Consider the following 60,145-nt stretch of genomic DNA (forward strand, 5'->3'; position numbering starts at 1 on the left):
TGGTGAAGATGGCATAGATTCTGTTGTGTATGAATTGTTCCAATTGTCGAATCACTTTCACTTGTAGAAGACTCTACTGTGGTTGTAGTCATAGAAGATGCAGCTGTTGTAAATGTTGATGGAGCTGTTTTTTAGATTCTATTTCAGGATTAGAAGTATATTGAGTGGTTGTGTCTGCTGGCTTGTTGTTTGTTCTACACTAGATGAGGATATCTCTGTTGTAGATGAAGTGATTTCTGCTGTTGTTTGTCTGATTGTTGTAGACGATGGTGAAGATGGCGTAGATTCTGTTGTGTATGAAGTTGTTCCAATTGTCGAATCACTTTCACTTGTAGAAGACTCTACTGTGGTTGTAGTCATAGAAGATGCAGCTGTTGTAAATGTTGATGGGCTGTTGTTGTAGATTCTATTTCAGGATTAGAAGTATATTGAGTGGTTGGTGTCTGCTGGCTTGTAGATGAAGTGATTTCTGACGTTGTCTGTCCTTCAGTTGTAGAATATGGTGAAGATGGAATAGATCTGTTGGGAATGGAGTTGTTCCAATTGTCAAATCACTTTCACTTGTAGAAGAATCTACTGTGGTTGTAGTCATAGAAGATGCAGCTGTTGTAAATGTTGATGGAGCTGTTGTTGTAGATTCTATTTCAGGATTAGAAGTATATTGAGTGGTTGGTGTCTGCTGGCTTGTTGTTTGTTCTACACTAGATGAGGATTTCTCTGTTGTAGATGAAATGTATTCTGACGTTGTCTGTCCTTCAGTTGTAGAAGATGGAAGAATCTGTTGGGAATGATGTCGTTCCAAGTGTTGAATCATTTTCACTTGTAGATGATTCTATTGTGGTTGTGCTCATAGAAGATACAGCTTTGTAAATGTTGATGGAGCTGAAGATGTAGATTCTGTTTCGTGGTAGAAGTATTTTGAGTAGATTCTGTCTCCTGGCTTGTTGTTTGTGCTGCAGTGGATGGAGATATTGCTGTTGTAGATGAAGTGAATTCTGCTGTTGTTTGTCTGATTGTTGTAGACGATGGTGAAGATGGCATAGATTCTGTTGTGTATGAAGTTGTTCCAATTGTCGAATCACTTTCACTTGTAGAAGAATCTACTGTGGTTGTAGTCCTAGAAGATGCAGCTGTTGTAAATGTTGATGGAGCTGTTGTTGTAGATTCTATTTCAGGATTAGAAGTATATTGAGTGGTTGGTGTCTGCTGGCTTGTTGTTTGTTCTACACTAGATGAGGAATCTCTGTTGTAGATGAAGTGATTTCTGCTGTTGTTTGTCTGATTGTTGTAGACGATGGTGAAGATGCGTAAGTATTCTGTTTGTGTATGAAGTTGTTCCCAAGTTAGTCTGAATCACTTATCACTATGTAGAAGAACTCTACTGTGGTTGTGCTCATAGAAGATGCAGACTGTTGTAATGTTGATGGAGCTGTTGTTGTCGATTCTATTTCTGGATTAGAAGTATATTGAGTGGTTGGTGTCTGCTGGCTTGTTGTTTGTTCTACACTAGATGAGGAAGTCTCTGTTGTAGATGAAATGTATTCTGATGTTGTCTGTCCTTCAGTTGTTAGAAGAAGGAGTAGAATCTGTTAGGAATGATGTCGTTCCAAAGTGTTGAATCACTTTCACTTGTAGATGATTCTATTCTGGTTGTGCTCATAGAAGATACAGCTTTTGTAAATGTTGATGGAGCTGAAGATGTAGATTCTGTTTCGGTGGTAGAAGTATTTTGAGTAGATTCTTTCTCCTGGCTTGTTGTTTGTGCTGCAGTGGATGGAGATATTGCTGTTGTTAGATGAAGTGAATTCTGCTGTTGTTTGTCTGATTGTTGTTGACGATGGTGAAGATGGCATAGATTCTGTTGTGTATGAAGTTGTTCCAATTGTCGAATCACTTTCACTTGTAGAAGAATCTACTGTGGTTGTAGTCATAGAAGTTGCAGTTGTTGTAAATGTTGATGGAGCTGTTGTTGTAGATTCTATTTCAGGATTAGAAGTATATTGAGTGGTTGATGTCTGCTGGCTTGTTGTTTGTTCTACACTAGATGAGGATTTCTCTGTTGTAGATGAAATGTATTCTGACGTTGTCTGTCCTTCAGTTGTAGAAGATGGAGAAGAATCTGTTGGGAATGATGTCGTTCCAAGTGTTGAATCATTTTCACTTGTAGATGATTCTATTGTGGTTGTGCTCATAGAAGATACAGCTTTTGTAAATGTTGATGGAGCTGAAGATGTAGATTCTGTTTCAGTGGTAGAAGTATATTGAGTAGTTGGTGTCTGCTGGCTTGTTGTTTGTTCTACACTAGATGAGGAAGTCTCTGTTGTAGATGAAGTGAATTCTGCTGTTGTTTGTCTGATTGTTGAAGACGATGGTGAAGATGGAGTAGATTCTGTTGTGTATGAAGTTGTTCCAATTGTCGAATCACTTTCACTTGTAGAAGACTCTACCGTGGTTGTAGTCATAGAAGATGCAGCTGTTGTAAATGTTGATGGAGCTGTTGTTGTAGATTCTATTTCAGGATTAGAAGTATATTGAGTGGTTGGTGTCTGCTGGCTTGTTGTTCGTTCTACACTAGATGAGGATATCTCTGTTGTAGATGAAATGTATTCTGACGTTGTCTGTCCTTCAGTTGTAGAAGATGGAGAAGAATCTGTTGGGAATGATGTCGTTCCAAGTGTTGAATCATTTTCACTTGTAGATGATTCTATTGTGGTTGTGCTCATAGAAGATACAGCTTTTGTAAATGTTGATGGAGCTGAAGATGTAGATTCTGTTTCGGTGGTAGAAGTATTTTGAGTAGATTCTGTCTCCTGGCTTGTTGTTTGTGCTGCAGTGGATGGAGATATTGCTGTTGTAGATGAAGTGAATTCTGCTGTTGTTGGTCCGTTTGTTGTAGACGATGGTGAAGATGGCATAGATTCTGTTGTGTATGAAGTTGTTCCAATTGTCGAATCACTTTCACTTGTAGAAGACTCTACTGTGGTTGTAGTCCTAGAAGATGCAGCTGTTGTAAATGTTGATGGAGCTGTTGTTTTAGATTCTATTTCAGGATTAGAAGTATATTGAGTGGTTGGTGTCTGCTGGCTTGTTGTTTGTTCTACACTAGATGAGGATATCTCTGTTGTAGATGAAGTGATTTCTGCTGTTGTTTGTCTGATTGTTGTAGACGATGGTGAAGTTGGCGTAGATTCTGTTGTGTATGAAGTTGTTCCAATTGTCGTATCACTTTCACTTGTAGAAGACTCTACTGTGGTTGTAGTCATAGAAGATGCAGCTGTTGTAAATGTTGATGGGGCTGTTGTTGTAGATTCTATTTCAGGATTAGAAGTATATTGAGTGGTTGGTGTCTGCTGGCTTGTAGATGAAGTGATTTCTGACGTTGTCTGTCCTTCAGTTGTAGAATATGGTGAAGATGGAATAGAATCTGTTGGGAATGGAGTTGTTCCAATGTTCAAATCACTTTCACTTGTAGAAGAATCTACTGTGGTTGTAGTCATAGAAGATGCAGCTGTTGTAAATGTTGATGGAGCTGTTGTTGTAGATTCTATTTCAGGATTAGAAGTATATTGAGTGGTTGGTGTCTGCTGGCTTGTTGTTTGTTCTACACTAGATGAGGAAGTCTCTGTTGTAGATGAAATGTATTCTGAAGTTGTCTGTCCTTCAGTTGTAGGAGAAGGAGTAGAATCTGTTAGGAATGATGTCGTTCCAAGTGTTGAATCACTTTCACTTGTAGATGATTCTATTCTGGTTGTGCTCATAGAAGATACAGCTTTTGTAAATGTTGATGGAGCTGAAGATGTAGATTCCGTTTCGGTGGTAGAAGTATTTTGAGTAGATTCTGTCTCCTGGCTTGCTGTTTGTGCTGCAGTGGATGGAGATATTGCTGTTGTAGATGAAGTGAATTCTGCTGTTGTTTGTCTGATTGTTGTAGACGATGGTGAAGATGGCATAGATTCTGTTGTGTATGAAGTTGTTCCAATTGTCGAATCACTTTCACTTGTAGAAGACTCTACTGTGGTTGTAGTCATAGAAGTTGCAGTTGTTGTAAATGTTGATGGTGCTGTTGTTGTAGATTCTATTTCAGGATTAGAAGTATATTGAGTGGTTGATGTCTGCTGGCTTGTTGTTTGTTCTACACTAGATGAGGATTTCTCTGTTGTAGATGAAATGTATTCTGACGTTGTCTGTCCTTCAGTTGTAGAAGATGGAGAAGAATCTGTTGGGAATGATGTCATTCCAAGTGTTGAATCATTTTCACTTGTAGATGATTCTATTGTGGTTGTGCTCATAGAAGATACAGCTTTTGTAAATGTTGATGGAGCTGAAGATGTAGATTCTGTTTCGGTGGTAGAAGTATTTTGAGTAGATTCTGTCTCCTGGCTTGTTGTTTGTGCTGCAGTGGATGGAGATATTGCTGTTGTAGATGAAGTGAATTCTGCTGTTGTTTGTCTGATTGTTGTAGACGATGGTGAAGATGGCATAGATTCTGTTGTGTATGAAGTTGTTCCTATTGTCGAATCACTTTCACTTGTAGAAGACTCTACTGTGGTTGTAGTCCTAGAAGATGCAGCTGTTGTAAATGTTGATGGAGCTGTTGTTGTAGATTCTATTTCAGGATTAGAAGTATATTGAGTGGTTGGTGTCTGCTGGCTTGTTGTTTGTTCTACACTAGATGAGGATATCTCTGTTGTAGATGAAGTGATTTCTGCTGTTGTTTGTCTGATTGTTGTAGACGATGGTGAAGATGGCGTAGATTCTGTTGTGTATGAAGTTGTTCCAATTGTCGAATCACTTTCACTTGTAGAAGACTCTACTGTGGTTGTGCTCATAGAAGATGCAGCTGTTGTAAATGTTGATGGAGCTGTTGTTGTAGATTCTATTTCAGGATTAGAAGTATATTGAGTGGTTGATGTCTGCTGGCTTGTTGTTTGTTCTACACTAGATGAGGAAGTCTCTGTTGTAGATGAAGTGTATTCTGACGTTGTCTGTCCTTCAGTTGTAGAAGAAGGAGTAGAATCTGTTAGGAATGATGTCGTTCCAAGTGTTGAATCACTTTCACTTGTAGATGATTCTATTCTGGTTGTGCTCATAGAAGATACAGCTTTTGTAAATGTTGATGGAGCTGAAGATGTAGATTCTGTTTCGGTGGTAGAAGTATTTTGAGTAGATTCTTTCTCCTGGCTTGTTGTTTGTGCTGCAGTGGATGGAGATATTGCTGTTGTAGATTCTATTTCAGGATTAGAAGTATATTGAGTGGTTGATGTCTGCTGGCTTGTTGTTTGTTCTACACTAGATGAGGATTTCTCTGTTGTAGATGAAATGTATTCTGACGTTGTCTGTCCTTCAGTTGTAGAAGATGGAGAAGAATCTGTTGGGAATGATGTCGTTCCAAGTGTTGAATCATTTTCACTTGTAGATGATTCTATTGTGGTTGTGCTCATAGAAGATACAGCTTTTGTAAATGTTGATGGAGCTGAAGATGTAGATTCTGTTTCAGTGGTAGAAGTATATTGAGTAGTTGGTGTCTGCTGGCTTGTTGTTTGTTCTACACTAGATGAGGAAGTCTCTGTTGTAGATGAAGTGAATTCTGCTGTTGTTTGTCTGATTGTTGAAGACGATGGTGAAGATGGAGTAGATTCTGTTGTGTATGAAGTTGTTCCAATTGTCGAATCACTTTCACTTGTAGAAGAATCTACTGAGGTTGTAGTCATAGAAGATGCAGTTGTTGTAAATGTTGATGGAGCTGTTGTTGTAGATTCTATTTCAGGATTAGAAGTATATTGAGTGATTGTAGTCTGCTGGCTTGTTGTTTGTTCTACACTAGATGAGGAAGTCTCTGTTGTAGATGAAGTGTATTCTGACATTGTCTGTCCTTCAGTTGTAAAAGATGGCGAAGATGGAGTAGAATCTGTTGGGAATGATGTTGTTCCCAGTGTTGAATCACTTTCACTTGTAGATGATTCTGTTGTGGTTGTGCTCATAGAAGATGCAGTTGTTGTAAATGTTGATGGAGCTGTTGTTGTAGATTCTATTTCAGGATTAGAAGTATATTGAGTGGTTGGTGTCTGCTGGCTTGTTGTTTGTTCTACACTAGATGAGGATATCTCTGTTGTAGATGAAGTGTATTCTGATGTTGCCGGTCCTTCAGTTGTAGAAGATGGAGTAGAATCTGTTAGGAATGATGTCGTTCCAAGTGTTGAATCACTTTCACTTGTAGAAGATTCTATTGTGGTTGTGCTTATAGAAGATACAGCTTTTGTAAATGTTGATGGAGCTGAAGATGTAGATTCCGTTTCGGTGGTAGAAGTATTTTGAGTAGATTCTTTCTCCTGGCTTGCTGTTTGTGCTGCAGTGGATGGAGATATTGCTGTTGTAGATGAAGTGAATTCTGCTGTTGTTTGTCTGATTGTTGTAGACGATGGTGAAGATGGCATAGATTCTGTTGTGTATGAAGTTGTTCCTATTGTCGAATCACTTTCACTTGTAGAAGACTCTACTGTGGTTGTAGTCCTAGAAGATGCAGCTGTTGTAAATGTTGATGGAGCTGTTGTTGTAGATTCTATTTCAGGATTAGAAGTATATTGAGTGGTTGGTGTCTGCTGGCTTGTTGTTTGTTCTACACTAGATGAGGATATCTCTGTTGTAGATGAAGTGATTTCTGCTGTTGTTTGTCTGATTGTTGTAGACGATGGTGAAGATGGCGTAGATTCTGTTGTGTATGAAGTTGTTCCAATTGTCGAATCACTTTCACTTGTAGAAGACTCTACTGTGGTTGTGCTCATAGAAGATGCAGCTGTTGTAAATGTTGATGGAGCTGTTGTTGTAGATTCTATTTCAGGATTAGAAGTATATTGAGTGGTTGGTGTCTGCTGGCTTGTTGTTTGTTCTACACTAGATGAGGAAGTCTCTGTTGTAGATGAAATGTATTCTGATGTTGTCTGTCCTTCAGTTGTAGAAGAAGGAGTAGAATCTGTTAGGAATGATGTCGTTCCAAGTGTTGAATCACTTTCACTTGTAGATGATTCTATTCTGGTTGTGCTCATAGAAGATACAGCTTTTGTAAATGTTGATGGAGCTGAAGATGTAGATTCCGTTTCAGTGGTAGAAGTATTTTGAGTAGATTCTGTCTCCTGGCTTGCTGTTTGTGCTGCAGTGGATGGAGATATTGCTGTTGTAGATGAAGTGAATTCTGCTGTTGTTTGTCTGATTGTTGTAGACGATGGTGAAGATGGCATAGATTCTGTTGTGTATGAAGTTGTTCCAATTGTCGAATCACTTTCACTTGTAGAAGACTCTACTGTGGTTGTAGTCATAGAAGTTGCAGTTGTTGTAAATGTTGATGGTGCTGTTGTTGTAGATTCTATTTCAGGATTAGAAGTATATTGAGTGGTTGATGTCTGCTGGCTTGTTGTTTGTTCTACACTAGATGAGGATTTCTCTGTTGTAGATGAAATGTATTCTGACGTTGTCTGTCCTTCAGTTGTAGAAGATGGAGAAGAATCTGTTGGGAATGATGTCATTCCAAGTGTTGAATCATTTTCACTTGTAGATGATTCTATTGTGGTTGTGCTCATAGAAGATACAGCTTTTGTAAATGTTGATGGAGCTGAAGATGTAGATTCTGTTTCGGTGGTAGAAGTATTTTGAGTAGATTCTGTCTCCTGGCTTGTTGTTTGTGCTGCAGTGGATGTAGATATTGCTGTTGTAGATGAAGTGAATTCTGCTGTTGTTTGTCTGATTGTTGTAGACGATGGTGAAGATGGCGTAGATTCTGTTGTGTATGAAGTTGTTCCTATTGTCGAATCACTTTCACTTGTAGAAGACTCTACTGTGGTTGTAGTCCTAGAAGATGCAGCTGTTGTAAATGTTGATGGAGCTGTTGTTGTAGATTCTATTTCAGGATTAGAAGTATATTGAGTGGTTGGTGTCTGCTGGCTTGTTGTTTGTTCTACACTAGATGAGGAAGTCTCTGTTGTAGATGAAATGTATTCTGATGTTGTCTGTCCTTCAGTTGTAGAAGAAGGAGTAGAATCTGTTAGGAATGATGTCGTTCCAAGTGTTGAATCACTTTCACTTGTAGATGATTCTATTCTGGTTGTGCTCATAGAAGATACAGCTTTTGTAAATGTTGATGGAGCTGAAGATGTAGATTCTGTTTCGGTGGTAGAAGTATTTTGAGTAGATTCTTTCTCCTGGCTTGTTGTTTGTGCTGCAGTGGATGGAGATATTGCTGTTGTAGATGAAGTGAATTCTGCTGTTGTTTGTCTGATTGTTGTTGACGATGGTGAAGATGGCATAGATTCTGTTGTGTATGAAGTTGTTCCAATTGTCGAATCACTTTCACTTGTAGAAGAATCTACTGTGGTTGTAGTCATAGAAGTTGCAGTTGTTGTAAATGTTGATGGAGCTGTTGTTGTAGATTCTATTTCAGGATTAGAAGTATATTGAGTGGTTGATGTCTGCTGGCTTGTTGTTTGTTCTACACTAGATGAGGATTTCTCTGTTGTAGATGAAATGTATTCTGACGTTGTCTGTCCTTCAGTTGTAGAAGATGGAGAAGAATCTGTTGGGAATGATGTCGTTCCAAGTGTTGAATCATTTTCACTTGTAGATGATTCTATTGTGGTTGTGCTCATAGAAGATACAGCTTTTGTAAATGTTGATGTAGCTGTTGTAGATTCTATTTCAGGATTAGAAGTATATTGAGTAGTTGGTGTCTGCTGGCTTGTTGTTTGTTCTACACTAGATGAGGAAGTCTCTGTTGTAGATGAAGTGAATTCTGCTGTTGTTTGTCTGATTGTTGAAGACGATGGTGAAGATGGAGTAGATTCTGTTGTGTATGAAGTTGTTCCAATTGTCGAATCACTTTCACTTGTAGAAGAATCTACTGAGGTTGTAGTCATAGAAGATGCAGTTGTTGTAAATGTTGATGGAGCTGTTGTTGTAGATTCTATTTCAGGATTAGAAGTATATTGAGTGATTGTAGTCTGCTGGCTTGTTGTTTGTTCTACACTAGATGAGGATGTCTCTGTTGTAGATGAAGTGTATTCTGACATTGTCTGTCCTTCAGTTGTAAAAGATGGCGAAGATGGAGTAGAATCTGTTGGGAATGATGTTGTTCCCAGTGTTGAATCACTTTCACTTGTAGATGATTCTGTTGTGGTTGTGCTCATAGAAGATGCAGTTGTTGTAAATGTTGATGGAGCTGTTGTTGTAGATTCTATTTCAGGATTAGAAGTATATTGAGTGGTTGATGTCTGCTGGCTTGTTGTTTGTTCTACACTAGATGAGGATATCTCTGTTGTAGATGAAGTGTATTCTGATGTTGCCGGTCCTTCAGTTGTAGAAGATGGAGTAGAATCTGTTAGGAATGATGTCGTTCCAAGTGTTGAATCACTTTCACTTGTAGAAGATTCTATTGTGGTTGTGCTTATAGAAGATACAGCTTTTGTAAATGTTGATGGAGCTGAAGATGTAGATTCCGTTTCGGTGGTAGAAGTATTTTGAGTAGATTCTTTCTCCTGGCTTGCTGTTTGTGCTGCAGTGGATGGAGATATTGCTGTTGTAGATGAAGTGAATTCTGCTGTTGTTTGTCTGATTGTTGTAGACGATGGTGAAGATGGCATAGATTCTGTTGTGTATGAAGTTGTTCCTATTGTCGAATCACTTTCACTTGTAGAAGACTCTACTGTGGTTGTAGTCCTAGAAGATGCAGCTGTTGTAAATGTTGATGGAGCTGTTGTTGTAGATTCTATTTCAGGATTAGAAGTATATTGAGTGGTTGGTGTCTGCTGGCTTGTTGTTTGTTCTACACTAGATGAGGATATCTCTGTTGTAGATGAAGTGATTTCTGCTGTTGTTTGTCTGATTGTTGTAGACGATGGTGAAGATGGCGTAGATTCTGTTGTGTATGAAGTTGTTCCAATTGTCGAATCACTTTCACTTGTAGAAGACTCTACTGTGGTTGTGCTCATAGAAGATGCAGCTGTTGTAAATGTTGATGGAGCTGTTGTTGTAGATTCTATTTCAGGATTAGAAGTATATTGAGTGGTTGGTGTCTGCTGGCTTGTTGTTTGTTCTACACTAGATGAGGAAGTCTCTGTTGTAGATGAAATGTATTCTGATGTTGTCTGTCCTTCAGTTGTAGAAGAAGGAGTAGAATCTGTTAGGAATGATGTCGTTCCAAGTGTTGAATCACTTTCACTTGTAGATGATTCTATTCTGGTTGTGCTCATAGAAGATACAGCTTTTGTAAATGTTGATGGAGCTGAAGATGTAGATTCTGTTTCGGTGGTAGAAGTATTTTGAGTAGATTCTGTCTCCTGGCTTGTTGTTTGTGCTGCAGTGGATGGAGATATTGCTGTTGTAGATGAAGTGAATTCTGCTGTTGTTTGTCTGATTGTTGTTGACGATGGTGAAGATGGCATAGATTCTGTTGTGTATGAAGTTGTTCCAATTGTCGAATCACTTTCACTTGTAGAAGAATCTACTGTGGTTGTAGTCATAGAAGTTGCAGTTGTTGTAAATGTTGATGGAGCTGTTGTTGTAGATTCTATTTCAGGATTAGAAGTATATTGAGTGGTTGATGTCTGCTGGCTTGTTGTTTGTTCTACACTAGATGAGGATTTCTCTGTTGTAGATGAAATGTATTCTGACGTTGTCTGTCCTTCAGTTGTAGAAGATGGAGAAGAATCTGTTGGGAATGATGTCGTTCCAAGTGTTGAATCATTTTCACTTGTAGATGATTCTATTGTGGTTGTGCTCATAGAAGATACAGCTTTTGTAAATGTTGATGGAGCTGAAGATGTAGATTCTGTTTCAGTGGTAGAAGTATATTGAGTAGTTGGTGTCTGCTGGCTTGTTGTTTGTTCTACACTAGATGAGGAAGTCTCTGTTGTAGATGAAGTGAATTCTGCTGTTGTTTGTCTGATTGTTGAAGACGATGGTGAAGATGGAGTAGATTCTGTTGTGTATGAAGTTGTTCCAATTGTCGAATCACTTTCACTTGCAGAAGACTCTACTGTGGTTGTAGTCCTAGAAGATGCAGCTGTTGTAAATGTTGATGGAGCTGTTGTTTTAGATTCTATTTCAGGATTAGAAGTATATTGAGTGGTTGGTGTCTGCTGGCTTGTTGTTTGTTCTACACTAGATGAGGATATCTCTGTTGTAGATGAAGTGTATTCTGATGTTGCCGGTCCTTCAGTTGTAGAAGATGGAGTAGAATCTGTTAGGAATGATGTCGTTCCAAGTGTTGAATCACTTTCACTTGTAGATGATTCTATTGTGGTTGTGCTCATAGAAGATACAGCTTTTGTAAATGTTGATGGAGCTGAAGATGTAGATTCTGTTTCGGTGGTAGAAGTATTTTGAGTAGATTCTGTCTCCTGGCTTGTTGTTTGTGCTGCAGTGGATGGAGATATTGCTGTTGTAGATGAAGTGAATTCTGCTGTTGTTTGTCTGATTGTTGTAGACGATGGTGAAGATGGCATAGATTTTGTTGTGTACGAAGTTGTTCCAATTGTCGAATCACTTTCACTTGTAGAAGACTCTACTGTGGTTGTAGTCATAGAAGTTGCAGTTGTTGTAATTGTTGATGGAGCTGTTGTAGTAGATTCTATTTCAGGATTAGAAGTATATTGAGTGGTTGATGTCTGCTGGCTTGTTGTTTGTTCTAAACTAGATGAGGAAGTCTCTGTTGTAGATGAAATGTATTCTGATGTTGTCTGTCCTTCAGTTGTAGAAGAAGGAGTAGAATCTGTTAGGAATGATGTCGTTCCAAGTGTTGAATCACTTTCACTTGTAGATGATTCTATTCTGGTTGTGCTCATAGAAGATACAGCTTTTGTAAATGTTGATGGAGCTGAAGATGTAGATTCTGTTTCAGTGGTAGAAGTATTTTGAGTAGGTTCTGTCTCCTGGCTTGTTTTTTGATCAACACTAGATGAAGAAGTCTCTGTTGTATATGAAGTGAATTCTGCTGTTGTTTGTCTGATTGTTGTAGACGATGGTGAAGTTGGAGTAGATTCTGTCGTGTATGAAGTTGTTCCAATTGTCGAATCACTTTCACTTGTAGAAGAATCTACTGTGGTTGTAGTCATAGAAGATGCAGCTGTTGTAAATGTTGATAGAGCTGAAGTTCTAGATTCTGTTGCAGTGGCAGAAGTAAATTGAGTTGTTGGTGTCTTCTGGCTTGTTGATTGCGCTGCAGTGGATGGAGATAATGCTGTTGTAGATGAACTGAATTCTGATACACAGACACAGTTAGACAGTGTCTGCTCTATTTACAAATAATTTATATATACAGTACATAAAAACACATAAACCAGTGGGATTACAAGATGGAAATATACCGTATTTTCCGGACTATAAGTCACACTTTTTTTTCATAGTTTGGCTGGTGCTGCGACTTATTGTCAGGTGCGACTTATAGTCCGAAAAATACGGTAGACTAGAAAATATATTTACACTTGCTCTACCCTACGTCCATTACACTGACTCACTGCGGAGTTGCAAGTTTTAACCTTAACACCTCGTAATTTAAATTTTTCTTAATCTAACCATCCAAAGGCGCCGATTGTGCACTTGGATGGTTAGATGCATGATTGGCTAGTATAACAATAACTTAATGTCTTTCCAGCATTAAGATAAGTTGATTATTATATTGTATTTTTTTTAAGTAGGATTGTCTCTATTACAAATATGGCCGGTCAATGATAAAGAATGATAGCTCCTTTTGTACTGTATTGCATATCAGGGATGACAGATTGATAAAAAGACATGCTAATTATGACTAGATGTAACTTTTATACTTTGCGATAAATGTGGCTCTCTGTTTCACTTTGCCTTACCAGTGCGGCTCCCATGGAAAAAAAAAAGTGAAGACCACTGACAGTCTTACAAACATTTATATACTGTATCCGGTATAAGAATGATATGTTACATTTTGTTATTATGTTACATTTTCACGGTTTACAATGGCAGGGCCTACCATGTTGACTTTTTGGCTTGTTGCTTCTGATTGCACTTTAACCCCAAAGGGGGAAATCCAGATCAAATCCCAGAAGGTAAAATCAAAACAAAATAAAGTTAAAAGTTGTTTTGAACAATTTCTTTGTCATCTGAATATTGATTTTAGGTGGGGGGTGGGGGGGTTTGATCAATCTTAAATCATAAATATTTTTTGTGAAAAAAATTTGCTTTTTTTTTTTATTTTATTTTTATGCCTTATCCACCAGCCCTACTTTGATCTGCTGTGTAGTTTTTTGAAGGATGTGCTAATGGGAAAAGTTAAAATAGTTGTTTGTGTAGATTATTATTGTTAAAGTGAGAATCAGTTTGGGAACTTGTTTTAACTGCATCATTTTAAAAGTATATTTTTTGTTTAAATTTGACTTTATTTATTTTCCTTATTGCCATTTTAGTCTTGCATGGACTGTTTACATGTCTTTCATAATTAAGATATTATATATATTTTTGTATTAACATTTGTCTAAATACGCTAAATTTACATCACAGAGCTTTGTCAGTATATGTATATTTGTCACATACCACTCTTTGAGTATTTATAGCATGGGTGCTATGAATAAATCGTCAGTGTTTGTGTACTACTTTACTTGATTAAATAACAATTTGACTGTTGATATGTCAAAGATTTTTTTAGGCAATTTGTAAGTCAGAGACATTTCATTAAAAGTGCAGGAATATGTGAATAATATTTTTTTTCCACAAGTTATATACATGATATTTAATATAAATTAAATGTATGCGTTTAGCTGACGCTTTTAGCCAAAGCGACTTACAGTGCATTTTTTTACATTTTAATTTTTTTTTACCTAACGTGTGTTCTCTGGGAATTGAACCCACAACCTTGCACTGTTGACACAATGCTCTACCACTTGAGCCACAGGAACTTCACAAAGTAATTAATTATGTCCTTTTATATATCATTCTATATTTCAGTCAACTACAGAATACGAAGATGCAATCACATTTTTCTTTTACTGCATTTATGTAACAGTGTCTTTCTTTTTTCTTTATTGTTTTTTTTTTTACCAGCTATTCCCATTCTTTAACAAAATTCCAACATATCTGTTGCTTGTTTGTTTGTTTAAATTAATCAATTTAATTTAAAACTAAATAATTAAAGGCTTTAAAATCTTACCTGAATTTGCTCCAAATCCCATGACAATGAAAAATACCAGCAGGACTGAGGCAATAAAGTAATTATTTTTCCAGAAATACATGTTGAGATTGTTCCCATAAGATGGTTGTTTGTTTAAAATGATTAAAAATATATATATACTTTTAAAAGTTTTTTTCTCTCCAAAACTAAAATATTCAGCCGAATGCACCTGCCATCAGTGTTTCTCCTCTGTTAAATCTGAACATCAACCTGATGATGACGATGTGTGTGTGTTCCCTGCAAACAATAAATGTCATCAGGTATGGGCACTTTTGTGTAAAAAAAAAAAAACTAAGTTCACACCTTGAGTAAACCACACTGATTGGGAGTGTATGTAGTTTTGAAATGCCTAAACAGTTATATGACCTTCACCTGTTACACCCTTCCCAATAAATTCTTAGTACGACCATGCAATAAATCCAAGAGAAGAAAATAAACTTTCTCTTTCATTTATGTAAAACAGATATCAGGTAAAATTGTGTACATAATATAAAATATCAGTTTCAAGTGGCTATTCAAGTTCATGCATTGCAATTTGATTTAAAACTCTCTTTGTGCTTGTACTGTTATCTAACATTTTGTCACTCATGATAAATCTTTTAAGAAAGGGAATAAAACCTAATAATACCTAGTTTATCACTACAGACAAAGCCAAAGATTACCTTAAAGTTCTCAGATCCAACTCTCTCCAAAACGAAACAGGCAGGAGATGAAGCGGACTGGAAGCTGTGTTTTGAGTTGATGCCTTTCTTATTTTCTTAAGTTTTGTTATAGCCCATTAAGTGACGGAGTGGAAAACAATGGTTTTACACTATCATGTTCCATTCTTCATAAACGCATCAGTTTAACAGTTAAACTAAGTCCTGCTATGGAAACAGAAGCTAGTTGGCACCAGTCTTAATAAAAGAAATAAACAAATACTTTGCTATGAGGTTGCTAGGCTATGCATAAATATGGCTTGGGGCACTTCTTCTGTGTAGGTCTATAAGATTGTTTTCCACATGTTTTATCGTCTGCCAAAAAATGAGTCATAAATCAGTTTGCTTAATAAATTAATGGCACACCTTTTGTCAACAAGCTGCATGATTTGAGAGATCAATCATGTCCATCACACAAACAATGAAGGACAAGTTATGTGCTGAAATGTAATACTTAAGGCTAGCAACCTTGGTTTGATTTGTTCACGTAACATTCTATAAATAGTGACTTTGTGTTAATCAATATTATATGGCAACCACATGAAAACAATGACTCTACAGTAGGTGTAGAATATGTTCTTGACCTTAGGTCATGTCTTCCACACCTGTTTCCTCAGAAAGATTTTTAAGTCATAGAGAATGTTCATATGCTTTACATAAAACCAAAGGGCACATCCATGAAAATGTCAACCATAGCAACTTTCAAGCTGCACTACATTAGAGTGATATATATATATATATATATATATATATATATATATATATATATATATATATATATATATATATATATATATTTTAAAGGAAATTAGATAATTCATCCACTACATACAATGTGTGCTCAAAAAGTTTAGTTAATTGTATTATTAGGCATTTTCAAGAAAGACATGTCTGATCTGGTTTGCTGGTTTTAACTGTAGCCACTAGTGTTTAACTGGTAAACTTAATTTAATTTAACTGGTAAACTTAATTTAATTTAGCTGAGCAGCAGACCAGTCTGAGACTATCTGGAGAGTTTCTTCCTTTTTTTCCAGCATGGTATACAGCAATTTTTATTATTCCAGTAATTGCTTTTAAAAAAAAAAAGAAACTGGCCAGAGCAAAACCCAGACCTGAACAACTTTTAGCTGGTTTGAAACAGCGTGACTGATTGATGATTTTGACATCAAACTAATTTTTGTTGCATGGAAATCTCTAAAATGAAAAAAATCACCCTGACTATTAAAAATGCACTATAACCCTTTTTTTAATACTCCATCTTTTGTAGCCGGCTTTTATGAGGCATCATAAAAATGTTCTGTACAGATCTGCAGGGTGTTACACATCATATTAAACACAATCCTGAAAGTGTGTAGCAACTTTTGACATCCACTAAACACACACTACACTTACTTTAGTTTTTTTTTTTTTTTTTTGTCGTGTATGAGACCTTTTCATAATTTCAAGTTTAGTTTGATTAGTTTAAGGCTCCAATGGATTTTATGTTTTAGTGGTCAAAGCCTGCAGGTTTTAAAGCATTCTATATGTAGTGTGTTTTCAATAATCATCATCTTTTCTTTTTTCAATTATTAAGCCAAACTGACATCAATGAAGGGGAAAAAAAGGATGGGTTGTTATAAATCTGATTCATGTTTCCTCATTCCATGTGGACGTGTTACTATGTGCTTAATTTTAATAAAGCAAGCGATTTTTAATAGTGCTTTTAGTTGAACAATGTACAATTTTTAACTCTTTCAAAATTGTAAATAAAACATTATTGGAGTGTTTTACAAGAAAATACTATTTTAATGTTTCTACTTCAAAATGTCATGTTTAATTCAATATGTTGCTTGCAGTTTCTTTGTAATTAGTTGCGAAACTTACCTCTAAACGGCCACATCACTAAATTCAAATAAAAGTTTGTCGAGAATTGCTAAAAAAACATTGATTCATTTTTTTAATCGGACACTGTATAACACAGCTCATCCATAAAACCTTCAGACACGCCATTGATACATTTAATTAAACTATACATAACTTTTACAGTAAAGGAGTTGCACAATTGTGTGTAAACTTTTATAGGTTCTGATCCATTGACCTGTAATGAAACAAGGAAGACTCTTCATTTAAACTCTCAGTGTAGGTTCCTGAGGCCAGATCATTTATTAATTTCTTTTGTTAGCTGATCATTGGTTCTCAGTGACAAATAGATTGAGATAAAGTGTGTTTACAGCAGATTTAATGATTAAAGAATTCACTTTCAATGTCTACATACCCTCATTCATCTTTCAAACTGTGCTCTATTGTATTGGGTAATAAGGAAATTTTAATCAAGTCTGGATGTGTCTGGATGTCTGGAGTTTCAACCTGTGCTGAAGCATATAGCCAAACACTTTTATAACATAAAAAAAAATCTCAGTTTAATAGAGAAGTACAATGCCATATTATCACTTCTGAGATGCACAGAAATCATGAACACTTTATTTTGCATTTACAATGTTTCCTTCTGCTCCGCTTGTTCTTGACTGTCTGTTGTCACTTCTTCTATCGAAGCTGCTTTCTGTCTCCGCTCCGCTTCTGTTATTGTCATTGGATGCAGTGGGAAAAATCCAGCCAATCCTATTCAGAGAACACAAGGATCAAAACGTGAGTTATGTGGTAAACCGGTGACTCGCTTACTGCTGTCATCATCTTATTAAAGGAAATAATGAGTAATAAATCTTTAGATTGATGCTCACCTAGAAGTTTGGCCACTGGTTTTGTCGTATGAGCCCCACATGCAATCCAGTACTTGATTCTTTCGTAATTGAAGGCGACAAGTTTTTCATTGTGTATGTTGGGGAGAGGGTCATATGAGCCCAGCTGCTCAATATATTTACTGTCTCTCGCCCGTTTATTATAAGCAGCCACAATGCGGTAGAAAGGTCTATTAGTGGCACCTCCTAATGCCAGCCTGATGACCACATGCCCACCATGATATTTTTTGAGCAGGAAAGATGCTGAGACAAATGCATGAACATGATGTAAGTTTCACACTGGCAATGTTTTTATGTCAAACATGTGGCTTTAATTCAGTAACAGTCAGACTACTGGTCCTAGAGGCCTTAACTTATGTCTTCCTAATTTAAACAATTAAACTTGAGATGATGAGTTGAATCTTGTATGTTAAATTAAGAATCAAAATTACCAATAGCTACTTAATAAGAGTAAGAGTAATAAGTAAGTGCATCAAAAATACTTACATAAATGGACCATGATTGACAGATTCTCTGTTGACGACAAAATATAGCCTAGTGAGTAGAAAATATTTTTAGAATCGTCATATATAACCAAATCCTACACTTTAAAAAAAAGTCAGTCTTTATAAGAGCATGAAGTTGCGTTCTAGCTATTAAACATATTTCGCGTAAAAATAAAATAAAATAAAATAAAAACCACATACCTTACAAATCCTGTAACTTCATGTAGAAACGGCTGTGATATTGTTTAATATAAGCGTAACGTGCTTGTAATAGGGCTCAAACACAAATAATTATCTACCAAAAGTCAACAACATGACTTTCGCAAGGGCGCTGACATTTCTTTTCTACCTCACCGGAAACGTGTTGGATTTGCTCATGAATATTAAGTACGTTACGTCTGTACGTCATTAATATTCATGTGCTGCACTGCGTCAACAGTAGGTGTAATATAATCTTAGCCACTAGGTGGCGATTTTGTTCTATGAAGATCTATTTTGTGTTATGTTTTTTAAATACAAGAATTCACAAATTGTTTGTTTGTTGTTGTTGTTTCATATATATATTATTTTCACACTTTTCTGGCAAGCAACTGCACTATATCAAACCAGATTAGACCAGCATGGGAATTCATGCTTCTCTAATTTAGTGTTTTATGATGAAAGCTATTACCATTTTACTTTTAAGGTTAATATTAAAAGTTATAATCATTAAACTTGCCCAGGAAAGCGGAAGTAAGTAAATAAATGAACAGACACATCACAGTGCTTTGATTCAGGGCAAACCAAATGCATCTTGTATGGTGAATAAGCAGAGAAAGTTGAGCTGAACACTCTCATTCTTTTCACTTGTTGGCTGAAGATCTTGTGAAGATCTCATGCTCCTGTGGACTGTAAGACAAGCTTTTACAGCCATAATCATCCGTGACTGTCATGTCGAGCTTGCTTGGATGAGCAGATAAAATATCAGAAAAAATAGGATTCCCCACTTAAGGACAAAGTCTGTTTAAAACAAGCAAAATCTTGGTATTATTACTATAAGTTTATACATGACAAGGATATAAGCGACAGAACCAGTGCCAAATCATTAAGATATTATGTAATCTATGATCATCCTAGAAGTTCTTTGCTGGGTCATTCTACAGAAATGTCCATTTTAAAATAAAACAATGTGTTATTTGAACAATTAGACATTCTTGCACCATAAATGTGTCAATATTTGTTTGTAATTAATTATAAAGAATTCCAAGAACCACAAAACTGCTTCTCCCAACAGCTATGTACAGGGAAAGTGCTTTATTTTGCAGTCAAAATCAGGGTCTTCCATTTAAATTATAATCAAATATAACAACTATCAAATTTATGATATAAATGGCATAATAAAATAAAATGCTCAATAAATATTATAAAATATATAATGAAAACAGTGGTCTCCAGGATTTGTGTCACTTGTGTTACCATTTGACAAAAATCTGTCATTTTGTAATAAAAATCATACTGATGACATCTCTTGACTTCCTCCTTCCTGTTTTATAAAGATCTATGAAAAAAGCCCATTTTAAATCCACTGTTTCTTTTCAATTGTCAGAAATTGTCTCATTTAACTCACAATTTCATATGAAGCTTTTAGTTGAGATCACTGGAATGACCTATTTATTGTTAGGGAATTGTAAAAATAAAAAAAAAACTATAATAAAAATGGATTAAACTACTTAATTTAGTAAGTGTGTGCAATGATTGACAACATATGGTATACCTTACAGCAGACATCTCTTTATTTCTTGCATTTTCATTATTTTTCTGTAACTCTGACTACATGTGCTAAAAAAATCAAGAAAAAATATTTAATAAAATATTTTTTATATTGATAAAGAAGGTAACACCAGTGAAAAAAAATGGTTCATGTGGTCTTGAAATAATTGCACAAAAAAGCTAAAGAGAAAAATAATTAAGCTGTCATTTATATGTTTTCATAAAGTCAAAAGGTAATCTAATAATGTGGTCTAAGTCTAAATGTTAGAAAAATAAAAACATTTTAGGACATTTTGCCATACCAAAAGTGAACGTTTCTGTAGAATGACCCTGCTAATGATACCTCAGAAGAGATGGAAACTAATTTAAACATGCATCAGAAATTTGCTTAAATGAATATAAATACTTTTCAGACCTTCAGAATTAGTTTTAATGCTGATATAGAACTGCACGTTTTTTTTCTGTAGGCTACCAGTTAACTGCATCATTAAAAAACAAAAACGAGAATAAATAGAAACAAACTCAGTTTTGTGTTCAGAACTGTTTTAAATTATAGTTTAATATGTTGGTTAAACCAGTGAACACAGTGGGTCCTATTCAGAATGGAGGTTAAGGGAAAATTTGAGTAAGTTGTTAACCCTGAAATGAGGGGAAACTCTGGGTTTTCTGTTTCAGAATGGGAGGTTTGTCAAACCCGAGAAAGTAGGGTATATCAAACCCGTTTCTGAAAGAGAGGTAACTTAGAGATAACTTGGAAGTCATGGCCTAATCAGCGCCGCTGCTCCCACCACGCGCATCACGCACTTTGCATAGGGCACCAAGTGCTGAGGGGGCAACAAAAATAGCCTAATTAAATGTTTTTAAATGCCAGCATTATTTCATTAGCCTATAGAAATATTAGCCACATTTTAGCCATGTATATGTAACAAAAAAGGGGGAACAAGAAAGATATTTAATAATATAATTTTGTAATAATATAATTACATAACTAGACTCTCTTATACTCAGAGTCAGTTAACATGATAACTTACTGTTATCTTTTGCCGAGCTCATTCTTCTCAATTTTTCCATCACATATAAAATTAGAAATTATTTTCAATAAAAATAAATAAAGTGTTCTTAAAGTGGAAGTAAAGTGCCTACGAGTGTTTAATAATAATAAAAGTAGTTAAAAGTAGTTACAATAAATATAATCATTTACAATCTGTTATTACAGCATGCTCTTAATGTGCTACAATACTGAGGTGCAAATAGTAGCCTATGTAGGCTATCTTAAAGTAAAAAGTATAATTAGCATCTAATTATTTTTTTAATTAGCCTATTGCAAAGAACTGCTACTTTTAGGCATACGTGGTAAATAGAATGTATCATGATTTTCAGTGCAGGCCTAAATAGCATCTTCACTTCATCGTAGTTTTTGCAAAGGGTCCATTTTGTTGAAGTAGAGTCAAAAAACCTTGCTGATTGTTTGTAAAAATGGTACATTTACTACACCATAGTGATTTGAACACACCTGAAGCTGTTTAATTATGCCTGTGCAACTAATAATTACGAACTTCCCGCAGGATCTGATGGCAAGGGAAGATCGTATTGTGAAAACATAGGCCTGTAGAGTCTTTGCTTTGATGGCACAAACATGGAATAAGACAGTTTTGGTTACTGTTGTGACACTTCTCATGAATTCAACTGATGATAAATACCTTATTTCATTTTGTTACCTGTCTGTTTTACAGATTTAACTCTTTTAACTGTGTGTGTGTGTGTGTGTGTGTGTGTGTGTGTGTGTGTGTGTGCTTGTTTTTCTATTCTGGTGGGGACTGAATACACACTGACTCATGGGGACTCGTGTCACGGTGGGGACCTAAATTGAGGTCCCCACGGGTAAACAAGCTAATAAATTACACAGAATGAAGTTTCTTGAAAATCTAAAAATGTAGAAAGTTTCCTGTGAGGGTTAGGTTTAGGGGTAGGGTTGGTGAAGGACGATAGAAAATACGGTCTGTACAGTATAAAAACCATTACACCTATGGAGAGTCCCCACAAGGATAGCTGACCAGACAAGTGTGTGTGTGTGTGTGTGTGTGTGTGTGTGTGTCTGTGTGTGTGTGTGTGATTTTGTTATTTCATGTAGGGTGAGACAGAGCTCTGGCCTCACATGTCAGGGATCAAATGATCTGTTTTATCTGTTATTGGGTTGTAGACAGATTCACTGAAACTAATTCAGACTGCATGCAAAATGTATCCTGCCACTTTCATCATGGGTAAACAGAGAGTTTCCTTCATTCTGATGAAAAGAGGGATGTCTTAACTGATTAAGACATGTCGGTATGTTTATCACATGCCATTAAGGTTTGTAAGAGTCTCATGACTGTTTTTTATTTTTATTATTATTATTTGAAAACAAAATATAAGCTTAGACTTTAATGTTTGAAAAATGTTTAAGATGTAAGGCCTACATTTCTATATCAAGGGAGCAAACTGAAAATGACATTATTACAGCATTTTGTACATTACACTGAAAAAAAAGGTACATACAATTTTCACTCAGAAACTGCTAGTAAATTTCCAAAGTAATTATAAAGAAATGCCTCACATTGATTTAAACATGACATTTTTGAAGTATTAAGCATTAAATAAAAAAAGTCTTTGTTTTTATATGCAACTTCGAAAATCCTTTTTCTTTCTTTCTTTCTTTCTTTCTTTCTTTTTATGTAGGCTAAGCAGGGGAGGATCTACCGGGGTGGCATGGTGGCAAGAAAGCCTTGCCACCCCTGCTTCCACCCCAGTTGGCAGCAACGAATTAAAGGTTAAGGGCCAATTTGAAAATTTACAAGCGCGAACCTTTCTTGATTCGTGATCCCGCTCCGAACTCCCGAACTGATTCAAATGATTCGTGATCCCGCTCTGAACTACCGAACTGATTCAAATGATTTGCGATTCCCAAACTGACTCAAATGATTCGCGATCACGCTTTGAACTCCCGAACTGACTCAAATGATTCGCGAATCCGCTCCGAACTCTCGAACTGATTCAAATGATTTGCGATCCCCCTCTGAACTCCCGAACTGACTCAAATGATTCGCGAACCCGCTCCGAACTTCCGAACTGATTCAAATGATTTGCGATCCCCAAACTGACTCAAATGATTCGCGAACCCGCTCCGAACTCCCAAACTGACTCAAATGATTCGCGATCGGGCTCCGAACTCCCATACTGAATAAAATGATTTGCGATCCCCATAACTGACTCAAATGATTCGCGATCCCGCAACGAACTCCCGAACTGATTCAAATGATTCGCGATCCCCAAACTGACTCAAATGATTCTCGATCCCGCTCCGAACTCCCGAACTGACTCAACCTGCCTAGGGCACCAACTCCCAGAGGGGGCACCATCCCAGTTGCTCAAAAAAAAAAAAAACTTCCTCCATTCTCCCATCCGCGCTTGCGACCGCTCGCAACTTATGTTTGCGGCTGAATGTTCATAATTGATGGATGAATCCTTAACCCCTGAGGCTAAGTAAAGATTAAATATGAAGTGATGGCATGTAAACCAAGCAACTGCCATAAGAACATGAATGACCCCACAAAATGACACTTTTGTTTCTTTTTTAATTACACCCACAAAAACTCCACAAATCCACTCAGTTGTGTGTGTGTGTGTGTGTGTGTGTTCCAAGTTCAAGTGTGACAAAAGTCACAAAGCCTCATGTTATTCCAATGGTCACTCGATTTTTAAACAATATAACTTTAAACAATGAGCTTTGTGACATTTTGACCCAAGGGATGGAAGAGAGTTTAAGCAATGTGCATGTGACGTGAATTATATGTTGAAAGAAATTTAATACATGTTTTTGAGATGCCACATTTAGATAATTGTAAGTGGCCTTATACAGAGCTGCATAGATTTGTTCAGGAAGATGAGGGAAACAAATCATTCTCATTTACTTTATCAAACCAGTATCAAACCATTTAGATTTAATGCAATTAAAAGTCAATAATTAAAATATTCTAACAGAAAAAAGAACCTAATAAGACTGTTGGTCTATTGTACTAATGGCAACATCTTTGAAAAAGCTGTAATTTTGTAACATTACAATTAAATTATTTTTAATGTTTATCTTAATTTAATCTTAACTTATTTAATATAAACAGTGTTAGTGGCCTTGTATTTTGTTCTTGGAGGATGATGGAAACATCTTTCTCATTCACTTCAATAAAGCAGTGTCAAACATTTAAGATTTATTGCAGTTATGAGTAAATTATGAAATTAATTAAGCTGTAATTAAGTCTTGATTAAGTCTTAAAGCTATAAGACTACTAAAATGTCAATGAAAATCATTACATTTGTAACATTTACTTAATAATCGCTGTTTCTCGTTATGTAACCATGTATACATTTAACTTCATATGAACTTAAAAAATAGACTTTATCAAACAATTTTCATGCGAAAGATTCCGGAGAAGCCATGATCAGATCAGTGTAAGTGGCCTTATATACATAGATTTGTCCTGGAGGCTGATGGAAACAAATCATTCTCTTTGACTTTAAAGGGCTTTATGGATGTAAAAAGCTTTTTTTGAGTTAGGCAGATTAGATGAGCTCTCCGCTCCTCTTCATAATTGGCCTTTAGCTGAGAGGGGCGTTCAGGCCAGACAGTGGCAGCATAGGATAGTCACACTTCATTAAAGATAAGAGCTTTCACCCCGATGTTTAAGAAGGATTCTTAACTCACTGTGACCTCCCTGCTGGGTCGCGACCTGATCACACTCTGGAGTGTCCAGACCCTGCTTGAGCGAGCAAGTTCAAGAGGTCAGACTCCTGTTTGCAAGACGCAAGAGGATCTGGCGCGAGCCTGTCTGTTTGGTTGAAGTTTCTGAGATCACAAAGAAAGTTTTGTAGAAAACCAAGGTCGTATTCTTCAAAAACATGCATAAATCTAATGACTGGAGTGCTATAAATCTTTCTCATACCATGAGAAAAAGATGAAAAGAGCATCTATGGTTTGAAAAAGATTGAAAAGAAGTATGCTTTTGCTTCTTTATCGTGCCACAGATTTCTTAGATTTTTAAATATCTGACAGTTTTTTTAAAACAGAATAGAGTGGGTTCATTTTAAAGAAAATTGCAATTTTATCCCACCACAAGGATGTCAAAAGGGGTAATCAGGAACCCAGCAGGATCTTAATTTGGGTCAATAGATCTTGATATCAAAATGTAATTAAAATATTCATGAGCATGTTGCAATGAAAACATGCATTTGGGTTGATTTTAGTATGCTTATTTATTTATTTTTCTGAAAAAAAAAAAAAAAAGTAAAAACAAAGCTACCAGACAAAGCTGGATTGTTCTGTTGGGCACTTCTGGTAATAGAAGTTTAATGTTGCGCCAATATGTCAATATCTGCACTTAATATATTTGCACATTTTGAAGATTATTAGTGCAGGGCATTGCCTTTCTGACTTTTTAAGCAATATTGGATTCTGCTGGTCTTATAGCACAAACAAGCTACTTTTCCATTGCTCACGCTAAACATGGTCTAAAGAAGCACCCTGACATTCCATATAGATTTATACATATTAAGCTAGATACATTTGAAATATCTTTGTATTTAAATGACAAAGACAGGTGACACGTCTGCTTTCAGGTGATAAGGCATTTTGGCAATACAGAGGACTATCTTTTCAACTGCTGTTTACCAAGAAGTGTCTAAAATGTCTGCAGCTTGCCTTGATCAGCCCCCACATTCCTGTTCTCCTTAAGGAGTCCCCTCAAACACGAGGGGTTCTTCTCCACTACTCCAATCCATCTCTGCAATCCAGCAGGCCTCCTACTGCGCCTCCTCTAAAGCCTGTCAGAGGGGGTGTCTCCAGCTAGCTGCATGTGCTTGCAGGCATGTAAGTGTATACTTCTGCCTTCAATATAAACTCTGTTTGCTTAGGAATTGCAACATCTACTTTTTTTTAAAACTGCACATGCTCCACAACAATGTGAACGTGAGAAATGATGCATGTTGCAACATGGCAATGGCTTCACTTTCATAGAGAAGTCTGCAATACTTTTGTGAGCAAACTTGTAGTTTGACTCAAATTCATGGTGGATTAAGAAACAGGTTAAAAAAAGAAAAGAAAAAAGGGATAGACTTAGCCTGAATTAGCCATCCTGTTGCTCAAACATTAGAGCATGTTGCCAGCCAGGGTCATGGGTTCGATTCTCATAACCCATGTCCCATTTTTCAAAATGCTTATAAATCATACAGAATGAGTTTTTTTGAGAAAGTAAAAATGCACAAAGTTTCCTGTGAGGGTTAGGGTTAGGTGTAGGGTTGGTAAAGGGTGATAAAATATACAGTTTGTACAGTATAAAAACCATTACGCCTATGGGATGAACACACTTTTCACCAAAAAAAATAAAATAATTATGTGTCTGTGTATATATATATATATATATATATATATATATATATATATATATATATATATATATATATATATAATTTAAATATTATTAGCTTCTATTTTAAACCAATTTAGTTTTTATTTTAAAAAATTCAGTTTTAGTTACCAAATGAAATATAGTTTTTACATTTTATTTTATTGCAGTTAACGTTTATTTCAAGTAATGAAAATGCATTTGTATGGTTTTATATAACTGTAATAACTGTATTAAATTTAAAGTATTAAATTCAAATTATAGCTAGAAAAAGCTCCGTTTGAACCATTGGATGGGGTGGCCATGCACAATTCAGTTTGAGTACATTCTTTAGTTTTTGACATAGTTATCAGCTCAATCTTGCTTCTGTAATACTTGCATTCTTCCTTGAGTCTGTGTGTGTATGTGCATTTTCATGTGCCTCATTCCTCATAGAGAGAGAAACTGTGAAGTTAAACAAGCAGCAACCCTGTCCACACACCCAGCTCCTAACACACTTTCACTCTCTTCGTCTGATAAAATAATTCAGCTTGGGAAGCAATAACACATTGTGATAATTCTCAGCAGATGTGAGCATGCCATAGCAAGTTAACAAGAGTCTGTGGGGAGTGTGGACATGGTGAAGGAGAGAGGAAGAGGCCTACCAGGCTGCGGTTGTGTACCGGGTTCCCCAGTGCTTCTTAAACCTGGCAGCAAATACTGGAGCTCATCCAGTGTCTATATACACATTCACCTCAGATCCAGCACAGGTTCCTCAAATGTATGAAAGACTGAAGATTCCTGGAGTTGAGAAAATGACCGCAAAACACAGAGCCAAAATAGCCTGTTCTAGTTCTGGTTTCTTTTGCCCATTGCTTGTGCTATTAAGAAACGTGCTTCGAGTATCAAGTATCACACATGATTTTTTTAAGTGCTGTTCTTAGAAAATGTTTCCATTGCAAGCAGGATGTAAAACCGATTTGCACCATATTTTGTGACAGTTAAGCTATATCGCCTGCTAGTGGACATGCATTCTTTTTCACACTATGCATTCTATCCAATAAGATTGTCAAAGATCGCACATGTGATCTTGCTTTATTTCAGCATTTGAAAATGTTAACAATTAGGCCTAACGCATAAATAATCCAGAGTTGTTTAAAAGCTTTATTTCGATGAATTAGGTATAGTTCTGGTGGCTATACTTTATTTTATTATCATGAGTTGCATCCTAGAAATATATATTTTTTTATAAAAAAAATTTATAGATTCATTTGGGCCTGTTTTCAATTGTCTTTCCACTTTACGTGATAGTAAGCTTCTGAAACGAGTTCATCCACTCTTTAGACAAAGATTTTTTTTTTTTTTTTGAATGTTTAGATTATTGCAAAAATCTTCATACTCGTTTGAAAACGTATAACTTTTTTCTTTTCTTTTCAATTGTAGGAAATATTCCGGAATGGTATGTTTAAAATAATAACATTACAAATAGAGATTTGTAATGTTAAAGATAAAGCTAAAATATATCCTCTAAATAATCCACTCAAGGATTGCATATCAATTATCCACGCTCAGCTCTACCGGATATTAACTTTAAAGTTTCATGTTTTCCTAGCATTATCCATGACATCACAAAATCTGAGCATTTTCACCGGCATGTCATTGCTTTTACTTTTTCTAACTGTATTCCAAACGAACTAACATCTGCATTCATAGCAGTGTCAAACATTGCAGCTACAACGTTTTTCTATGATCATATTTCGTTATATGATGTCAAACAATTATTTTATTCGCTTTGTAGAGTTAAATAGCAACGCTTTAACAATATCATTCAAGAAGAGATACATGCCAGTAAGTAGCTGTGTCATTTGTGAAAAGTTAACTTTTCTCTATCCAAATCCTGGAGTTCTGTTTTACAGTCATCAGTATGCTGCACCTAATCAGCAGTGCGTCTCTGACCCGCGCGCAGCTCACCAGACCCGGACACTGCGGGTCAGAGCTCCGCTGCTGGGCACCAGGTCCTTCCTTACCGGCGCATCTGCATGTGAAATCGCCATTTCACCCTGCCACACTCCCTAATTGTTGTAAAAATTATTTGTGAAATTGCTTTCCACCAGGAGTGTTCGCCACGGCAATTTCCACACAATCTGAGCGCGCGGCGGTCCCACAGAGCTGAACGCACGCACAGCCATTCAACCTAAAGAATCTGTAGGTGTTTGATCATATGTGCTGTTAAAAGACTCAGATCTCACGGGAATACAGGTGAAGCGACTCACACTCTTAAAATGAAGTTTTAATTAAGGGGTTTCTGACCATAAAGAACATGTTATTCTCACGCTCTTTAGAAAAAGCATTTGTTCTGGTGTTTCAAAGTGCCTAGAAACTAAAATACTGATCTATTCTTTATTCTTGCTATGGGAAGTGTGTTATTTGCTTCTAAAAAGAGCCACCTTTATTGTGTGCGTTATTATTATCATTTAGTAATGCTACTATGACATTTTCTTTAATTAAACCGTCACGTGTTGATGATTAATTTCCACATTGAATATGTCAAATGTTTCAGCCCAAATTTCCTCAGTTTTTGTGCATAATCATGACTCTCTTTGACCTCAATCTCAGGTAGGTGTGCAGTTTTGGATCTTGTTCCTTCTGTTCTTTCTTCACTCAAACATAGCACAATTACCAGATCCTTTACTTATGACACAACACTGTAAATTGAAGGATTTCCGTCATGTTTCTCTGTATTTATGCACACAAAAATGACCTGACTAATTTAATGACGCTAAACAATTTCACACAACGAATCTAAAAAAATAAATAAATGTAAGTTATGGAATACGCACAAAGTCAAGTTGAAATACACGATTACAATCCTTTAAAAAAAAGATAACACCGAATCCCTTCCCACTTCAGTGAATTAATGTTATTTATTTTTTATTATTTTTTTTGCCTTTTATGGCTCATATTAAAATTAGTATTATATTATATTATATTATATTATATTATATTATATTATATTATATTATATTATATTATATTATATTATATTATATTATATTATATTATATTAAAGATAAATGCCAACATTATTTATTCCTATGGTCCAGAGATTGTCCAAATCATTAAACTGACGTTTCAGTTCAAGTGAGAGATGAATGAAAACTCTTTGTAACATTTTCTGTGTTGACTTAGAGAGAATGGGAGGGTGGTGCATGTGTGTGTTTTCGGCAAAGTTCCTCAGGATTGGACGGCAGGTCTTGGGCATTACCCTTTCTCTCCACGACGAATAAAAGAGTGCTGGAGAGCCTATCGTTACGCGCGCTTCCTCCTCCCACTGTGTGCGGCAAAGTTGACCACTTAAACTCCTCTCCGGCAGCTAACAGGAGCTGTAATCAAAACTAGCAGAACCTCTCACTAATATTTTCTCACAGTTGCTTCAGAGCACATTTCAAGCTTTACTAGGCTCATCCTGCTGTTGGTTTTTGGTATCCACTGTAAGAACTTTTTCTTCTGCACACTTGGCATTGTGCTCTGGTGCGTGTCTATGTGTGTTTGGATTTCTTTTTAGATTCTTTTGGACCTGTTACAGTTTCCACGGCACAAGCAACACTGGAGCTTTCTGTGTGATTGATTACTTTAAATTGTAAGTGAGAGTTTCAATTGTTTGGGAGTAGCTGGAATGGCTACTTTCCCAGGAACAGTTCCTCGAATGATGCGGCCAGCACCAGGCCAGAATTACCCACGAACCGGATTCCCATTAGAAGGTACCGAGACTTGTGCTTTTCTTCTCCTTCATCTTCTTAAAAACATCATTTTATCACATATTTGTAAATTAATTTGTAATTGATAAAAAAAATCAAAAACAAAAATAATTTTGGATATGCTGTCAAACGTGAAAGCGAAAAGAAAATAATTTAATAACTAAATTATATGACCGAACAAAAAAACTTTTAAAAATAGAAGAGACTGTTTTATAAAATTTGTGAAATTTTAATAAACGTTCTTTTAAAATCTTGCAGCCTCAGGTGTAAAATGTTCTGAACTTGGTATTTGGGCGCGCATTAAATGGAGAACTCTTTCCTAGATCGAGTGAATTCGTGCTTAAGAGCAGTTTGACGAAAGCCTACCAACCCACGAATCCTGCAATCTGTGGGATTTGCTGAAGTGTCTCGCAGCAGTGAAGGGAAATAAAACACACAGCTGAAAGCTGGCTCAGAGCATCACACTAATATTTGTGTTGCATGACTGGGAATAATCGAGGTTTAAAGAGGCACGTCTTTAGTGCCTCTTGAATGGCAATTAGTGTCCTCAAGTGTTACATCCTCTCACAACACATCAGATAGACTGATAGTATAGAAGGATACAGGAAAGAAAATGTGTGAGGATGAGGTTTTTGGATTAATTCATTATTCGAATCTTCCAGTAGCTAAACACGAATAGTTTCAAAATCTTCCCTTACATATCACGAGATAAATTATACGATCTGATATGATTAATTAGAATGACAGCATGTAGATTTTTTTGTGATAAATCCTGTAGAAAGCCTGGAGGACTCACTTACAGAATTTACCCCTCAAAACTCAATGCCATCAAATTAAACACAAGTGAAGCGCACTTTATAATGTGTATTATTTTACATGCATAAAACTCGTGCGTAATCCCAAGGTGTTCAACCAAATTAATACGTAATATAATCCTATAGTTGACAAGGGTGTTTAATCTCTGTCTGGTATGATATTGTTTCTTTTCTTCCATTTTTTTGGCCTGAATGTTTTTACAGTCTCGACGCCTCTGGGTCAAGGTCGAGTGAACCAGCTCGGTGGAGTTTTCATCAACGGAAGGCCTCTGCCAAATCATATTCGACACAAAATAGTGGAAATGGCCCATCACGGCATTCGACCGTGTGTGATCTCCAGACAGCTGCGGGTCTCACACGGCTGCGTGTCCAAAATCCTCTGTCGGTATCAGGAGACCGGTTCCATTCGTCCGGGGGCGATCGGTGGAAGTAAACCGAGGGTGAGTGAACGATTCCAGCTGCACGCTGTCGGTATTAAAGCAATGTTTAGATTTATAAACATCGTAACGGGGAGTTTATGAATAATTCATTTTTTTACAAAAAATAAAAAAATTATATATATATATATATATATATATATATATATAAATAAAATCTGTTTGGAATTTATAGTAAACAAAATGTCGTTTCTTGTGCTTTTTTCTCTACACGTGTTTTTTTTTTTGTTTTTTTTTTTGTTCTACACAAAAGCAAGTTGCAACACCCGATGTTGAAAAGAGAATCGAGGAATACAAACGCGAGAATCCAGGGATGTTCAGCTGGGAAATCCGGGATAAGTTGCTGAAGGACGGGGTGTGTGACAGAGGCACTGCTCCTTCAGGTGAGGCCTCTTCCGGTAAGCACCATTTCTTTCTTATTGACATAGAGAGGACGTTACGCGCTTCACTGCGTCTGCTTAAACATGGAAAAAAATATTTTGGAGTGTTAGTACTGACCTAAATTTAGATCTCTATCAAATATTACATTCACAATCACTTTAATGTTTATTGATATATTGGGTTAATACAGTGATTGTTGTCTCTCTTTATAGTTAGCTCCATTAGTCGGGTTTTGAGAACTCGTTTTGGCAAGAAAGATGACGATGACGAGTGTGATAAAAAAGATGAAGACGGAGAAAAGAAAACCAAGCACAGCATCGATGGGATTCTCGGGGATAAAGGTCAGACGCCGTTATATTTACGATTGTGTGCGAACAGATGCGAGGAAACGTGCTGCGTAAAAGTTGTGCATTATAACTCAAACTCTGATGGAAGATGGTTTTGAAGTGAACGTGTAACGTGATGGACTGGTGCTGTAATTGCTGCTGTTGTTGAAGTTGATATTTTATGAGCCATGTTATTTGAAAGAGACAGACGCTTCAGTCCTTCATTCTCGCCAGGGGGAATCTTTGCGCCCCCTTGGTAAAAAAAAAAGGGAGGCACAAATAGCTCTCATTATTCATGCTGCTAGTTGTTCTGTACTTACTCAATTATTTATGTGAGCGCTGACGTCAGGTATTTAGCCGGGTAAATTAATTTGTGTGGCACATTCCATTTCCCTTGCGTTTTAACGACCCCCTAAACGACAACTGACAGGTTGACCCATTTGAGAACCCATGTCAGTTTAAACAACTACGAGACACGTGGACCCCGTGGACGTGACTATATTTTGGCAACGTTTATACGAATTATTATTATTATTATTAAGATCGTTCGATAGGCTAAATGATCTGAAAATGATTGAATTGAATTGTATAAAGATAGAAATATATTATCGGTTTATATATTGTGATATATATTTATATATTATTTATTTTTTATATATATATATATGATTTATATATTATTTTAAATATATTAATGAAAAAAATAATTTATTTATTTAATTCTGCTAAATGCATACAATTGTATTTATTTATTTGAAATAAATTATATATATATTTTTTACATCATTTGTATTTAAGGACATGTATTTTTGTTATCCATAATATCCTGTAATTAAACATTATCGTACTATTAAAACTTGAAATATAATATTATAATTCGAAACGGTTATAGTAATGCGAAATCGATATATATATTATTTTAAATTTACGGCAGATGACAATAAGTTTTTGCCTTTTTTAAACGCGGTTATGAACAATCTCGTTTTAAGCTTTTGTAACCTTTAGACTGAAATACAAAAGAGAAAGGGCTCTGGAGTCGGGCAGCAAAAAGGGTAACTGGACCGGTGACCCCCATTCAAAGATCCCAGAAAAGAGGGGAAAACTTTGTACAAAGGGTAGCAAATAAAAAAAGAAAGGCAGATAAATTATTCAGTGCTCCCTGCTGCTGGATAGTTTTGTAATATGAAGGAGCATTTACAATTGTAAGCTCAACATTTCATGGTGCAAAACGGCGCCTTTTGTGCGGGTTTAGGTGTGCGTAACTGCGCAGTTGCTTTCAGACAATTTAAAGATTTACACACACATATATATATTTTTTATATAATTGGTATAATGATAATTTTGAGATGGATGAATCAATCATTGTGCTAAATAAAATTATCCGAATTATCCATAGTATTATTTATGTTTTCTCCAAATTATATGATCTAAATTATGCCAAAGTTATACACTCAGATTACCTCCCTCATAATTAATTTTACGTGCATTATACACGGGTCAAAACTGATATTCGTTATTAAAGAAATGCAAGAAAAACAATCTTTCTGTTGCTGTCCACTTGTGGTTGTTAATTTGTTGGGAATGTTGTGAGTGCGTCATCTCTGGGTTAATTATTCCATAAATCTGTCATTTATGGTTCTCATCTTCACCGAATTCAGTGTTACATTCTTTGAAGGGATTCTTTAAGTTTACCATCCGGATAACATTTAATGATGTTAAGACTTATTAGAGCTGCTGTGTGTTGAATGGGCGTCTGTGTTGCTGAGGAGTGTAATAGCTCGGAGGCACCAGTGAGAAACACACTGATCCTCCAGCAGCTCTCGCGCCGGGGTTTCGCGCACAAACGTAATGTAGAAGAGCTTTTAAGCCCTGATTAAACTGAGCCCCTTTATTTCTTTTCACTTTCATCTCTAAACGGCTCACAGTGACTCGCCCAGGGCGTAAATTCATGAGATTTGGAGTTTAGTTTACATGATATTTATTTATTTATTTATTTATTTGGCGATTACATTTATACACAATACAAAATATATTCATTTCTTATTGCATGTATTTTAAGGTGGTAAATTGATTACTATGCAGTTAATCAAAAAAGGCTGACCTCATATTTTTATTGACTTGTTTTGGCATACATAATGCAAATGTATTTATTTATTTATTGCTTGCGTGCAAGGGGTTAAATTTACCTTTTTGACACAAGTTAATTAATTAAATAAGTCAAACCTCAGGTTTGGTTGACTTGTTTTGACACAAATGGTTTTGGTCTTAAAATATATTAGACTTCATATGTATATATATATTATTTCTAGCCATATACTTAACTTATTTATTTATTTATTTATTTATTTATTTATTTATTTATTTATTTATTATGCAGTCGACTGTTTATTAAATAAAAATGTCAGACCTCAGATTTTTGTTGACTTTGTTTTGGCATACAAAAATTATTTACTTATTTATTTATTTGTGGCATGTGTTTATTTGGTCGACTGATTACACAGTTAGAATCTGGTAGATTGTTATATATTTGTTTGTCGATTTATGACATAATGTTAAACATTTTGAAAACAAACAAACGTCATAAACGTTGTCTGTGTCTGCTACGCCCTGAGCAGATCCCCAAGTGCCTAACCTTAATAGCCTTAACTATGACTTCCGCTTTTGGTTGAGTGGCCATTACAATAATAATAATCTTGTGCACCTGCCGTCCTCGTTACGGAAATAAAACATATGATGAGCGACAGCAGAGTTAGCACAAACCTGCCAAACTTAATTAGTGTTTAATGGGTCTCAGCCCTGCGTCTGACAGCTCACCTGGTGCTCTGTTTGTCTGGAGGAGCATCAGTGAAACGCGACCACACGTGTGGCACTGGACACTTCAGCAAATCTCTGGATTACCTGAGCTTTTCAGACCAATCAAACAGACTTCAGTCGGGGGTTTGAGAGAGTGTTGTTATGGGATAATATTTATAATAAAAAAATAAATAAAAAACAGTAGGCGAGACGGATGTGAGCGATGCGCATTCTCGGTTTTACTGTACAAAGGACCTCAGTGATATTTAAACAAAGCATAAATATATACTTCTATAATGGATCATTTCACCTAAGATATAGCATGTGCGTATAATTGTGTCGCCCTGGACGCGAAGCATGCATTTTCGCTCTTGCTTCACATTTATATGAAAATAAAGATACTTTCGAGCCTTAAGCCGCACTGAAAGAGAAGCATAGGGAGATATTTAAAAGAAATCCATCTGAAATAGAATATGTTACAGGGACACACACACACACGCAAACACAGAGGAAGATTAAGTGAAAGTAAGGGGAAGTTATTTAGCTATTAATATTTTTTTCTCCTCAGGCGTCGAGAGTGACTCCATCTGCACTTTCTTGCAGCTATTTTGGCTGGGCTGAAATTGTGGGAGACCCAAATGTTGGGCAGAGATAACATAACCATCAGAGTGTGCACCATCACTGCATTAAACACGGATTAACCTCTTCTCTCCCGTCACCCTGTCTCAACACAACTCTAGAATGTGACTGGCGAGGGATTTTCTGAGTGTATAGAGTCCAGGGTTTTATACATGAACACAAACACAACACTATAGACTAAATAAATATATTATTATAATTATTTATAATTGTTCTTTTTATGCTCTGTTGTTATACATTTTTGTTGACGGGGATAATAAGTTGAACAGATAAGCTCTTAATAATGTTACACTGCTGCTGCTTATTGTACAATTTTCGCCATTCCAGTGCTCCTTACTTAAAATCCGCATAAAGACCGTTTTAATTCCTGGAACCAATCAAATTTGACCGAACCAGATATCATGATTTGCATTCAAGCATTGATGATGGTGACATTGTTTGTTTTTGTTTTTTCATGCGTGCATTCATTAGTTCATTTATTCATTTATTTGTTTGTGTCATAATAACAACAATAATAATTGATATCCTGTAAAAAAATATATATATATAGCCTATATATCATGTCTTTCTATTTGTGTAAAATAAAATACGTTTTTTTGGTAGGCTAGTTTTTGGGAAGGGAACTGCTGGGAAGGTAACAAGCCCCAATGGCACGGGTATATATTTAATGATAGGTGAGGAAGTGAACACTATTCATGATCCAGCTTATATTAGCTATTGAATTGAACTGGCTATTTTAATGGCTTTTATAGACTAGTTTATAATAATGTCGTTTTTAGACTGCGGATGACCTGTGAACTCGAGACATGGCCTGCTTTTGAAGATCTGAGATTTGATGTGTTTCAGAGAAGTTTAAAAATAACCAAAACTGGTAAGGATGATGTGAATGAGGGCTCGGGCAGTTCAGGGAAATTGAGGAGCTTATGATCTTTGATCCGTGAATGTCTTCTGCTTATCAGAAACACTTGAGACGACTGCAGAACAAAGCGACTTCATATTACTGCTCGACTATGTTCATTAAATGCGCTTTGCCATCTGGGACAGTGTAAATCTCTGCACAGATGTTATGGAGAATATCATTCTCTTATATCTGAGAGAATTCTTGTAATAGTGCGGTTTCAACACTCCCCAGCTGTTAACAGAGCGCGCAGCAGACTTTTACGCACATAACGCTTTTATTATCTGCACCCGCTAATAACCAGAGAGGATTTCATTTTTCAACTTTTAAAGGGCTTTGGAACCCAAATGTAATGCATGAATCACACATAATATATCTGCGTAGATGTGTGCTCGGTTCTTTGTGCGTAATTCCCTCTCCATGCGAGCAATGGATATTTGGTGCGTTCGTATCTGGTTAATGTTTGCAATGGGGGCTTAAATGCACAATTGATTTTGACATGTAAATTGTCATTTCCGTTTTAGCCATTTGATTTGTGAAGGCGGGTCACACTTGACACACACAAGCTGTGATACAGGCCTCATTAAACTGTGTGTGTGTGTGGGATTTTGGGAGGGCGTTAAATTTTTAAATTAAAATTTGTGCTTTTATTTGCTAAAATATTTTATTTTATGGCAGCTGAATTGTAATTAATAACACATGGATAGCCTATTACAGACGGAGTGTGCGCAACATTCTCAAGTGCAGTGTAAAAATAACTATTTATGTGATGGAAACCGTGGTGTTTATGCCAAATGATGTGTCAGAAGACATGCCTCCTGAGATTATAATTTAAGAACCTTATGCCCACATCGATGATTAGATTTAGGATTATTATCCAGACATTTAATTTATATGTATGCCTTCGAGAATATAAAAGGGCGTAATAATTGTTCATTCATTATTTGTAGTAGGTATGTAATATTGCTGTCTGTTCCGTTGTCTACTTTACGTATTTGTCTCCAATCCTTACGCACTCTTTTCCTGCGCGGGCGTGTGGATTCAACTAATGGAGCGTTTCCGTCTCGTTGGTCGGTGTTTTAGAGATCCGTTCAAGTGGCTTTCAAGGAACAATAGAGGATCCCGGGACGCGGTAAATGGCAGTGACCGGTAACCTCTCTCACACTCGGGCAGGTCATCGCGCTTCACTAAACACAGTTTATAGAGCTGAGAAAGTCATCTCAGCAACAAGTGATTCGCAGAATTTATAGAATTCTACATCCGAAACTCAAATCGCCCGGATCGAACATTTACTGGAATTACCCTACTAGTACTGAATAATAATTATTTTTTTGGTTACATTTAAATGCATCTGCAGCAATGTAACATACACAAACATGAAATACAAACTAAAACAAAACAAAAAGAATACAATTCTATAATTGTATTTGTAACTACAGCAAATATTTTATTATGTAACATTTTATCCTTTCATTCGTAATATGTATTATTATTATTATTATTATTATTATTATCACCATCACCATCATCATCATCATCATCATCATCATCATCATTATCATTATTAGGAGTAGTATTTTTAATAAGCTGTGTTTGACTCGGAACTCAAAACTTGACCAGAGACCGAAACGAACGCTTTGAACTTGTCAGATCAAATTAAACGCTTCCTTCACAAACAGCACAAACAGACAAAAACGATTATGTATTTTATTGCATTTTCTCTCCTGTATTATTATTTTTATTCGTTATTTTGTTTATGTGCAGATATTTAAATTTAATATAGCCTATATATGTTGTATTATTTATGTATGTATTATTTAAAATTCGTTGCTTATTATTATTGATTAATAATAATAATTATTAATTTATATTATTCATTGTTTTTTTAATCGGAGGATGATTTGTAGTCGGTAGTTTTTTATAAGTTTAAAAGCATTTAATGGGTGTGCGCCCTGTTAACTTAGCAAGTTTTGTGAATTTTTTTGGAGTTGTTCCAGACCCCACAGGACAGAAGGGGAGACCCAGCTTGGACTGTGGCGATCTGTTCTAATTGGCGATGAAATTCATTATAAAATACTTTGTTTTCCACACATTTTCTGAATGGACTAATGGCTTATAGCCAATACTGAAATGTATTGCCTTTTTGAAATTTGTCCTGCCTGTCTAAGGGGTGTCACAGGAAACACTTAGAAAAATGAACAAATAAATACCGATTTCTTAAGTGTAAAGTGCATGCAGCCAGTCTTTTTTTGTTTTTGTAGGCTAATGCAATTTGATATGATCTCTATCCAAATAAGTTCATTTGCAATGATATCCTTTTTAAAAAAGAAGAAAAGTCTGCTCTTTGTGCATTGTGAACATATATTTACTCTCTGTTTGTATTCTCACACTTTGTGTGCGTTTGAATGTGTGTTTTCTCTTTTGGAATAAGATATGAAGAAATGCTCGGATCATCCTCTCACTTTTGAATGGAAGAGAAATCAATTGTCCCCTTCCCCTTTATGGAAAGCATTTTGTTCTTTTAATTGAATGCTGCCTTTTTTCCTTGTGTTGGGCCTAAGACTCCTCTGAAGTCTAACAGCCTTCCCTTTCCATTGTCAGAGAAACCGCTCCTAAAAAGGAAAAAAAGAAAGAAAAGAGCAGAAGAAAATAGAACTCTGTTATTTTCTGTCTTGAGATTCAGTGCACAGGCTATTCAGGCCAGTTGATGAACTCCTTCAAAAAGTTTATTAAGGGTATGAAAACAATGTGAACTAAAGCCTTTGGGCTCGCGGGCAGACAGTTTATAAACTAGCGGCCATTGTGCCTCGAAGGCAGATGCATGAATACTTTTGAATGGGGGCTTCAAACTGACACGATGGGGCTGGACAGCAGCCTGTTTAGTGAAGAGGGCCCAGTGTGTTGTCTGCATTAATGTACATCTGTAGGGACTGGGGGTGAATCCCCACTCCAACACACTGAGATGGAGAGCCAGCGAGAGCTGCTTCTGCTTGGGTCCCTTTGGGAATTTGTGCTGTGCTACATTTAGGTTTACTCAGGAGAGTAAAATCAGCCAGCTTAAATATTCTAGATGTTTTCTGTGTAGATGCATGGGAATGAACGCTGATGTAACGATGGCACTACAAAGAACGTTATACGTGAGGTGGGATCAGAGACTTCTAGTGGAAATGCATCTATTTTGCATTATTTTCTATTTAATTTTATATGTTGCATACTTTTCCAAACTGATGATAATGTTCTTGGAAAAATTGACAAATAAGTACAGATTCCTCAATCAGAATACATTTCAAAGTGATTTTAATAGATTCAAATCTTTTATAGTTATGGTGCATCAATATCTGTGAATGAATGTGACGTCCAAAAGACTGAGACTACTAGTGAAAATGCATCCATTACGCATTATATTCTAATTCAATCATATTTTATATTATATTGCAGAATTTCTTAGTGTTTGACAAAACCTCAGCAAATGAGTACAAATTCATATTCATATTATATATGATGTGAGGTCCAAAGGTCTGATCACTTGCATCCAATTTGCATTATCTTCTAATTAGTTTAACAATGTTTATATTGCAGAATGTCTTAGTATTCGCTATGACAATACGCACATCATGACAAAACCTGATAAATTATGTTCTTGAGCATGATTCCAAAATACATGTCGTGCTTTAATTAAAGAAAATCAGTCCGTATATACAAAGTCACATGTTACTCATTTGCTTATTTAATTAAAGATTTGTAAATAGTGCAGAAAGTTAAATGTCATGCGCTTATCTAGGTTTCAATGAAACCAGCATTTACAGGTGGCCTCAGATTTTTGTACCTGTCTGAACATTTATGTCACATAGCTTTATTAGTCACATTTATTAATGTTGTCATGTTTCCAAGCCTCCAATATGAAATAATGGATACAAAATAGCCTTCCAAAGTCCTTTTCAACTCTTTGTGTGGTTATGTGGTTGGTGCCCATAAAGTATTTGTAATCGTCCTGAAGAGATCCCGTTTTTCGAGGTGATTTGCATCAAGCTGCAGCAGGCACAAACAATCCTCACTCCTCTGGCAAGTGTCAACATTAGCAACACAATTGGCTCTTGGAGCCTCACTGTAGAGAGACGGCTAACTTTAACTGTGTGAGACGCCATGAAAAGAGGGCCATGAAGAGGTTGTGGAGGGAGATTATACTTTGAGACAGCTATTAGTGGGGATGAGGCTTTTCTAAACAAACAGCCGAGAGAAAGAAACCCAAGAAAAGATCAATAGTGTGTTAGTTTTGTAGGCTAAGCCATGATGGATCTGAAGTACCCATTTTTTCTTTTGTATTATTATTATATATTTTTTTCATTCTTCTTAGAGATATTTTTCTTTATTATAGGTATTGACAATCCAATTTGGGTGCAAATCATAAGAGGCGTTTTGTGAAATTCGGCTGATTATTTGAACATGCTCTGCGTGTTGCATGTCTATTTCCAACGCTATCTCACGACCAATTCGTACGTATTTTACGAGGTTTCTTATTCATACGAATTTGTATGACCTCACCCAGTGACGGTTAGATTTAGGGGCGGGGTTAGGTGTAGGTAATTCATACAAATTCATACGAATGCAAATCGTAAAATACGTACAATTTGGCAACAATCGTATGAATTTGTATGAGTGTGGTCATATGAATTCGTACGAATAAGCCACCTTGTGAAAAATGTACGAATTGCCGTGAGATCGGGTTGGTATTTCTGACACATGTAGGGTGAATAAATTGTTGGAAAGGGTTTTTTTTTCAGATTTTGGGCTCAGAAGCTTTCTCAGTTAACTTAGTTTTGTTAAAATATACAGAAAGAAGTCAATCACTGGCACACAGTATAAAATTAATGATAGCAGATCAGATCATTGACTCATTGAGAAATTATTTCATAATGAATTTTCTGGAAGAATCTGAGAAGCTGGAGACACAAGTAAAGGTCTCCATTATGTTTTTTTTTATATAATCTCATTGCTTTCCAGGTTTAAAAAATATGATATCATCTATCTACATGTATATTCATCTGACTGTAATGTCTTTTTTCTGCAGCGCAGGACTTTTTAAAAAACTTTGACAGTTTCCATAATCGTAGGCAGTATTCGTTCTCGGTCATGTGTCAAGATGGTGTCTGCAGGTCTCCTCTATCTTTTGACGAAGGTTGGAGGAGACATTGGTAAAGGAATGAGTTGACATCCGGGTTGCATTTTGTTGTAAGTGCTTGTGTTGACGAAAAACAAGCTTTCCAAAAGTCATTTATCTATCTTTCTATCTGTGCTCGTCTGGTAGATCTTGACAGTGCCATTGGAAAGGACAAGAGCGCTCTATAGTAGTTCCCATGGGGCTTTGACTCAATGTTTTTCCTAGAGCGAAGGCAATTTTGCTTTAATTGGTTGTTTTAGACTCCTTTCTTGTCACACACTCAGGATGGCTCTCCAAAAACAAATAGAAAGGAAAAGTGTCTCTTGTTTTCTCCAGGGTTTTATGTGAAGCACATCGTCCAAAGTGAGGATTTTGATTGAATTGTCTGGTTTCTGCTTTAAATATCAATTTCAACACAGATAAAACAGATGAATCCATTCACATTTAGTCTTGAGAAAAAAATAAATGTTCTCTTTGTTTTGTAATTGGCTCTTTTTTTATTCAATTTTCCCAACTGCTTATTGCAATAGTCTGTTTATCAGTTGGTGAAAACATGACTTCATGCACATTGCAGACCCGCATCAAGTTTTCAGTGCACTTAAAGTCTTTTTTAATTTGCTGCATTGTTAAAATAAAGACCCAACAGTGAATGTTTAGTCTATTTTACTCATACTATATGAAGAGTAAAATTTGGATTGCAAATACGTGTGTAAAAGTGGTAGATATATGACATTTATAATTCGTCAGTAAAATCCTACAATCACTGAAAATTCCTATCTAAATATTAAACAGCGATTTTGTAACGAAGTGACTAAGATAAAACTAGAACGCCTAAACATCTTTTCACCCATCCTCCATCTGTCATCATCATATCACTTTTACCCTTGTAAACAAAGCAGTATTTTTTAAAGATGGGCTAGTTTGGCTTTGTTTTGATTGGATCTGGTGTCTCCTAAGATCTGTGTGGTCTATTATATTTGTGGTATATTTATTTTTATCCACTGCTTAGGAAAACATTCAGCACATTATGATTCCTTGACTGATAAATCAGAAGGGATTCGCTTGAAATGCATGCCATATTCAGTGACAGACATAACATCGGAGTTTCTGTTTTCTTCACAACCCATGTTTAAAGAAAACACAGGATCATAACAGAGCTAAATGTCTAAATGTTAAATGTCCCGTTCTTCCTGCCTGCCATAAATGTTAAAGTTTTTGACAGTTGGCACAGACACCGCCGGATTATTGTCATCCTCCGTTACACCAAGGCGTGTTAGAAAGTACAGCAAGCATTCTCACTAATTTTATTACAATGGAGAAAATACCACACATAATGTGCAACACTAATTAAGTTTAGAGCCGCGTGCCCAGTCGGAGAGCTGATGAATTAGAGCCATTCACACCATGCTCGACTGCTTTAAAATCACCATTAGCCCATGCTACTTATGCCCATAACATCACTCATTTTATGCCTTTGACCTGCTTTGCAAATGGATTCTTCATTATTTTCGTGTACGTATACGTGTGGCCGCTCGTTTCTAAAGCTGTACAGAAAGACAATAAACACGTTCACAGACTGTTGCAAATCAGAAATGTGTTTCGTCTTTCCACCAAGTTAAAAAATATGCAGTAGTTAACCGGTGAGCGTAGAGAGACAGCGAGCAGTGGAAAGCGAGCAATGCCTGTAACATCAAAGGAAAAAGCAGAGCCTTCCATTTTTAACTAATGGGTTTATTTAAGGCGTCCCCTGTCAGACCCTCCCTAGGGGAATGTACACTCTCATTTGAAATGCCCTTACGGTCCAAAGACACAATATAGAGTGCTGATCTCTAACTTTACCGTCAGCTGCTGTGAGCGCGAGCTAATGTAAACTCAGAAAACAGGAAATTTTAAAGACTTCCTTGAAGTCCATGAAGTGTCTACTGGATCAAAAGCGGTATGACTCTATAGTTAGGGACTGATGTTTTTTTTAAATAGTTTTCAATCTTTTCAATATCTCGTATCAGTAATTAGAAATTGTATTTCAGATAGAAATGTGGGGAAAAAAATCAGATTTTCACTGGACTCTCCTGCTTCTCATATAGTGCTATGAAAAAGACTTGATTCTGCAATTAAAATGTGAGAGATCTCAATATGAACATTCCTCGTTCAGTTGTTCTGAACTCTGTACTTTTCTTATTTCTATTCATTCTCTTTTTTTCTGTTTTTTGTAGAATTTCAGGAGGAATAGGAAACATTTTAAGGTACATAGGCTCTTAAAAATAAAGGTTTTTCTCTAGCATTGATAAATCCATGAATCCATTGAACTTTTCAATGCACAAAAGGTTAATTTTATTGAAAGTGGTTCTTTATATTTCAAAAATATTCTTTATGCTAAGAAAAAAAAGTGTTATTTTACGAATGGTTCAAAATGGTTCTTCTAACCCCACTTTTGGAAACATTTCTTTTTAAGAATGTAAAAGAAGCGTAACTGTACATCTTCTGGGCTTTGAAAGAGCAAGCAATGGGTCATCCATGCAAGTTTTGTACCTTCTAGTACTCCGATAAGCCACGAACACCATCTTTTGATAAGGTAAACCCAGCAGTTGGTTTAGAAATAAAATAAAAAAATCCCAGAATGCTGCCCCGAAAAAGTATGGCGATAACCCCCTTCCAGAACGAACTCACACTGAGTTTTGTCTGTACTATATAACCACTTTATGATGAAAGAATTATATGCCTTGACTCCGGAGCCGTCCTTCAGGCACATATCTCAATTCTTGAGTGCATTCCGTCTCCTACCTAAACTTCTTCCTTTTACAGTCTGGATAAAATAAACAGGCGCTTCTTAGCTCAGAGTTAGTATTTGATTTCCTGCATTGCTTTTTCCTTTCAAGCCTTCTGAAGGGGCTTCTGCACTACTGGCACAGACCCCATGGGTTCCCTTTTTGCTTTGTGGTCCTTCTTAATTTCATTACTTTAGCTGTGACCTTAATTAGCAGGGACCCAACCCCAGGAAACGAAATCCCATTTTGGCAAAAAAGGAAGGTTGTAGAAAACTAAGCCCTGCTCCCTCGGAACAGAGGTAGGTAGGGTGACCCTCAAGAAAACGGCTCAGGGAGGCATCCTCCATTTCTCATTTCTTTTGCTCCCTATGGTGACAGGAATTCAAAAGGATTCTCTTGAAAATATTCCTGCTTGGACGGTGCTTATGTGAGTACGTATAGAGTCATAAATGGCATTCTCTTAATTTTTTTCCCTAAAGGATTAATGAAAAAATCGAAATGCAATTTCAACATCAACCACTAAAGTAAGGTGGTCATTAAGGGAATATTTTAAAGAATTTATTCCCCATTTTTTAAGGGGCTAAAAAAGTGTGAGAGTTATTGTTTAAACGATTAGTAGTAAATTTAGCAAATAATTACAACGAACCAACAAATAGCACATTGAATTAAACATGAAATTTTGTGGAACTTTTATTTAACACAATTTTTTTTTGACTTCTAAAATACTATTTTTTGAATAGAATGAACATTTTAGGATTTTGAAAAAAAAAAATGCCATGTAAAATTAAGGGGAATTTTTTTAAAATTTTAATCAAATGTAATATAACGTGCATTAAAATTGATCATGTGACACCTTGCTGAAATTGCTATGATGATAATATAAATGGCAATGAAACAATAAATGTAAAAGAGTTGTGTTTTTTTTTTCTTTGGTCTCAATCAGATTTTGAACACCACTGTATATTTGTAGCAATGTTTATGTATAAAATACATACCTACCCAGTTTTGCAAACAATTCCAGAGAATCAACAAGTAACGCTTAAATTAGTTAAACATGAAATTTTGTAGAACTTCAAATAAAATTTTCAAATACATTTTGTAGCAATAGTTTTCTTGAAAAAAAAAATCTCCAATATTTTTTATTTTTATGACTCACAGTGTGGAAATAAACAAAGTTTAAGGATATTTACAATTTTTTAAAACCAAAAAAAAAATTGTAGAATAAAATTAAGAAAATATATATAGTCACTAATTAAATGTCAGTTAGTAAAACTCCTCACTGAAATTCTATAAATGCTGATAAAATGTGATGGGGGGAAAAATCAATTTAAAAGAGCTGCAGTTTTTCAATTGGTTTTGATCAGACTTTTGAACACTGCTGTATATTTATATCAATGTTTATGTATAAAATCCCACCATTCAAGTCCTTCACGCTCTCATATTTCGGCACGCCTGTCCCCTGGCGCTGGGGCATAGGGAGTCAATATGTCAGCATTTATCGATACCCCACTGTGCTACGCGGGGTTGTCAGGGACCTATTCAGGCTCTAATGGCCCCCTGAGGTGCAGCGTCTATGCAGGCTGAAAGCGAAAGAGGCCCGGGGCCCAGCCTGTTGTTGGACGTTAAGCGTGTGTTCCTATGGCCGCCCTGTGCCTTCACGCACATGACAAGAGCTATAAAAGAACAACGCCTTTGCTGCTTCTTCTGCCCCTCTCTTAAACTGCTTTTTTCAAAATCTTCTTGAAAGAAAAAAGGTCTAATTGTTTGTTGTGGGAGCCAAAGATTAGACCCTCCCCTCCTTTTGCACTTTTTTTCCCCCTTTCGTCTGTTTTCTTTGGGCTCGTCTTTCTCTCCGGCGTTCTAGTCATTTCTAAAGGATGTGATTTTTATCCCAAATGTTGTGAAAAGGGCAGCAAAAGAAGAAAGATGCTGCGAGGCTGCTTTTGACAATGGCAATGAGACACAAGAGACTGTTCAACTAAAGTGGAATCGTTGACTTCCATTGGTTACCTTGTATTAATATATACTTTTAACTCTTATTTGCAAATTTCTTTTTGCAAAACATAAAAAAACCGTATGCTGAGTTACGAGTTACAGTATGTTAGCATTTGGTTATGTTTGCTTTGGAGTCTTTTTGACTCGATAAGAAAATAGAGCAACATAATGTTTTTGCATGCATGTTTTTGAGTAGTCAAATATTTGAAGCAAGCACGCAATTTAGACGTGCATATATATGCTGGATGAGGCTTACCTACATTATCTAGGTCCGTTATTCTGACTTGCACAGATTTCAGTCAGACTAATGCATCTACATGACATTTTCAGACACTTTTCTGACTGAAAGTGAATGAAAATGCATTTGATGACATCGACTAGAGGCCAAATGATCTTAGTCGCTTTCCAGATTCATTTTGGAGCACTATACTCTTAATATATGTAACTTGCATTAATCTTTTGAACTTTTTAGGAGAACCTTTAGCTGAAACTAATGAGCTACGAATGAGAACTTTCCTCCAAATACTCTTTTCACTGTCAACATGCAATATTGCATCATAGTTGTGTATATATAAGCATATGTAATTGTTAATCCAAGCCTTTTCATAGACTTTTATTTAAATGTTGCTGTTTGAACATTTCGTCAGATTGGCTTAACCCTGTGGGGACAGGACCGGAAAAGTACGTTCAAGTTCCATCTTCAACAATGTCCCCCCGATCCTCCACCTCCCTCTCCCACCGTAGGCACACCACTATCAAAGGATCAATCCCTTAACAGACCTGAGGAAACACACTGAGTTTTATATTCAGGCCGCGAGCCAGAGAGATAGCAAAGAGAGGCAGATGGATGTCAGAGATATCAAATCAGATCGCACGGCGAAAACCCAGCACATTATGGGCTGTTCGGCATTATGATTCTCTTCTCCTCCTCAAAGAGTGACAAAAAAGTATAATTGCTCCAGTGACTCTTACAAAGGGTATGTACAAAATAAACATGTAAACAAACATTAAGCAGGGACGCTGTTATTTTTGTCCTGTGGGAATATGGGGTGCGGTGGGGGTGGGGGGAGGTAGGAAGATGCCAAAGGAAGAAAAAAAAAGGGAAAGATGTGTTGTCAGTTAAACTCAACTGGTGTCATTTGCAGCTTCGAGGCTGGTCCTATTGAATGCCTGTAAAATAGCAAGCGTAAGACTTGATTGTAATTATGCTGGAACTAATATGCTTTTCAGAATAAGCCATTATGAGCTAATGCCGCACTGCAAAAAGCCCTGTCTGTTTTTGTCACTCTGTCTTGGGTAGTTTGCAAGGTACAGCTGATATTGAGGACATTGGTTACGGTATAAAAAAAAAAAATGCTGCATTGAATTTTACCGTAATGTTGAGCTAATACTGATTCAAAGGCAATCTTAGCAGATGAGGCTGGAGATGCCTCTCTACCTCCTTCTCACTGTGTCATGGAGGCTTTTTATTATCCGCCATCCCTGACTAATTCCAGGGATTCTGATGATGTCAAAAGCTGCACTTTAAATTCTGGCTCAATCGTGCTTTTCAATTGTCTTTTTTATTTTTTTTATTATAAGGATCTTTGCTATCTTTTTTAGGCTCTTAGGTTTGGTAATGGTATATCGAACTCTATTTTCAGATGAGCTGCGCAAATCACTTTTGATGCTGTTGGGAGATATAATTAAAACCATAAAGATAGATCAGGCAGACAGACAAAGAGACTGTTTTAACTGGGATTTTTAGCCGTTAGTTATTCACCATTACTTGGATGTGTTCCACTAACAAATGCTGCTGTATAGCATGGTACAATGATGGTATCATACCATGCTATTAAATAACCATGGTACTTTGTTACAGTTTTGTATAAACTCTCTTTTTAGCAGAAATATTTACATTTTTTATTTAGCTATATGACATAGTTTGTAACATACTCAACATGCTTCTTTTATAGCCTTTAGAGAAGAAAAGAGACTTTGCTGTTAGCATTAAAGTTTTTAGACTCTTAAGTTCCTTATTGCCAATGATGGCTCCATTAAGAAACACAAAATGTTTATTTTTAAAAATGTTCTTTTAAGAACTTTTCATTAAAATATTCTCTGAGTAACCCAACATGGCTCTTTATGGCATGCAAGCTCCTGAAAAAGGGAAATATAATCATGAAAAAAAAAAATCCACGAGGTCATTTCAGAACTGTCTTTAACCCTTTAACTGCCCCACCAAGAAAAAAGCATTTTTTGTTTGCATTTCTTATCTCCTTATGTCATTAGTTACCACACTCAATGTATTTTTTTTCCAACACGTCCCATAATTTTTAAAACATTAGCTTAGCTTTTCTACGTTTACCATAAAGTGACAAATCAACAATTTGGTTGAGCACGTTTTTGAAAAATTATTGAAAACATACTAAAGTTTTTTCATGGCACCAAGTAAAATAATTTTGTAAAGTTAGGGCTCTTACAGTGTAATATGTCAAAAAAATATGCTTACCTTGCAAAATTTCACCAAAAACAGTTTACATGGCAGGAGTGATTTCTTTCTCTCTGACATCCATCAAAGAAGATTGTTGTGACAAATGCTGTTGATTTTTTTTGGCTTAACATACCTCTGGTGGTAGAGATGGCTCAATCAGCTTGAATTAAGTTAGGTACTCCTCTCAATAAAATATAGTGACTCAAAATGTGCTCAACCATTTGGTCGAGCGGCAGTTAATTCACTGTTAACCATCTAGGATTTTGTAATATGATCACATTTCTGTTAAAGATAGTTTTTCCTATCAAACACCAAAGAGGGTATTTTGAATACATTTTTTTCCACAATGAAGGTCAGTCGGGTCCAATGTTGTTTGGAAGTCAGCGTTCTTTAAAATACATGTGTTCTGCAGAAGAAAGAAAGTCATACAAGTTTTGAGCATCATAGGATGAGTAAATGATTATAGAATCTTCATTTTAGGGTGAACTATCCCTTAAAGCCAATGTAAGCTAACGTGAACTAACTGTTATATTGAGCTAAATGTGTATGTTAGCTTAATTCTTGCAGATAATAGGTCCAAAATGCATGAGATTTTGCTATAGTGATACATGCATCCAAGAAGCAGAGAACTTACTCGTAACAGTTTATCTTCTTCTACCCCTCTGTTCCACAAGGGTTTGGTTTTTAAATGAAATATGATCTAAAATTCATCAGAGCATTCTGTTCACCCCTAATTTTGTTGCAAATTAAGTACTCGGCACAAAGTCAACATTTCGTTAAAGATCACGTTGGGCCCTGGAGGAAAAAACATTCAGGCTGTAGCACAGAATGAATGGAACATAATTAGGCTTTAATTGGCTGATAAGTGAGCAGAGGAGTTTATCAATATCCCCAGAACCCTCAAATAGAATTACAGCTTGGTTATTGTGAGGTGGATTAGTCAGGATGTACCTTATTGTTTTAAAACAGGGAAGAGTTCTTGTGAATTGACCTCACATCTTCTTGGGCTTAATAGTGTTTAAAGAGCAAATTAACTGCTGCTTTTTTTGGTCCCCCGATTAATGTGGTTAAATGTACTGCATTTTAAACAAGCAATGAGAGCCATATATTTATTCCAGAATAATGGCAATGATTTAGTTTATAATATGCTTAAAAAGTCAGCTAAGTCACTCCATGCTCACCTTAGAAAGCTAGGAGAGACCGTATGCTTGTAGCATATAACATGTCTACCGTAACCTATCTGAACCCATTTGGGGCTTCTGTTCCCTTGATAAAAGCCAGCATCCCAATCAGTGGATCTCTTCGGGATGGAGACGAGGCCTGTATCATGCCACTCTCACTGCTCAATCTCTGCCAGCATCTGTTTCATTACCATAATCCTTTGCTGTTGTCACGGAGCCTGTTGACCTTCAGTCTTGGGCTCACAAGACAGCTGAGCTAGAGCTTGTGAGACGGCAACAACAACCTGAGTTTTGTTTCTAAGTTTTGCCCATTGATTACCTGTGCTTTGTGACATATTTCAACACAACAGACCTGTGGCAGGATTTGATATGGTTACAGTACTTTTGCAATTAAAAACGAAAAAGCTTTGATGCGTCAAGAGACGCAAGTGCGGGATATGCTGACAGAATCTTGCCTCATGAATCATGTGGTGAAACTGTGCAATGAAACAATAATCACAGCGGCGCTTCTTCCCTCTCCCTCAGGACGCCGAGGTGACTTTGGAAATTGATCCGTAGACCACTGCTCCAGTCTCAAGTGTTGTCATGGTGTGTTAGCAACAAATCGCTCTGGCGCATCCTCATGAAAACCAACAAAGGGATATCCAGGATATGTGCATATTAAACTTTGTATATTCAAGATTTTGTTCATGTGCTGGAGTGCCAGGCAGTGTTGTGAAAAAAAAATATCTATGTTTTATTAAAAGGGGGAAGATGGAGGAATTGATTTAATGAATGCGGACTCATGTCCTGCGGTCGCATGTAATCCATTGAGAATCATTGAGCCAGAGCTTGGGGAGACAAAAAGACATTCTGTGAAGACTGCTCGAGTGGTCTGTAATGATAGTCTCCATATAATCCGCTAATTCCTTGTTTAATTAAACTCCAGAGCTGGTCTGGAGACTTCAGCAGTTTGGTTCGTCTTGAAGCGGTTGCATTGCAGAAGGGGGTCTTTCTTCTATTGTTGATGTATTTGCACCAAATACTTGCATATGCACCAACAAGAATGTATTCGTTAATGCGCACTAACATAATTGCATGGCCAGAGTTTGGTTCTTTTTATTGATAATTTGCAGTTTTTTCTGCTGTTGTGCAAGTATTCGGTGCACCAGAATTATATGCACCAATAAGAATGTATGCATGAATACACAAGACAATAGTTTTATTTTGTCTTTTACATGGACTTCAACATACATCGATGAAGATGCATTTGTTGATAGCCAACATACTTGCATACCTAGAGTCTGTTTCTTTTTAATGATAATTTGCAGTTAAATTTCTTCTATTATGCAAGTATTTTGTGCACCAAAATTGACATGCACTAAGAAGAATGCGTGTATGGATACACAAGCATGCACAAACATACTTGCACGCCTGCAGTTTGGTTCTTTTTGTTGTTGGAAGTTGCATTTCACTGGAGAGGTGTGTGGGGGGGTTGTTTTTCCCTTATTGTCAGTTTCAAGTGCACCCAATACTTGCACATGCACCAAGAAAAATAAGTTCGCCAATACCCATGGACATTCTCGCACGCCCATGCACATACGGACATACACACTTGCGCACTCCCACAGGCCTTTTTGTAACCTGGCAGCCTATCAGCCATAGAAAAGGCCTGGCAAATGGGGGTTTGAGGGAGATGATCAAGCTCCGCTCTGGCAGAAGAAAACGGAGATGCAGGAAAACTCTTGTGAAGTGGTCCAGGGTGCAGGAACCTGCTGATCAGCAGTGGGCAAAGAGTGCGTATGATGGCTCAAAGGAGATTTGTCTCCACCGTGGCAGCTGTGGCGTTGCGGGGGAAGGAGATCGGAGCCCTTCTTTCTGTCTTTCCCCCGTGGATGATGCAAGACCAAAGGGCCTGGAGCAAGAATCATGCTACGCTGCTTGTTAGCACTCATGCGTTTTAAGAAAGCAAATGTAAAAGTGTGATTTTTGTGACAGGACCTTTTCTATTCACTGCTGCCTTGAATAGATATACAGAGGTGGCTCACAAATAAAGTATGATGCAATTTTACAATCAATTATCATGGTAATGTATTTTGGTAATATATCTTAACGCACTGCATATCTCTCCTTACAAACGCTTCTCTTGGCTCGGTCATAGTAGTGTTCATCTTTGTGCCGGGGAAATACTCCTCTGGCTAAAATGCAAACTGCCAACTGCGATCTGCACTTGTCTTTGACTGCACGTCTGAAAAAAAGTAATGTAAAATATGTTGTAATATATTTCGAACACTAGCTTGAAACACAAAGAGAGGGATTCAATGGCCCAGAAGTCTCATGCATTCTTATTTCAAACACTTGCTCTTAGGAGCTAGCCCCAGGCCTCTTCAGAGAGAATAAGGCGGACGTGCTAGAGCAAGGTGTCTGGTGTAGATTACTCTAACCCTCACAGTTACGTCCCCAGGCCTCTCTAGGGCTCAGTGGCAGGATTATGTGTCTGAAGACTTCTCACATATGAATAAGACCCAATAAAATGGTATCTAGGGCTCCATTGACACGTCGAGATAACGGAAGCATTAATATCGCCGTGATAGCTGGTCTCGACTTTCCCGATCATTTTTCTCTTGACAAATTTGTGGTATGTTATGGTACTGCTGTTCATATCAAAATTTAAAAAAATAAAATGCCATTTTTGTAAGCCTCAGAGACTTGGTGCTGATGTTCAAAGCCTCTCAAAGACTTATTTCCAAACTGTGTATGCAGGTAACCGTACGGACGATGGTTCGGATGTGGAGTCAGAGCCCGACCTGCCCCTGAAAAGGAAACAGAGACGCAGCCGCACCACCTTCACGGCGGAGCAGCTGGAGGAGCTCGAGAAGGCCTTCGAGAGGACACACTACCCCGACATCTACACTAGAGAGGAGCTCGCACAAAGGACCAAACTGACCGAGGCTCGTGTACAGGTGGGATAAGCTCTCTTGCACAGATAACAGTACTTCCCCTGTACGGTTTTGCAACTGAATGTATTGCTTTCAACTATCTGATTGGCTTTTAGAACTCCTTTTGGAGTGGTTTCTTCTCTTGTCATCCAGATGCCTCGGTTTATTGCTGGTGTTTGTTATATTTATTTATTCAGCGGAGACTAATTGTTTGACCTCTCCTCCCCTCCGGGAATACATCACTCTCAGTCATATGACAGTTGGAGCCCTGCCCTACTACTTTCACCCCGAGTCTTTGGAACGCTTTGTGAACCCTGAAGTTTTATGTAACATCACAAAACAAATACAGTAGAATTATAGCAGCAGCTGCACTCTGAGCTAGTGTGAGACAAAAAGAGGGATAGGGGAAAAGAGAGGGGAAGAAAGAAGAACAGACAAAATGCATTCCTGATGGATTTCTCATCTCTTCCCTTGGCCAGCGATCCCTTCCCAGCACTTGAAAGCTGGGTGCTACTTGTAAATCCCTCTACATATCAGAAAGGATGCCTCTGGTTCTCTCTGGGGACTCTGTTCCCTGACAACAACATTCATCAATCAAGTGCTTGTAAAAGACTCTGCAAGGTGGGTGTAGGGGGGTCTAGGTTTCTCCAAACTCTCATGCTCATGTCACCCTCTTTAGATTCTGGGTACCTATGCTTAGGTTCCTCACCAGAACATACACATCAGCAGGGTAACTGATTTAACATGTCTTTGTCTGTCTCTGAGAATTCAAGAAAGAAGACATATGTGTCTAAATGGTTGCTTCCTCACTCTTGGGAGAATTTTGAGAGATTTATGCTATGCTTGCTTTCTCACAATATTTCAAACATGATGAATTTAGGAGACCGATTTGCATTGATTGCAGGTTTATGCATGCTAAGCTCCGGTGTTTGTAAATTGTAAAAGCATTCATTATTGCTTAAACAGCATTACATAAGATAGAGGTGACTTGGGGATTTTGAAAGGGAGAAAGGGGAAGCAGTTAAGTTAAAGAACTAGAACTCGACCATCCATATTAACTGTGATAATAATAAGCATAAGACCGAGGCTGTGAAAAAAACACTTCTAATTGTTCAATGAAAAGCAACATGGTTGTCAAACACAAGCATCTTCTGTTCTAGCATGTTATGGCAGCCAATGAGCCATATTTGTAGGTCTATTGTGCATTTCTTGGCTGTAAGAATCCCCTGGGGGTGCTTGACGTATTTATGGTAACTGATGTAAATGACAAGAGATAGGACCAGAAGAAAAACCTTGAACAAGGCTGAATAACCAAAAGGACATATCTCCCCCTCTCGCGTAATAGGGCTAAAGGGATATCATGTGAAAAGCTGAGGTCTTCGAGACATTGATATAATTTGTTAATGCAATTTTTCTCATAATCTAATTCTGGAACACTTTGAAAATTTCCAAAGGTCAACTCAAACTGAATCTTCCAAAAGGTCACCCTTAGAAAGTGACTCTGCTTAATCACAGTAAATATTGGTCATAGGTTTTCAGTGTTGTTCGCTGCTCAGTCCAGTGTTGAGGGGGGATTGTGGCATTTCTCTGTAGAGTCTATTGTGAAAGTCGTTCCCCTTCCCAAAGCAGCCCCCTCCAAATTTGGATTTCATGTGTGGTTTTTCCATTTACTTTTAACTGTTTAAGGAGTCAGTCTGGTATAGTACTCATATAGATTTACTCATAAAATTGCAGTTCATCTTAGCTCACACTTTGACCTCCCATTGGACTGACATTAAAGGGTACTTGATGATGCACTTAACCCGCACAAAACCTTTTTTCAAAAAGGTTTCCGAGTTTGGCACGAGACCCAACAAGACATTCCATGGCTGGTATATGCCAATTTATGGCAGCTGTTTTGGCAGAGACTTATTCAAGTGTTCTCATAAAATACGGCATGGTGTTTGATTTCAAGAATTCAGGACTTTTTCATACAGCTACCATAAGGGGCGTTTCACAGAAGTTCCCACTGATATGGCTTTGCGTATGACGGTAGGTTTCAGTACAGAGATTCCTCCCAGGCCAGAGTGAGATCAGACCTTTGGCCCGGTTGGTGACCTGCTCCGCCACAGCTGTGCAGACTCATCCGGCAGATGTCAGTTTAGTGGAGAGTGGAAAAGAGGGCACTGGGGTGAGACAGGGGCCAAAAGAAGGGCCTCTCCTCCTCTGGATCATCAACTCCAGAGAGTGTTAGACAGCCCTCCTTCTGCAGTCTTGGGGCAGTGATATGCATGGCAAGTAAAATAGAGAGCAGGGTTGTAACCAAATGAAATTCAACTGAGAATGCCTAATAAATTCCAGAATTGGAATTGAATTTGAACTGATGTAGCAAACATGTTGCAGGGTTAAAAAAAAAAAACAACACATTTAAAATTCCTTGAAATTTGAAGGTATATATATTAGATGGATGGATTGTGTTTGTATTATGATTGATAGATTGATGGTTGCAGGGATGTTGAAGGGTGGTGACAGGATTATGTATTCTTGCAGATGTTCTCCTTGTGGCTTCATAGTCCTGCTGCTTTACTTCCAAGAGGTGAATGAGCAACACATAAATGCCATGTGACATCTGAGGAAGTTGAGCCACCACTCAGACCATTAGTGTAATGAGAAATGTTTGCAGGACGTTCTAAGTGTCAGCTTGGTAAAACAAAGAGAGAATTTTCAGAGAGAGCAGCAGAAAGTCTGGTGGTTGTTATAAATCATTCCCTATGAATTGAATTGCATTCTGTTCTTATTCATTTTGAAGTTTTTAAGAGGTTATGGCAGGCTCCATTTCAGTTAGCAGTCATAAGAGAAGCCACGCCGCTGGCTCATGTTCCTCCTTTCTGACATTGATCCTCTTTCACAAGCAGTGTGCATTTAGCATGCAGCTATTATAGTTAGCAGAATCTAATAAAGTGTAGATGTTTCCCTTTTATGAAGCGTAGAAATCAGTTTGGCAGGAAGTTAGCCGTTCTGTACCTGGGAGTTGTGTTTTACTCCTAGCGTTGTAATGCTAGCTTTAAAGTAGAGGCTCATGAAGATATTTAGGATATAAAATGCATTGAATGTATTTATGAAAACTAAATTGACTAATTAAATGGGAAAGACAGGACAATTAACTATTAAAGCACTTTGTAAAAATATTATGTTTTGATGTTGTCTCTTTATGATTTCTCTACAGTTTTTATAATGCATAATCGTTATGCAAACTATTTCTATGGCAATATTCCATATAATATTCCAGCAATTCTTTGCACTCTGTGACCAAAAAATGCTAGCAAGAAAATCCCATCCAGCCCAACAGGCAACCCTGTTCCTGAGAGTCTTAGCTTGTGCACCATAAAAGAATAAATAGGATTTATGAAGACTGCAGAGAGCAAAATTGTTGCAATGCATCAGTGAGAATGTTCTAACAGTTTCACATTATTAGAATTTAAATGACTTTCTTTTTGACGCTTTGGTGTTCGTTGATTCTTATCTAAGTAATCCCAGACTCCTTTTTGCAATTCGCATTCCCAGTAATGTTAATTAGCATAGCGACAGACAGAGAGAAAAAGAGCAGCAAGAGAATTCAAGCGGGCCACAGAAGAAAAGATTTGATTGATGTAGTCAACACATTGCTTGTTAGTCTGAAGTTGGTTAAATCGCATTTGTTGGTATAAAAACAGATGTCGCCCTTGTTTAATGTTCATTCCTATGAAACATGAGGTGAATGGCCTCAAACCTTTTAAAAGTATCCGTTAACAACATTTTCCTTAAGAAGAAACAGGTTTGAGTGGAGACTGTTGTTGTATCCAACACTATCTTGGATTTACGGGCGACTGCTTGCAGTGACTTATTAAGTGCACACGTGTGGTTGTGTTTTGGTGTACACTGCGGTCTCACAAACAAGGGACTTGTGGGGCAGGAAACATCCCGTAAAAGACAGGAATAAGAAACATTGTGCATGTGCACACAGGTTTATCCCATTTATCCGTGACAGGTGTGTGCAGTAAACACAAATCTCCATAGATTCCTGCATTGGACACAGGGACAGCCCTGGGCCCAGACAATGCTCTGTCTCTGGGTTTAAAATCTAATGATTGAAACAAAGGCACACATGATCAGCTAAAAACACAGTTTCTAACACACTTTACATTTGAGGTGTGCAGAAGCTTTTTATTGAACTTTGATTGATTAAAATGGAGCTATGCACTCAAAAATAATAATTTACTTGCCAATTACTTTCTTCTGCCGTACCAACAGAAGAAACAACATTGGGTCCCAATGACTTTCATTGACATTGGTGTTTAAAAGACAAGTAATATTCAGTGATATCACTGCTTTAACTGAAGTTAAACAATTGGATGAGAATAACATTTGAACTGGACAATGACAGTATTGTCTTCTGTAGAGCTGCTTTAGAGCTGACGTGAATTTGTTTCACAATTGCTGAACTTTGCAACACTGACAGTTGTTGGACTGAATTGAAACAACAAAACTTGAACTAACTTGAGCTGAATAATGAAATTGTCTTCCTTAGAGTTGCTTTACACCTGAAATATCATTTGTTTCATAGTTGTTCAATTTTACAACATTCGCACTGTTATTTTCCTGTTTTTAATGTGATGCTGCTTGAAAGAATAAGCATTATATAAAGTGCTATATGTATAACGCTTTATATAATACTTATTAAATGAATGTGACTTGAGTTTCACTGTAAGGAATGTCAGAAAAGACAGAAAAAGTACAGAAAATACATTATTTCAAAATATATTTTTTGAGTGTGTTCACAGAATGAGAGTCATACACGTTTAGAAATGAAATAAAGGAGAATAAAATACATTTGTAGAATTTTTGAGTGAACAATCCCTTAAAAAAAAGCAGAAAAAAGCAAAAGTATTCAAATGCATAATCCAAAATTAACATTTTTTTTTCTTCATTTTTTCTTAATTTATTTATTATTATTTCAACTGTTTATCATGTATCGGCCTCATTGTTTCAGCTTTCTCCCTAAAAACTGCTGTCTGTGGACGGCGCTGAAGTTCTTCCTCGTTTGTTTTGGTGTGGGCTGGATGAAAACCGTCTCAGTGGAGGAATTAGACTGGATTGCAGACAGCAAGGGGGGAATCTGGGACTGTTCAAGGTGACTTTGTGATTGGGTTCCAAATCCAGCTCAGAGGGTACGACTGGAGCGACCCAGAAAACACACACATAATAATCTCAGCAAGGCGCTATGATGACGCATCCTTCTGTGCTATAAAACAGAACTGTATTTATTTAGGCATATTGGGCTTAATATTTAACTTGATAGAGTTAACTCGTGCACCTCTGTGACGCCACGTTGCTTTCAAAAGCAGCAAATTCACTTAGACAGATATGCTTCATGGGCTGCTGGTGTGATTAAGGTAGACAGGAGTCTTCACCGAGCACATGGTAAAGCCACAAGATCTGCTGGCTGCATCGTAAGTGCTCTGACCACAGGGATGCAGGCAGCTCGCTGAGAAAGATGCATCCCAAATCTCTTTATGAATTGCCATAGCATTTCACAGATTGTGTTGTAATGCATGTGCATAGTTCATGTGCGAGGATGAAAGATGAAGAAACAAGCCAGATTTTAAATCAATAAAAGTTTGCTTTTCTATGTTATTGTAGAAAAATCACAACCAAACTGTTGTGAAGTGACGAGAGTAAGGCAAGATACCACAGGCAAAAACACTTTTTCATGCACTGGTCAGTTTTGAGATTTTGGGCTATTTTGCCTCTATAATGTATTCTTTCATATCGATGAAAGAAAAAGTTTTAAATACACTTTATAGTATTTTATTACACATTATCTGTTTGCGCCTGCAGATTTCATTTACAGTACTAATCTTTAAAGCCTGTTTTCTCAAATGTTCTCCTGCACTGAGCAGGTTTTTACAGAGGGGTTTGTTCATTTATCATTTGATTTATGTTACATTTTATTCCAAAAAGCATGGAGTGATAAAAATAAAAATAAAATTAATTCTGTAAAAATTTTAGGTAACACTTCAGTATATGGACCAATTCTCATTATTAACTAACTGCTTATTAGCATGCCTATTACTAACATATTGGCTGTTTATAAGTACTTATAAAGCAGCACATATTCTACAACTACCTTATTAACTATTAATAAGCAGTAATTAGGAGTTTATTAAGGCAAAATAGTTATTGGTGAGAACTGGACCTTGAAATAAAGTGTGACCAAACTTTAATATGTGAACAAAATGAAACAAGTATTTGAACTTGACTTTATCTAATCTTCATATATCTGTTCTGGAAATGTACGCATATTAGTGCATATTTATTTTTATATAATTGCATCATAATTAACGGGAAACTATGGTGATTCTTTTTATTTTAACCTATTCACCTGTGTGTCATATTAAAGGGGGGACTTTGTATATCTCTTTTTACCATGTCAGAAGTCAGAAATCAGAAATCTGTCAAAAGACAGAAATATTTTTAAGAATAAAATGCTATATAAATCAGCCAAATATTATATGAACAAACTCTTCTTTAAAAACATTGGCAATATTAATAGGAATAAATCTGTATTTGGTGTAAGTGTTGTATAGAGTATGTATTATGATTAAAACTTACAAATGCATATACAGAAACTAAACACAAGTGTACTTTGGGTGTTTCATGCCCACTCAAAAAGAAAACATGATTATGGAAGAGAAATCTGAAAATTGAGCAGTGCGTGAAAAAAACAATGATTTTGTCTTGAATGAAACTGTTCCTTGCTGATGCCCGAGAAATAAGTATCTGAACTTTGTAGCAGAAGAAAGGAGGTGGAGGCTATCAGGATGAAAGGATGAAGGGGTGGAGAGTGGGGTTCAGAGGTCAAGGGTCAGGGGCACAGCAGAGCTGGACACTTTTGGGTAGGTGGGGGAAGGACTCAGCCTTCTTCCATTCTTCATAACCTGTTTGTCCAATTCCAAGTCCGTTCGAATCCCAGCACATGAATTTCCGAGCTTCTTCTGGACGCGAGACCATCCTTTATCTGTCTGCTACACCAGGTTCAGGCTCAAGACAGGGAGAGGGGGTGAAGCGTCTCCTCCTAAACCCTTTGAGAGGATGACGGTCGGGTGGGGGTTTCACTTTCTGAGAGCGTAGGAAAGAAAGATTTGAATCCGACGCATGACAGATGGTTAAGAGTCATCTTTAGTTGCATCAAAGTTTGGCGAGCCATTGAAGTCTTCTGAATGAGATGCTAGCTGTTAGTGGCCTGACAGTTTTGCACATGGACAATGTAAGCAACGCTTTATAAGAAAAAGCCAGCGAGTGTGTTTTTGTAGAGTGTGTCTACGGTGTCG

General features: G+C 36.7%; 2 protein-coding genes across 4 annotated transcripts; one reads left to right on the forward strand and one right to left on the reverse strand.

Annotated features, from left to right (window-relative positions):
* Nucleotides 1-16,984: 16,984 nt before the first annotated feature.
* LOC113081162 (28S ribosomal protein S16, mitochondrial) lies at nucleotides 16,985-18,472 on the reverse strand. Of its 2 annotated transcripts, none has more exons than XM_026253210.1 (4): nucleotides 18,302-18,472; nucleotides 18,102-18,128; nucleotides 17,598-17,858; nucleotides 16,985-17,478 (listed from the first exon to the last, which is right to left on the reverse strand). In XM_026253210.1, exons 2-4 carry the CDS (start codon nucleotides 18,112-18,114, stop codon nucleotides 17,351-17,353), a joined length of 402 nt encoding a protein of 133 aa, XP_026108995.1. In that variant the 5' UTR covers nucleotides 18,115-18,128; nucleotides 18,302-18,472; the 3' UTR covers nucleotides 16,985-17,350. The 2 variants fall into 2 exon arrangements, with proteins under 2 accessions (XP_026108995.1, XP_026108994.1); XM_026253209.1 differs by having other exon boundaries at nucleotides 18,102-18,149; nucleotides 18,302-18,471.
* Nucleotides 18,473-29,519: 11,047 nt separating this feature from the next.
* On the forward strand, nucleotides 29,520-55,527 carry LOC113081160 (paired box protein Pax-7). 2 transcript variants are annotated; one of them, XM_026253208.1, is made up of 5 exons: nucleotides 29,520-30,020; nucleotides 31,037-31,272; nucleotides 31,523-31,652; nucleotides 31,863-31,991; nucleotides 52,621-55,527. In XM_026253208.1, exons 1-5 carry the CDS (start codon nucleotides 29,936-29,938, stop codon nucleotides 52,827-52,829), a joined length of 789 nt encoding a protein of 262 aa, XP_026108993.1. In that variant the 5' UTR covers nucleotides 29,520-29,935; the 3' UTR covers nucleotides 52,830-55,527. The 2 variants fall into 2 exon arrangements, with proteins under 2 accessions (XP_026108993.1, XP_026108992.1); XM_026253207.1 differs by having other exon boundaries at nucleotides 29,526-30,020; nucleotides 31,523-31,667; nucleotides 52,621-55,523.
* The last annotated feature ends 4,618 nt before the right edge of the window (nucleotides 55,528-60,145 follow it).

Source organism: Carassius auratus, unplaced genomic scaffold, assembly GCF_003368295.1.
Source record: "Carassius auratus strain Wakin unplaced genomic scaffold, ASM336829v1 scaf_tig00033282, whole genome shotgun sequence".
Taxonomy (NCBI): domain Eukaryota; kingdom Metazoa; phylum Chordata; class Actinopteri; order Cypriniformes; family Cyprinidae; genus Carassius; species Carassius auratus.

Coding starts and splice junctions, on each gene's coding strand:
- LOC113081162 (XM_026253210.1), bottom strand. Junction 17,479..17,597: donor ACCAGTGGCCAAACTTCTAG/GTGAGCATCAAT, acceptor TTCTCTGAATAG/GATTGGCTGGATTTTTCCCA.
- LOC113081160 (XM_026253207.1), top strand. CDS start 29,936: ATGGCTACTTTCCCAGGAACAGTTCCTCGAATGATGCGGCCAGCACCA. Junction 31,273..31,522: donor TCGGTGGAAGTAAACCGAGG/GTGAGTGAACGA, acceptor TCTACACAAAAG/CAAGTTGCAACACCCGATGT. Junction 31,992..52,620: donor TGGGATTCTCGGGGATAAAG/GTCAGACGCCGT, acceptor CTGTGTATGCAG/GTAACCGTACGGACGATGGT.